Source organism: Arvicanthis niloticus, chromosome 17 (assembly GCF_011762505.2).
Source record: "Arvicanthis niloticus isolate mArvNil1 chromosome 17, mArvNil1.pat.X, whole genome shotgun sequence".
NCBI classification, from domain to species: domain Eukaryota; kingdom Metazoa; phylum Chordata; class Mammalia; order Rodentia; family Muridae; genus Arvicanthis; species Arvicanthis niloticus.
The window spans coordinates 12633013-12704292 of NC_047674.1; the positions used below are offsets into that span (position 1 = coordinate 12633013).

At 47.4% G+C, this 71280-nt stretch overlaps 3 protein-coding genes across 3 annotated transcripts; 2 read left to right on the forward strand and 1 right to left on the reverse strand.

Moving 5' to 3' along the window:
- Positions 1–37377: 37377 nt before the first annotated feature.
- Positions 37378–38945, forward strand: Otos (otospiralin). Its single transcript, XM_034521948.2, has 4 exons — positions 37378–37443; positions 37690–37782; positions 37907–37933; positions 38601–38945. Exons 2-4 carry the CDS (start codon positions 37725–37727, stop codon positions 38783–38785), a joined length of 270 nt encoding a protein of 89 aa, XP_034377839.1. The 5' UTR covers positions 37378–37443; positions 37690–37724; the 3' UTR covers positions 38786–38945.
- Positions 38946–41056: 2111 nt separating this feature from the next.
- On the forward strand, positions 41057–45927 carry Cops9 (COP9 signalosome subunit 9). The gene is made up of 3 exons (XM_034521650.2): positions 41057–41172; positions 43365–43437; positions 45682–45927. Exons 1-3 carry the CDS (start codon positions 41110–41112, stop codon positions 45717–45719), a joined length of 174 nt encoding a protein of 57 aa, XP_034377541.1. The 5' UTR covers positions 41057–41109; the 3' UTR covers positions 45720–45927.
- A 13754-nt stretch (positions 45928–59681) lies between these two features.
- On the reverse strand, positions 59682–65198 carry LOC117722577 (olfactory receptor 9S13). Its single transcript, XM_076914743.1, has 2 exons — positions 64748–65198; positions 59682–63216 (listed from the first exon to the last, which is right to left on the reverse strand). The coding sequence occupies exon 2, from the start codon at positions 63049–63051 to the stop codon at positions 62050–62052; it is 1002 nt and encodes a 333-aa protein (XP_076770858.1). The 5' UTR covers positions 63052–63216; positions 64748–65198; the 3' UTR covers positions 59682–62049.
- Positions 65199–71280: the final 6082 nt, after the last annotated feature.

Sequence of the window (71280 nt, forward strand, 5' to 3'; positions counted from 1 at the left end):
TAGTCATCAGCAAAGCTTCCAGGAAAACAATCACAGTTCTGCTAGAGGCTGGGGCACAGACAGACACAGCTGTTACTTACCCGGTACTGTGTGGGTAGTTCAGGGCAGTGACTGGGTATCAGCCTGCTGGTGAAGCTTCAGGCAGAGTCAGGAGGACACCTTCAACAGCTGGGCGGATCACTCGCCGTGGAACTGGAACTAGCCCCTTCTCAGGCTGTGCTGACCCGTGGACACAGCCTTTTAGCTCCTTGTTTGAGACCTGGTCTGAGTCTGCAAAGAAAGTGAGAGATTGTCAGGAAGAACAATCACTCAGAAGAAAGGCGCCATACCATCCAGATGCCTAGAAACCTAGTATGTTAGCAGAGGCTCCTGCAGTATCAGGCGGTGGGTAGATTGGTGGCCTCTGAGTCCTTGTATGTAACCTTTGCAATAGCGATTCACCATCTGAGCCTGGGAAGTCTTTGACAGAAGATGAGGATGAGGAGGCAACCTGGCTGGGAGACCTCACTGTACACTATGCCTACCTTCCCGGAGGCACCTTAGCCCTCTCTGGAGAGCAGTGGAAACATCATATATGAGCTTGTGGGCTCGCTTTGAGGGTCACCAAGCCTTGGCTCTGAGCTGTCTGTTCCTCCCACTCCCTGTGAACACTTAGTGAGGTACTGCTTGTGGCTCCTAGATGATCTGGGATCCTGGGAGAAAATCCATTCCAAAGACAGTTGAACACAGAAGATGGAAAGCTGTGTCAAGGTCAAAAGAAGGATGTGAGCAAGTCACTAGCTAAGGCTGGAGATTCCGGAGGCACAGCAGCAGACAGGGGTCTACTCTGTTATGAAATTTAAGGTTCTAAGTGGACACAGGCACGTGATCAGGGAAGCGAACATCCCCCAAAGCCATGTATTAGATGCACATGGATGGAGAGCGGGCTCTTCCTGTAAACCTGTAGTTTTACTAGTGGTCTTCTCTGTTCAGCTTTGCTGCAAATGTCCCCTTCCCCATCCTAAAGACCAGGCCTCTGTTCTGTGAATCACTAGGGGCTGAGTACCCTTGCCAGTGGGTCTCCTTTAAGAGTCTGGCTTCCCACTTGCTGAAGGAGTACAGTCTACCATAGCTGTGGGTAGGAGGTAAGGCTGCCCAGCTCACACTGACTTGGGAAACAGATTCCCCTCCTGGACTTGGTGCATGCCCATCTTCCAGCTCCCTGCCCTTGGTGGAACTTAGAGGCCCAGACCTACTCGACACAGAGCAGGAGAAGGGACCCCTGCCTGATGAGGGTGGAGATGGCAGGAGATGGAGTTGTGACAAGTCCAGGGGCAGGGTCATTTGTAGGGTGAGGCCCATGAGGGATACACATGGACTCTTTCAGAATGAGGTCAGTGGGCAGGACTTGTCTACCACATGCAAATCAAGATGTATCCAAAAGAATGGAGTCTGGCCATAGGGCTGGGAGCTGGTGGTGGGCCCAGGTCCTGTCAGGACAGTGAAGCCAAAGGACAAATGGGCAAGGAATATGCCCTGGGACATTCTGGCCAAGGGTTTAAATTAGGGCAATAGATTTTATGATTTTTCTAAACTTGTCCAACATTTTGAAGAAGGCCTTTGCTCTGCATCCTTCTCCACAGCCATGAGACTGACTACAGAACAGAAGACAAAAGGCTGCTTCTTGGCACACAGGCCAGGCTAGAGGCCAGGACGTAGCTGAGAGCCTGGGACTACTGGCTGTCAGGGGTCCCAGGTGAAAAACACAAGTTCTATCTCATTCTAGAAACTGACAGAGAATCCAAAGCAGGTCAAGATGAGTATTATTGGCCAGTGTAGAACACTGTAGCCCACTGTAGGACCTTGCACGTGACCAAAACACCCTTGCTCAGTACCTTGCCAGGGTGCACCTAGAGGAAATGCCCCCAAGCACTTCCACAGAGACAGTCAAGAAGTCTGTCCTCCCTGGGAGGAGGAAGAGGAAACCCACTGCCATCTGATGGCATGCAACCGTCACTGCCATTGCTATTCGCAAGGTCTTGACCATGTGAGGTGTTGGGGGAGCTGGCCTCCGCCCAGGAGACCCAGCAGAATGTGGCAGCTGCCCGTGTGTGGTAGGGAGGGAGGGTTGTTTGTCAAGCAATCTCTTTTGTTCGGGGGAAGCCTCCTGTAATCTTGTATTGTCAGGGAGTAAATTCAGATGAAAAGCAGTCACACTCGGAGCTTGATGGTCCCGCCTTGGGGAGGACAGCAGCAAGATGATGGATCTGAGTTTCAGTGGCTGCATGTTAATGAACTTCTGTTTAAGTGGTGTTTATGGGCACCAGCTGCAGGTGTATTTCTCCCACTCTTTGCCCTGCCTGACAAGGTTGGCCCTGCCCACTGTCCTCTCCAGCTTCCATCTCTCCTCCACATTTTGATTAGGGCAGTGAAGACACAGGATCCACCAGATGCTCTACGATCTTCGGGCTGAGGGGAGCCATGCAGCTTCTGGTGGCTTCTGAATGGAAATGCCCAAGCGGAAACTATTTTTAGCCGGTGATGCTGGGGCTGAAGGGGGGGACTCACAGCTGCAGCCCCTTTGTTGGAAGTGGGCTATCACGGGGGCAGAAGACACCCATGGAATACTCGCCCAACTGGGATCTAGCAACAAGAACTCTTTTGGGGTACAAGGTAGCGCTCTGGGAAGTAAGTGCTTAAGAGCCAAGAAGGAGCCAGGAAATTGATCACAGATCCAAACTGGGCCTGAAATCGATCACAGATACAAACTGTGCCTGCTTCCCAAACAGGAGTGAGATTTTGGATCTCAGTTGAACAATCCTATATTGGGGTTCTCTGCCTTTCATAATATCAGACTAGGCTGTGAACCCCACAGACCCACCTAGACCTACACATGGGCTATAATCTGGAATTTTCTGATATAGAAGCTGCACAGAAACGTCGGTCCCCTGCTCATTCCCCAGGCAAGACCCTGATTCCCAGCTGGTAATATACTGGAGAGCTCAGCTCAGGTCTGGAGATGGAGGACCAGGAGAAGCCTCCTTAGGCAGGGTTCTAGTAACTATGCACACTTATGCACTGTAGCATATAGTTGGAGGACAGAAGGGAAACAGTCTTTGGAGAAGGGAATAAAGCCTTTCTGCTCTATGTGGTCAAGCTCTGTGCCATTGGCTATGTGGGGATCCAGTGTAGGCAGAACCAGAAAGGCAAGAGCATCGTCACTTACATGGCACCAGACCCATAATGTCCATCTGAGGGTCACAGGGATTGGTGGATCCCCACACCAACCCCTTCTTCCTCTGGGCTCAGAAGGACTAGGATCAAAAGTTTAAAGCCTAGCAGGCCTCCATTGCTTTAGGGCTGTGTAGGTACCACCTGCCTATCCAGGTGAAGCAGGAAGAAGAGATACTGTTCTGGCTCCCAATGGATCTTCTTTGGCAATGATGCCTTTGAAGATGGCAGAGACCAATAGGCTGACTCCAGAATAAGAAGAGAGAACCTCCCTACCCCCTTGAGTGATGCCCTCAATGACAATGACTCCGGAGAGTGTAACCCACAACACTCTGAGGTAGCCTAGGAACTCTAAAAAGGAAGACAGATCCTTGCATGGGGGCTGGGGTGGAATGATCTTGTATAACATCATGTGAAGCTTCCTTTGAATACCCAGGCTGTTGAGGCCTGAAATACACAAGGGACAAACATGTGTATGTATAAATTATAGATGTAAATTACATCTTGTGTTATATATCAATTGTTTGTGAATTATACATGCATAATTTATACATAAATTATGCATCATATTTATATAAATACATAACATACTTTATTCATATTTATGTCTCATGTATTTAGATATTAATATACTCCTGCTTTTCTGCTTTCTATTTTCATTTAATAATTGATGCTGAAATTCTTCCCATGTAGGACATACGGATCTATCTAGTTCTTTCAGATGGCTGCATAACAGGCCATCCCAGGGAACTCCTATCACTAATTCATCCACTCCATCCACTTTTGATGTGTGTTTGGTTCACAGACAGCTTTTGACTGTCTCTAAAAAGGCCTTCAATGGATGTGTGGTTTCCTCCATTTTACCCTTTAATATACGAATTGCACACATGTCTTAACATTGAACCATCCCTGCATTCTCTGGATGAGTAAGGCAGGACTTAGGTTTTCAGCATACTGGTAAATCTCAGATCCTAATGCTTTGTTTAAGATATGTTCATCAAAAGCCTGTGGTTTTCCTTTTCTGTAAGTGCTTGACAGACTTAAGTATAAAGTGATCTCAGCTGCAAAAAGAAGTCTATATTAGATGAAGGCATGTGCATTCAGCCTGTACACAAATGTGTGCAGATAGAGAAGTTAAAACTCACACCTACAAGTACTGCGGTAGGCATGCTATGTTTTACGTCTGTGCCATATTGTGATTAATAATTTATAGACAAATCAATAGATATCCATATACAGGGCCTAAGGAAAATGTTGAGACCTCATTGATTCAGCACACAAGCCCATGGTTCCTTGATGTGTAAATGAATATATATATTTTTTGTACACAGGATGCATATATAATATAAAGTGTTTGATTGTCATTAATTTTAAAATGTTCATATGCTGAATTCCCAAATTGCTCTTAAATCTACTTACTCTATTAAGGAATGAGAAATGCCTTTTACTTTATTGGAATTTTGTGGGGTTTCTAATTGCTTACCTGTTACTTCCTAGTGGGCTAGAGACACCTCAGCATGTGAGCTTGTTGAGAGAAGTGAGAGGTGGCATCTCCAGAGATCACCTCCAGGGTCAGAACCTGGAGAATGAGCTTGCTGTAGGGACCTGTGTATGGGGTAGGGTGACAATCCCAGAGGCATGGAGAATGGGGGTTTCCAATGGGCTTGCTGTAAGTCAGGATCCACAGACATCACCCCAGAGCCCAGTCAGATAACATACTGAGTCCTGGGAAGCATAGGACCCGACCACACCTGCATTTGCTTTCCCAGTACTAACTATAAAGGAGAGAAGGCATCAGAACTTCACCTAGGTTCCAGCAGCTGCTTAATTATTAAAGACAGTTCCATTATCCATAATCAAATTATTGTGTGCAGTCAGAAGAGGAGATCGTCACATTGAATTGTGGCTTAGGATTCTAAAGTGGTACGTGGAAGCACATCACAGAGAGGGAAAGAACATCCCAGAGAGAGTACTGGAGCCTCCTCAGAGGGAAGAAGGCTCTGGTCATCCATCCCTTGCAGTCTTTTCTCCAAGAAGCAGCTGGAGGAGCAGAGCAGCACCGTGGATTAGCCGTGCCTGTGTGGGTGGGAGGAGGAGGTTTTGGCTGCTGACCTCCACCATCTCCAGCTCTGGAAGCCACAGAACTGAAAATTTCAAAGTCCCTGTATGGGCGCTGCATTGAGCATGTATCATAGGCTCGCCATTGGCGGCCAGTGGCAAGCAAGAGAATGGGGTTTTCTCCTGGCACAGGAGAGATGCCATGACAGAGGACATGACAGGAGTCATGGGACTCTCCAGTGGGCAGGCCACAGTGTAGAACGCCACCATGTCACAACTCACCCTTGACTGCCATGAAGAACACTTCCTTCTCTGCCTCGGTTCCCTCCTCTTACTTTTTGGGGTTTACAGTTGAGACGGACTTCGTATTGTAGCTATGGAAGCTGATCCAGGCAGACCAAAGAAATGGGCCTGGGGAACAGGAGGACAAAGAAGTGAATTCTGCTGCTAATTAAGATTACGATGGCTCTGTAGCATGGGATGAGAAAGGTGTCAAGCTGGAGGTTTCTGCCTGAGCTATTGCCAATTTAATTTTTATGTAATTAACAGCTGTGCGCTGTGTGGTTAATAAGATTCCCCCGATGAGGTCTCTGCCTGATGTCTCCTCCCCCGTGAAACTCCCTTCAATATTTCTGTTTTCCTGTTGGCTCACGAACCCTCTAAGATTTGTGTGTGTCATTGGTCAGTAGAACCAACAGCTGTCCTTGCGTTCTGCCACCTTACAGAGGTCGCACATGTGAACCATGGAGAGGAACATTCTGAGCAACACTCCGGGCTTACATGCCTGGATGTTCCATGTGTCTGTAGTCCTGGTTACTGGGGTACTGGATGTTCTGCCATCCTCTGCAGGATCCTGAGGCTCTAGGGACTCTTTTCTTGTCCTCTGAGGCTCCCAGCACAAAGTGGTGCTCAGTGACTGTGCCCAGAGAGGTTCTTCTCAGTTCTGGAGACAGCCGGACACTGCTGTCAGCCAGCCATGGGCCCTCACACATTGTGAGTCTGGGTCTCTGCACTCTACCACATGGGCCTCTCCGTAGGGTACAAGGGGGTATCTGAGGTTTAGAACAAGAGTTGACAAATAGAAGAGGTGAGACCGGCCCAAGACCACTGCTAAGTCTTTCTGAATCCTGTCCCTCAGTGATCACTTCTGTGGCTTCCTGCTTCTGTGAGAATTATGACTCTGGGGCCAGCCACACTCAACAGACAGGAAGCAGCTCCACTTGTGGGGCAGTGCTTCAAAGATTATGGAAGTCTTCCCAAGCCACCCCCACAGCTTCTGCTGACCACACTTCCCAAAAGAAGTAGGATGTGAGAGGACCATTCTTACTCCAATCTGGACTGCACATCCCCAATCAGTTACTTTTCTCATAGTTATTTACCAAAATACCCAGCTAAAGGGCACTTAGAAGAGGAAAGAAGCTTCTCCACAGACAACGAAGAGACGCCATCTCCTCGGTGATTCCCCAATCCAGTCACCTTGACAATGGAGGTGAACCACCACATATATTATTAGGAACCAGCAGCAAAACCACACCAAATGCATGCTGGGAGTGGGAGGCAGCACACTGCTTGGCAAAGCCATGTGAACTAAAGGCCAGCACAAACCATATTAGCGTGGTGTACAGGGCATAGGCATGTGTGAACATAGACAGGTGGGGATGACACTTTAAAATAAAAGACCATTTCTGTTCTAGAGAAGCTCCTGTGCTTGTGGTACCCTTGATGGTGAGGGACAGGCCTTACACACACACACACACACACACACACACACACACACACACACACATACACACACACTGCTGCAAAGCTACCTAGGAAAGCTGAAGAGACTTGGGAAGTGGTTGTTAGGATCAAAAGCCACTTGCCCTGACCTGGTTCCAATGGCCTCGCTCTCCTTTGTGTCTGCTGGTTGTAATGGGGAGGTGTGGTGGGTGAGGAGCCTCCACTGTGGGGTGAGCAGTACTGGCCAGGCTGGAGACAAAGACTCGGCTGTCAATGAATGTGACCATCTCTGCCTGCCCCTACTCAGTCAGGAACATGGAGCCATGCAAACCCTGCCTATATACCTGGGAGTAGGCAGAACTCACATTGCTACCCATGGGGTCCCGAAGACTTGATTTACCTGGAATCTCTAGATGCTAAAGCCTAAGAGAAGCTGGTCACCACATGGCTGAGTAGGATCTCCATGGGACAAGGACAAGTCCAGGCAAACAACAGCTCTCCACGTGGCTGGTTGTTCAAGGTCTGTACCAGCTCCTGTTCAACTGTCCCATGAGGCATCAGACAACAAAATGGGCAGTGGTGGGGGATCGGGGTATACAAGATAGCCTTAGATCTAAGCCACACCTACATCGCTAGCCATGCACGCCCCCTTCTTCCAGATAAATTACCCAGAAAACTTTGCAGAGGTATTCGACAAAAGGAATGGCTGTGACAATGAGGCAGGAGTGGGGTGAGGGCAGTAAGCACATCAGTGTTGGACCATGGTTCTCTTGTGGGAGCCTGCATGGTTGGAGACGAGATCTGGGTAGATTTGAGCAGATCCTTGGGGCCCAGTAAGGAACTGTCCAAGTCTGTCTGTGAGAGGCATAGGCTAGGCATAGGCTAGACATAGGCTAGCCATAGGCTAGACATGAGCATGGGCATAGCCATAGGCATAAGGACATGACAGCCCTGCCTAGGTGCCTGAGAGAAGCAATGGTAAGAGGGAAGGTATTGGCTCAGGACCCTCAAGACCAAGTTCTCAGACCAAGATCTCAGAACAAAGGAATTTATTTGCCCCCAAAGGGACAGAGGGCAGGGAATAAGGGACACAGACAGGAGAAGGGGAAGTGAACAAGGGAGAGGGGAGAAAAGGAACCAGGGAGAGGGGGAAGGGATATTTGTCCTGGAGGAAAAAGGACTGCCTCTGGATAGAGGAGACGTGGCACACAGGAAAATGGCAGTCTATAAAGGTAAAAGAGGAAGTATCTGTGTACTGTGAAACATTGAAAGCCACTAGTAGTAATGGTTCTCAGTGGCTGGGGATGAGCAGGTGGGTCCCCAGGACTGCCAGGCAGTCAGTGAACCGGTGCATTCAGCAGACATGTTAGTACTGTGCTGGGAAGACCCTATTCTTCACTTACCCCAACAACATCCAGTCATGGTTGGCTTCTAGTCATGGTGGATACAGAACAGAAAAGGGCGAAGAGCAGAAAGCAGGCCAGGTCCCAAGAAGCTGAGTTGAGCAAGCAGACATAGTATCCATCCATTGTGTGGCTGTGGATGTGAGGCTACAAAGAGGGCCCATGGCTGGGGCCTGCTTCAGCACTTGGCTGTGGGATACAGCAGGCTGGGTTGGCCTGTTCGAAAGCAACAGACTTCCATTAATACACTGGCTGGCATCCCAGGGACCCAGGATGGACTCGGGGATGGAGAGAACATATCCCAGGTCTGTCCTTCCATGGTTTAGGGTCTGTGCATCTGAAATCCAGGAGGCTAATAGCGCTGCCTCCCCTAGCTTCTGGACCACAGGCTCCCTTGGCTTTGGCTGCACTGCTCTAGCCTGCTTCTATTATCACATGGTCTTTTTTTCTTCCCCCTCTTATATAGATGCCTGCACTGGAGTCAGAGGCTGCTCTAAACCCAAGATGATTTCATCTTGACATCCTCTCCTAACTCCACTTACTAAGTAAGGCCTTGTTGCTGATCCAGGACTCCATCGGCTCTTAATATTCCTGCCTTTCCAGCTTCAAGAAGACAGCATCCTGCCAGCAGAGAGGCAGGCAGGGGTCACAGCTTGACAGTAGGGACAGGATCCCACTCTGCTTTCTTGTTTCATTGTAGCTATTGCTTCCTCCATCTGAGACATTTACAATACAGAAAACCAGAGTGGTTACCTGGAAGTAAGCAACTTCCAGGATTCACCAAATCCAACAAGACACATAGAGACCCAGACAGCAGAAAGAACTTACCAGAAACTTTGCGTCTTCGCTATGGTTATCTGAGAGCTCCTAGACCAAGCACTGAATGCTGATCTCACCCCCAGTACTCACAATCCAATTTTAATTAAATTCACACTACACAGAGTTACTTTATGATTTCCCAGCAGAAGGTGTTGAAATGCATTCCTTTCCTTATTTTAATCAAATGTCGTAAGTTTCAGTGAATGAGCCGATACAGAGGACTTCTGAAGAAGAAGCAGCCACCTCCAAACCTTTCCTCTGGTCCAGTAAAGAGGTAGGGTGCTTGGGAAGACTGACTTCTCTTGTGGCTAAGGGGTCTATCATAACCAAACTGTAAGGAGCCTCTAGTCCAGTGTAGCTAAAGGCTATAGAGAGTGTAGCTCAAAACCCAGAGCCAAAGAGCAGGAACGTGTGGGTGTTCTACAACAGACATGTCCACAGAGAATGGGCAAATCATAGGAGATGGGCAGTCCCGCAGGGAACCAGGGATCTGCAGATAGTGTGGCCACTGTTACGCTTAGTCTGCTGCCTGCTGCACACAGCCCTGTCCTGTGTATGACTTTTCTCCTTTTCCTTTGCGTAGTTTCTAGCTGGACCATCAGTTCTTGAAAAGCATTCTGTGCTGTCTGAAAACCTGGGCTATGACATTCACAGCATCAGCCAGGCAGCCTGGATCCAGTTTCTACCCCTATAGAAGCTATGTCTTACTTCCATTACTCTGAGACCCAGAAGCCAACACCAGCCTTTGTCCCAGCACTAAGCCACACTCAGCAGGATGGGCTTGTGAGTGAGTGGGAGGGTGCTTCAATGAGTAGGAGTCCTGGTTGGGCCACCCAATGGCTCTACCACCCTAAGACTCTGGTGTGGCTGTTACCCAAGTGTTACCCCATCAACCGTTAAGCAACCCTGAACACTGCAGCAACTGTTCTTAAGGGCTCAAAGTCCATCAGATTTTCTTATAAATGGCTGCTCTCATCAGAACCAGAAATAATGTCTGATATGAAATGTTAAAAGCAAAAGTTCTCAACCTTTGGGTCATGACCTCTTTGGAAATTGGATGACCCTTTCACAGGGGTCACCTAAGACCATCTGCATATCAGATATTTACATTATGATTCATAACAGTAGCAAAATGACAGTTAGGAAATAACACAGAAAATAATTTTATGGCTGGGGGTTTCCACAACAGGAGGAACTGTATTAAGGTGTCACATCACTTGGAAGCTTGAGAGCCACTCACTGGTTTAGAGGTTAATAATCAACCCCAGAGTGACGTGAAGTCTTAGTGTGAGTCTTTATGTCCCCATAACTCTTATAGCTTGCCTGTCTGCAAAGTGAACGTCACACAGACACTACTGTGTTCAGCTGGGCTCCCTTGTAGCACCTTGGCTGAAGCAGCCCCTGGTGTCTATCTGTATGGTTGAATCTGAGGAACACCTGTGTGGGCAGTGGGTCCTTGTGGCATTTTCTTTTCAAATGAAGGCCTTAGCTTTATACCCTGGAGCCTTCCATGAGTAAAATTTTGCCCTCGAGGTACCCATCCCATTATCCCAACCATGCCTTTAAGGATACCAGTCTTCTAGCTGCCACTGTCTACAGCTTTAAGCATCTTCTCATGCATTGTTTCCTTCTGCACTGCTTCTGGCTCTTATTTTTCTACTGTGATCTCGACTAAGAATGACCAGCAGTAACCACGTGATAGCTCAGATGCTTGGCTGTCTTGAGATGTTCTCTGCCAAATGTAATTTAGTCCATTGCTTTTGGATTCAGCCTCAATCAAAAGTGTAACACATGGGCAAAATGTAGGCAGATTCTTTGGCAAATATACCACATGTAGCCTCGAACCCAGCTCATGATAGCTGTTCTCATTTGAAGCTTCATGAGCACACTCGTAATGTCTGCCTTCCTATCAAGATCCCAGCCTTCAAAATTCCTGTCAGAACCACCCAGTAATCTCGGATTAAGGCATGGCTTCCACAGCCCACATCTCCAAACTCTCCCACAAACCAGTTCCAAAAGCCTGAGCATCACCCAGTGGGGCTAAGTCATAGCAACAGCTTCTCTTGTCTGGAACCAGCTCTCCATAGTGGCTTTTGCCTGATCTCTGTGACAAAATGCCCAACACGAACAACTTGAGGGAGGGAGGATTGGGGTCCTCACAATCTCAGGAGGTCTCAGTTCAGCACCTAGCTCTCTGTAAGTAGTGCAGGAAAGGCCTCATGGGAAAATAGTTACGATTTTCACAGTGAGAACAGAAGCTGGGGAATAAAGGAAAACTGGGAATTAAAATGTAAAAGTCTGGAGCCCGGTGAAAGATGAGTAAAAGAGGTTTTATCTGGGTATACGGTAATAAAACTTGGGGACAGAGCTGGGCAGTGAAGACAGGTCTATTGTCCAGCCACACTCCCCAGCTCTCGCCACCCTTAGGAACATGCACCATGCACTGTTCCCATTCATATATCCTTGCTACTAATGTGGATTGTGCTAACTAGCTGTGAAAGAAGCAAGAATGGTGTCTAAGAAGACACTTCCATTTATTTAAGGACAGAGATCCCATACCATCTCATAGATACGGAAGTAACCAAGAAAGATTGATGCTACATCTTGGTGGCAATGATAGGGTTAACTCTCTGCTACAGTAAAACTACAAGTTGATCAAGTAGCCCTGAAAGCAAAGAGAACATAATCTAATTAGCAGATGTCCAGACACCTGCAAGGCAGGTAGGAGAAACATTGAGCAGGGCTAACAGCTTGCAGACAGTCAGGGTCAGAGATGGGCTGGGGAAGATGGGAGCGTCAGTCACTCCTTAGTGAGTGCACAGTGCAAGAACAGCACACGATCACCGCTCTGGTCAGGCCCTAGGGATGTGCAGAGTGTGTGGGCCAGCCATTGGAAATCCCCGGAAAACCTCAGTGTACATACCTTAGTCTTTGTCCATTGTTACTCTATAACTTCCAGACAAAAGAATCTGATGGCTTTTCCTTTCTTAGAAACCTCTCCCAAGCCAACATTTCCCCCCCCCCCTTTCCTTAATTTCTCACCTTTCTATAATAATTCTTGCATTAGTTCCTTTTCTATTACTGTGGAAAAAACACCATGATCAAGGCAACTCAGAGGAGGAAGGGTTTATTTGGGCTTATGGTTCCAGGGGATTAGAGTCCATCTTCATGGTGGAAGGAACAGTCATGGCAGCTAGCGCAGCAAGGTGAGAGCTCACAACTTGAATGACGAGCTGGAAGCAGAGAGAGCAGACTGGGGAGGGCACAAGGCTTTAAGACCTCACTGCCTACCCCCAAGGAACTTCCTCTAGTGAGGCCACATTTCTTAGACTTCCCTGAATAGCTCCACCACCTGGGAACTAAATGTTCAAATGCTAGACCCAATACAAACGTTACCATCTGAACCACTATGATTCTAAAAAAAAAAAAAAAAAAAAAAAGCTTGCTTCTCCTTAACACACACCCATGAAGCTTGGTGTCATTAATCTTCATTGGTGTGAGACAACAAACTCAGAGCCACTACCCTGGGTTCATCTTTGATGACTGTGACTATCCATCATCTTAGGTCTTTGAGCCATGCACGGTTGGGCTGTGAAGAGTCCAGTTACTCTTGAAAATCCCTTTATCAATATGGCATAGCTCATGGTAACAGGACATGAGTCACTGGGTCTTCTCAGTTTGTCAGAGCAGAAAGGGCAGACTGCTCTGTGGGGCCAGAAATCTGTGCAGCTGGGGAGCCAGTCCAGAGCAAGAGTAAGGTCAAGAGTCCAAATCCCCAAAATCTCATCCTGAGACCAGCAGAAGTAGGACTGTTCCACTCCCCCCTCCCCCCGTGCTTTGAGCCTTCATGTCTAAGCACATGTAAGCCTTACAGTCCCACCTCTGTCACCCTTGAGGTAGTCAGGTAGCCTGGTGGCAAATTACAGGCTTAGCTTCCTCTCTATACAAGGACATATCCAGCAAGCACCCGGAACTCCTCTTCACACAAATGAAGCATTCCCAGTACCTCAGCCCCAGCCAATCATGTACACCTCAAAAACCCTGCCCACTTCCCAAGGTTTATATAGCCCTCACTTGCCTCTAATAAAGGGAGCTGTTTCACGGAAAATCATCTTCAGAGAAGGCGATCTCTCCTTCACTCACTCTGACTGGGTTTCTGTCTAACCCACCTACCCAGCTAAGCTTCAATCCTTCCAGTTCGGCCTGGTGCACAACAGTGCCTGGATACCCTGAGGGAGAAAAGAACAGGCTAAAGGCGGGGCAAATGAAACTTTCAAAGGCCTGTCCCTACTGACCTACTTCAGACAGCCAGGCCCCATCTTCTGAAGGCCTTTGAACTACTGTCACCCAATGGGAACAAAGCCCTAAAAATATGGGCATATGAGAGACATTTTAGATTTAAACCATAACACATGTATGTTCCGTTACTTTTGGGTAGTCCTGAGGGGGTTATTGGTAAGGCACAGGTTTCTGGATCCATCTGGGCCAGGGCTATGTGGAAGTTAGAAGGGATGGTATCTAGGCTCAAGGCCTCTTCCAGCCAGGCTGCTGGCCAGGACTGTGGTCTCATCTGACGGCTCATGGAAGACGACTCATGCCAAAGCTCACTCCTAGGGTCATTGGCACTGCCTCTTCACAGCAATAGAAGAGTAACAGAGATAGCCACCGCTGCCCTATGTAAGGAGCCATTCTGGAATGACATCATAGCATGTGTCTGCTAGGTGGCAGACTCGGGCCAGTCTGGTTGTTGATTATTGTGAATTTATTTCAGAATATTATGTTTTGACAACAACCCCGCTCCCCCCATTGAACACCCATAATGAGCTGCAGTAGCTGCGTCACCACTATTAGCAAATGAAACAAATTTTGCTTTGACTTTAACACTTAGTGCTTCTTCTGTTGAGAGAAACAAGTTATGTCCTAAGCACACTGAGCATTTGAACAGTATGGTGACCACTGAAACATATCCTGATATGGCTTTTGCATAGCTCACCCTCAGTTAACTGCTTCCTCCAAGAGTGGTTAGCTCCTGATATTAGAATTTTCCTGAGAGTCCCTGAATGGAGGGGTACAGACATCATGGGCTTAATACCCTACTCTGTCTCACTGATAGTAGCTCTTTTGCTCAAGATAGCCTCCTTGCTATCCTTATTCTTGAGTCCCAGAACCTCCTGAGGGCCCTACTTGATGAGGGGCTGTGTGAATGAAGGCTTGGAGGTATTTGAACAGAAAGATTTTCAGTTTTTTTTCAATCCTTCATTATCAAGAGGCAAAAGGTGTGAAGATTTTCAATTTTCTTTTTAATCAAGATGGCATCCTCTGAGGAATACCTGCCAGGTCATCCTGAAGAATGCTTGACAGTCCCAAGTCCTGGGGAGACTTAATTAATCCTGTGAACACACAACAGGGACTGCAGCAGCACAGCGCATGTGTAAGGACAGCCAACCGCCCTCAGCAGCACAGCGCATGTGCAAGGGCAGTGGACTACCCGCAGCAACTCTGCCTGGTAGCATGAATGATTTCGTCTCCAGCTGCCACGAGCTCTGTCTTCTGTCCTTCAGATCTTTCCTCCCGATTTGGCCTTTTCTCTCATTCCCTGCCCCAGTAGACCCCATGACCCTCCATCCCAGAATCTCTCCTGTCTCCTAGGTCTATTCTCTCCTTCCTGACTGCATCTTCTCTCTCAAGGCTGGAAATTCCCTCCCCTAGAGTCACCTTTGAAACCCAGAACAGTGTTTAGCACTCTCATGGGGACCAAGACAGAACTCAGACTGAGCATAGACCAGAGTACAGGGGAGGCATGATTCCAAGATTGGTGAACACCTGTGAGTTAAGTGGATCCCAGGTGCCCACTGGCAGGAAGAGCTGTGGTATGTATTGGGAAGGATGCCAGAGCAGAGCTGGGCATCAAGCCAGGTAAAGCCAGAATGACCATAGAAGCTGCAGGCTCTGGATGGCGTCTTCATTCCCACATGCAGCCTTGCTGGACATCAAACAAGACCTCGTGTGCTAAGCAGGGAGGTTGTATATCCTTGACAACTCAGAAAGAAAAAGCTGAATCTTCCAGCATGTGTCTAGAGCCTGGTGGCCTTTCCAGCAGGGGCCCAAGCCCTCACCTCTGGGTGACTGAAGTGCTTGTCCCAGGAAGTGGTAGCGAGAGACATGAAGGCTGGGCTTGGTTATAATCCAGGACATTCCAGGAGAGCATTGTGGCCAGCCAGCTCTGCTCCAGTAAAGAGGAAGAATGAGGCCCCACCATTCAGTTGGCTCCCTCTGTCCTTCCAGCATCACCCACAGAGGCCCCAGGTCCTAATGTAACACCAGGCAGAGGTCTCACTGGTCTGCACTACACTTAAAAACAGTTGAGTGTACTCCAGAACCCACACTGGTCCCAGAAGCCCCAAAAAACTTTAGTTCCACAGGGCACAGCTCCAGTGCCCAGAACTACTCCAGGGAATCCATGGGTTCTAGCTAGACTCTCCCCTCTTGGAGTCTATTCTCAAAGAGGGTATGATTTCCATAGCCTTCAGGTTATGCTCTCGGGGGCATCATGGCAGATGTACTCAGGACTCTTCAGGGAGCACTGCAGGCTGAGCCTCCTGAGCATTTTCAGAGACTCTCCATCAGAAACCTAAGACAGCTGCCAGGGATTTGATCATCCCCACAGAACAGTCCAGGAAATGGGGATACAGAGAGGTGAGAGGACTTCCCGAGGCCTCAGAACAGCGGGCACATGGGACCAATGTCCCCAAACCTGACAAGTCCCTGCTGCAGACTGTTTCCTCCAGTGCCCTCCCTCCTAACCCAGCCCACGCCCTCTGGGTTCCATCAGGCTCAACCCTCAGATCACCTCACCAGGGAGCACTTAGATCCTCCCGGGTAGGTGCCCCAGACAGAGATCACAAGGGCTCAAATATCATAACCATGACTGGTGCTTTGAGTGTAAAGCCTGGGGACATGGGGACATGGGAACCTCACCAGAGTGCAGGGGCATGCTGAGGAGAGGCTGGTGCCGGGACTTTACTTGGGAAGGACGTTCACCTTTGAAAAGTAGCTATGTGTAGCATAGAGGTCAACCAGGGAGTAGGTCCTTTCCACTGGGGGCTGTCATTCGGTGCCCCAAGAGGTAAGACAGGAACAGCTGAAGACAAGGGAGGCCTAGAGTGGTCGCATAATTGCTCCCAAGCTCTGTACGTGGCTGAATAGTGTCACAAGCCATTCTTGTGTCATCTACAGGACCTGTGGGCATGCCATTGTTTGCAAATAGGGTCAGTGAAGATATAATCAGCTGAGAAGATGTCACCACCCTAGGGTGACCCTTACCTCCTTTTAGGAGGAAGCAAATTTGTACATAGATAGACACATACAGAAGTTGGAAGGATGCTGCCACAAGCTAAAAACACTGAGGATTCTGGGAAAGCCCTAGAATGACCCTTCTCTGGAACCCTGTGACAGCTTGTTCCAGACTCCAGGCTTCCAGGACTGTAAAAGGATAAATATGGGTTGTTTTAAGCCAACTCTCTGGTGAGTTGTAGCAACCCTAAAAACAAACACAAATATCAATGGTGGGTTGCACCCACCAGCATAGAGAACATGAGTTAGGTCTGCAGTGTATTGTGAGCCTAGAGGCTTCCCAAGAGGCATGCTGGGAGTATCTGACTAGGAGAAAGGTAGCCACGAAGGGTGGACATAGAGAAATTGAGGCAACAAATCAGACACCCCAAAGGAATAAAGATGTAAAGACAGATGGGAAGAATGAGGAAGGAGGAAGCAGGATTGTGGGCTGTTTATGTCTTAGTCATCTACAGCTGTGTAATGAGTGACCTTCAACTTAGCATCATAAAACAACACACATCTATACTCCCAGCACAGCTCAGCATGGTACCCGAGCTCAGGCCCAGTCAGTCTAGAGTCTAGGCACTGCCTAAAGAATGGAGCCAACACAAGGCTTCCCGGGGAACGGCTCACTTTTAAGCTCACTTAGAAGACTGCTGCTAGGATCTAGGACCTTGCTGGCCACCAGATAAGGTGGCTCACTCATAGCCACTGGAGAGTGGTTCAGAGGAGGGGAGGGTCAGTGGGTGTGTATGAGGGCCAGAGAGAGAAGAAGAAGCAAGAAAGAGGTGGGGAAAGAGGCTAAGATACTCCCAGGAGTGAGTCAGTCTTCCCAAGTGAGTTATACAAATACATGGAATACCAAAGATACAGTCAGAGGCAGGCTCTGGGGAAGAGGAACCACACTGGGACCTGTCCAAGAACAAGGGACATTTCTTATACAGAAAGGGGGAAATGAGGACATGCACAGAGGGGGAAAAAACAATCAATGCAGATCTGTCTGCAATCTTAAAGTTCCAGTCAATATTTTATGGATCCTGTTTTGTGCGGTTCCCACTGGTGAAAACAACTCTCCATAAATCTCTGTCCGGGCTTCCCGCAAGACTGTCAGCATTTTCAGCCCCAGGCTTAGCTGGGACAGGTCACAACCCCTCAGGTTTGTTGAAGGCACTGTCCACAATATGAGGAGACTGTACTTTCAAGGTGACAAGCTCACCTGCTTTGGGACACAGGAAAGGAGCCCCCTCCTTTCTTGCAGGACTCCTCCGGAGCTGCAGGTGGCGCTAGAGAAGGTCAGGCAGATGCTGTCCCCTTTGTAGTGTGAGCTCCTTTCTAGAGGGGCTTTGTTGTTTGTGAGCGTCCCTTTCCAAAGTCCTGTTTCCTGTGTGCTCTCATGGGTACTGGCACACACCCACTCTTCCCCTGTGCACATGAACCTCATCACCCCTCACCTAGGTCTCCCACACTGTGTTCTGGAGCTTGTTAAAACTGCATGAAGACCACATGGGCAACCGTTTTGGATTGTGCCTGACTCAATCTAAACCCTGACTAAACCTTGGCCACACAGCCTTAGAAGACAGGACGTGGCAGTATTCCCCAGTCACCCAGAGCCATGGGTGAGTGCCCCAAGACATTCACTGCTGTTACTTATGACGCTGGCAAAGATGAAAACATCTTGTGAACATTTCAAAAATATGTTCCTTTTTTTTTCCATTTATGAAAACAGAAAGCCAGAAGGACAAAGTAGATTTAAATGCCACTATCAGAAAGCATGCCACAACATGTGGAGATTGCTCTGCCCAACAGTCACACAGTAAGTATGCCTTTTAAGTGGCCATTTGAACTAAGACAGACCATATGCTGGACCTTAGAGCAAAGCACCAGCTTTAAAAGACATAAGCAATGAAGGCATGCACCCTGACAAAATGGAGTTAAATTCAAACGCCCCAGGGACACCTGGAAATATACACGTAGTTGGAAATCGAATAGCACTCTTAAATAACCAATAATTTAAAGAAGAAACCAAAAGGGAAATGGATACCAGAATGAGCTGAGAATGGATGGAGGTCTAACCTGTCCACACGTGCCTTTGGGTGGTGTGCAGGCGCTGCTGAGTACGGCTTTTCAGCATGGAACACCTGATGCAGGAAGAAAGAGTGATTGCAGGCTGATGGCCCCATCTCCTACATTAAGTGACCAGAAAAAGATTAAGTGAGCCCAGTGTAAATAGAAAAGGGGGGAAATCAGGATCACACTGGAAATCAATGAGCTTGAAAACAAAAAATAGAGGGAAAAATCCATAAAGGCAAACACTGGTTCTTAGAGCAGATCAATAAAAGTGATGAATCTCCAGTCAGATGTATCAGGAAAAAAAAGGGGAGAAGACACAAATTATCAATATGAAGAATGGGGAGGTGTCATCATGACAGATTCCACAGATATCAAAGGATAATAAGGGACCACCATGCCTAACTCCATGCTAATGAGTCTGACACCTTATATGACATAGATAAATTCTTTGCAATTACCAAAGCTCGCTCAAGGCAAAAAATGCATTTGAGTGACCACTCGTTCATTAAATAGATTGAACTTATAGCAAAAAAGCTTTTTTTACAATGAGATTCAAGTCCAATAGCTTCACGGAGGAACTTAGCCAAATGTGCAGATGAATTTCTCTATAACCAAAGGGGAGGGGTCAGCTTCCAGTCCACCCTGTGAAGGCAACATCACCCCAGTACTGAAGCTGAGGTTACACTAAGGAAACCACCACCTACTGTCTCTCCTGCACATGGCTGCCAAAACTGTGAGGTAAAGTTTAGTCAATTGGACCAAATACTGTGCAAAAATAACTCATAATGACCTAATGTGGTTTGTTACACTATTGTAGGTTAGCATAACATTCGAAATTTTAACATCAAGAGAAAATGAACAAGTCATATGTTTATGTCAACAAATGTTAATCATTTATTTAGTAAAATCCAGTTTTCATGCTCAATAAAAATTCTGAGGAAGCTGGTAAGACTCGACCCTATTGAGGGTGTTTGTTTAAAAGAAACTCCAGCTTCTTTCAGGTTTCATGGTAAAAACCAAATGTTTCCTACCTAAGATCAGCAGAACAGAAGGGTGTCTGTCTTTCTGTCCAGCAGCACACTGGTGACGCTAGCCAGTGCAATAGGTCAAGAAAAGAAAATTAATTTCATTATCCAGATAGGCAGGGCAGTGGAGACGACAAAAGAGTCAGTAGAAGAAATAGTGAAGTTTAACTAAGTTGTAAGCTGGAAGACCACACTATTAAGATGGATACTGTCTGCTTCCTCTGTAAGTGTGCATGCACACATGCCCTGGCCTAGTCTGTGTTGCTTTACCTTTCCCTGAAGTATCTACAGGCACAGTCACTTCAGTTGCCTTCGGCCTCTTAAAGCTGTAGGGCAGAGAAGGCACCTTTACCACTTCTTCTTTTTCTGTGTTCAGGGTGGTGCTCCAATGATGTTGCCCCAGTGTTTGAACTAAAAGCATAGTTCTGGAGTGTCACTCTGTATGCACCTATGATGCAGAGGGCTGGCCATGCTTTCTACCCTGGTGCATGATTCAGAAGCACAGCTCTTCTTCCCACCCACTCGAAGTCCCCTGAAGATAACAGATCAGAAGCAGGGGCAGGAAATATGGAAAGGGTGGGTCTATCCTCATCTTAGATGCGATTGATTTTTTTTTAAATATAAGAAATGTTAATAAATCAGAGAGTTATTATAACTTAGCTTTTAAACTCCAAGAATTAGCAATAAACAAATAAACAAAGTTAAGAAAACACTTTCTACACTCAGGTTAAAAATCTATTCTCTGCTTCTTTCTAGGGGTGCTGGGTAATGAACCCAGGGCCTCACACACAGAAGCCAATTCTGCTCTCAGCCATGCCCCAGCCCCAAGTTCCCTAATGTTTAAAGAGTTATTTTATTTTAATTCTGTGTATGTGTGTGGGAGGGCACATGTGACTGCAGTTGCCCATGAAGTTCAGAGGCATCAGATCCCGCAGGGCTGGCATTACAGACAGTTGTGTGCTACCTGATGTAAGTACTGGGAACCGAACCCAAGTCCTCTGCAAGGGCAGTACGTGTTCTTAGCTGTGGAGCCATCTCTCCAGCTACTCTTTCCCTAAGTTTATTTAAACTCCCAGTCGATGTCCAATAGGCTCCTAAATATTTTTCACGTTTATTTTGTGTGTGAGAATCTGCATATGTGAACATGAGGCACTTGTGGGGGTCAGAGGGCAACTGGCAGGAGTTGGTTCTCTCCTTGCACCATGTGGGTCCCTGGGATTGAACTCAAGTCATCAGCCTTGGTGGCAAGCATCTTTACCCACAGAGCCATCTTGTAGACTCCAGATAGACTCTTAAAGCACTGTTTAAAGCTGCAAATATAGAGGCAGGAGTTCATTTACATAACATAAATTATACATGCACAAGAGAATACCTTGGCAAGGTTCATGTGGTTTTCCAGACAAGGATGAGGTTGAAGAGGACTTCCATTTTTTATTACACACGCCCATAAAGTTTGGATGTCTCAAATGAGGCATTTGTTACATTTACAGTCGCCAAGTAATCAATGTTTCCCCTATAAAGAGAAAAATCTCTGGGAGCTAAATGAAGGAAGAAAACAAGTGTAATTATTCTTGACCTTCCAAACACCCCCAAGGAAGCAATGATATGAATAAGACAAGACACATAAGACTAGGGACTGGAGAAATGGCTCACTGGTTATAAATACTGGCTGCTCTTCTAGAAGACCTGGGTTTGATTCCTAGCACTTAATGGTGGTTTGTACTTTTCTGTAACTCAAGTTCCAGACCATTCAATGTCCTCTTCTGGTCACTGTGGGTACCAAAGATACACATGGTGCAAAGATGCAGGCAAAACACCCCCAAAAAAGTAGAAGACTCCTTGTACATCAAACATCTTCATCAGCCTCAGAATGTTTGAAATATGCTGTACATTTCAGTATATCTGACTTGCCCTTAGTAACCATGGTCACATGGCTCCAGTCATGAGTGACAAATATATACATGCCAGAGATGAGCTTAGGATGGAGGGAAGCCCAATCTCTTCCATGGGATCCCAGGAGGGAAATGTGAATTGCAGTGGCATCCAAGGATGTCCTTCTACCCCCTCTGTTGATGGAAGCTGTTCTTGTTAGGGAGGCTGACCCAGGAAGCAGTGAGTGACAGGTAGCAGAGTGTGCTGTGTAAGACTCTGGGAAGTTTGCTAGCCAGGGCACATCCATCAGAGGTGTGTGACAGACACTGGAAGCCTCTTGGGCCAGCAGCAGATCATTGTCCCAGAGGGTCGGGATCCAGCGGGTGGGTCTGGTGGCTCATGTCTGGTGGCTTTGTACGACTCAGAGAAGTCATGTGAAGCCATGGGCCCTGCATCACCTGATTACTCCCACGATCCCAGCCAGGGCAGTGGTAGCAGGTAACCTCTCTGGTATAAACGGAGGCTGGGGAAATTAGAACTGCCCTCATGAAGTGCTATAAACAAGAGGATGACAAACTACTAGCTAAAAATACCTTTGTCACCTATCTACATAGTAATGTATCAAAAAAAAAATAAACATGTTCTCATACATGTCTGTAATCCTAGCATGTGGGAGGCTGAGGCAGGATAATCAGGAGTTCAAAGCCTGTCTGGAGTATTTAGTGATAGTATGTTCAAAAATCCAAAGGCTGGAGTGTAATCATGGGCAAGGTCCCGAGTTCAATCCCCAGCACTGGAAATAAACAAACAGCCCTGTTTAAATCTATGAGCGCCTCATTACTTCTAAACTAAAATGTAAATTCTTCAGTCTGGCACCATACCCAATCCTCTAGCACCAACTCATACGCCTGTAGACCCCTGACCCTGCAGACTCTAGCCCTGGAGACCCTGGCCCTCTATGTGTGCCATCTGCTCTGGCTGAAAATACTTTTTAATGCTACCAAAGCCTCTTCTTTTACTACATGTGACAGCCTAGGGTGCCATGTGCTGAGTCACATATATGCTTGAATATTCCTTCCCCCCGTGGGTGGTGGAAGCCTCAGATTGCTTCTAGGTGCTCATTCAAGGTTCAGTGCGGCACAGGGAACGAGATGTCACTCAGGATTGTGTGATACGTAAGGCTCAGGTCTCTACCTACTGGAGCCAGAGACATACTTGCTGGCTGTGAAGTCTACGGCCACAGGACAACAATCTTGTCACCATCCTACACAGCTCAGAAACTTTATGGATTCAGAGACTGCTCCATCTTGGTGATTCAATCTGGGTCCTCATGAATCCAGCCTGAGACCCAGAAGCCTATATGTCCCTTGCACAAGACAGGGCTATCCAGAAATCACTGTTTGCTAAATGAAAACAGACCCACTGTTTCATACAAGGCCTGGCTGACAACACAATTTGCTTCCTGCAATTTAAATGAAGCACCAGGATGGAATTTAAACATGGCTGGATTTGGTGGCCAGATTCAGGGAGTCACCAGCCAAGCCCAGGCCAGCCACCAAAATAAAATTTGATCCCCATTGAGTCTTTAATCTTGAACCCAAACTGAGTTAATGAAAATGTGTTAACCACAGATACACTTTTTTAAATTATATAATTAACTTAGTTATATAAACAACTGTTTCCTTGGCTCTCGAAATCAAATTCCCAGCTGACTCAGTACTGTTGACATAATAAAATGGTGAAATGCATCTCAACTTAATAAACAGTCTTGAAATCACATTCTAACCACGTTCCACTTATGACTGAAGAAAATCAAACATTTGGCATTTTTTGAACAATCTCTGTAATCCCCCTGCAGTTCAGCTCAGAGTAGAAGGAAGATACACGGCCCCTGGTAACACACTCACCCGAGAGACTGTCTGTCCTTCAGCCATTTGTGCTGAGGTTGTTTGTTTGGCTGGAGCATCCCTGTTAAGAACTTAGACACGGGCTTGAGGGAAGCTTGGCTCTTATCCTGTCCAAGGGCTTCAAGGGGAGAGATGACTCAGTTGAATTCTGGCTTCTTACCTGACCTTCGCATCCAAGTTCCACATCCCCAGGCCTCAGAGATACTGTCGAACTTGTCAATCAACTGACCAATACACTTTTGAAAGTGAAGAGCAAGTCTTAGTAACCAGGCTGGCTTACAGCCTGCGGGTCTGCCCAAGGGGACAGAGGTATGCACACCTTCCACAGACTAATAGAGGGATCCATATTGTTGGAGTCTCTGCCTTGTTCCCCTGTCCCTGCTACAACTGTGTTAGGAGCATCCCTGCACAGAGACTGGTCTCACTGATGGGGCAGAGGTAGGACTGGGTGTATTGAGCATGGGTACTCCCTCTTCTAGGTCCCCAGGACCTCCTGCATCCCAGTCCCCTATGGTGAAACATAGAACACACTAGCAAAGGTCTGGAAGCTGTCTCCTCTTTGGAATAGATGAGGCTTTCCCTGTTCTTGGGCCTTTATGTCTCATGGGGTGAAGAAATGCAGAGAGGATAGAAATAGCCTATGGACCCATGAATAGCTGTGTCTTCTATTCTAATGAAGTTCTTATCCCAAGGCACAGGAGGTGGGGACTCGGCAAGGTAATTAGGTTGTGATGGAGAGCCCTTGGAATGGCATTAGACCCTTACACAGTTGACTCCAAACCTCTGCCTCACCCCTCCCACCACACGAGAAAGTGAGGAGGAGGTTCTGCCTATGACGAACGGTGAGGATGCATTGTGGGGCGCTACCTGTGACTCAAGCCGGGGACTTGGTTTAGGGTCAGTAAGGAGGCCCTGGCTGTGAACCAAGAAGCCAGTCCTCACTTTCCCTGGGTCTTGTACTTGCTGGATCCAGCACTGTGAGACATGAATTTCTACTATTTTTACCCTGATTTTTTTTCTATTTTTGGTGACTTAACCCTGAACTAAGGCCCTAGGAGGTGGGTGAGAGGAAGAGTGACTTTGCAATCCCAAGAGACTCTGCTGTGGGCTCGTGGGCCCTCTTTTGTGCTCCTGTGTCTCTTAAATACTTCCATGTGATGCCAGAACCCAGAGAGAGCCCTAATTTTTCTTAGACCCTGTTGCCTAATATTGACTATTTATCAGGAAGGTTCTCATCTGTTTACCAAGTCCTGGGGCTCCACGGGCCTCACCACACCCACACTGGTGTCATGCTTAATAGGTCAGGCTCCGACAGGTGAGGTAAGGCATCAAGGTTGAGCTACCTGTGGTTCATCACACCAAGCAGAGCTTCTGTAACACTCCCACTGTGTCAGAGACCCTGGGTCCCATGCCCTCCTGAGATCTTATAGCCTGAGCTATACCTAAGAACTCATCCTGGAAGCTACCTAAGGGTGGATCAGGCCTGTTGGTTGGAAAATTCCACATCCTGTGGTTTATATACTCCAAGGGTATATGGTGAGTCTCAACTTCTGAGAAGAACAGGACCAGCTCTGTGCTGTGCTCTGGACGCACAGCCCGGATAGGGCCAGTGGAGGACATGTGGGGTGGGGCTAACCAAGGCTGCTCCCTCTGACCCATTCCCCACGTCACTCTCACACCTCAGCCCCAGAGCTCCTGTGGGACATTTGAGTCTGCTTCAATCCCTGTCTCCTGCAGCACTTGACCTGCAAGAGGTCTGGCATTTCCTCATTTGAAGAGGTGGTTTCTCCTTCCTCAGGCAGGGCTGGCATCTATTGCATGAGGGTACTAGGGCGCTCTGAGGAGTACATACAAAACTCAGTTTTACCTCTAGTATGTGTACATATGGGGAAATCCTTGGACCCCAGGCCAGTGTGCTCCAGCTCTGTGTCTTGCATGGGATAACCATGACCCTGAAAAAAATTAAAATTATGGCCCTCAGGCTCAGGATGTTCTAGGTGCTTGGAAGTGGCAGACTGTCACCTCATTGCCCCAGGCAACAGATGGACCTTCAGCCCTGACTTGGTATGAATGAGGTCACTCACCACTCTGACACTGATTTGGTTTTGCTACCAATAACCTCCGCCCAGCTACATGCCTGCAGAGAGCTGGCTTTGGGGACAGCTGGCTCTGCAGGTTCCTCCTAAGCCACTGTGGCCAGGCTTGTGCCATGGGTCCCTGTAGACAGAACTACATGGGAACAACTCCAGGTCTCAGGAGGTCACCCTTGGGTGCTCTAACCTCTGTTGGACATCCTTGCCAATGAAGCCGCTCCAGGAGCAAAGTCACCACACAAAAACACTGCCCTGTGTGGTCCCTGCTGGCCAGCCCTTTGTTAATCACCACCAACTGGGCTTGACGCTGATCTTTCAACCCCAGGCCAGTCAATCATGGGGGTAGGGGGTGGTTCTGGAGTGAACCGCCATTGGATTGAGTATGCCATTAGCAGAGAGCTGTCCTCATTCTCCTACAGTGGTCTCCACCTGGGATTTATGGCTCTCCTCCCTCTGCTGGCCCCAGGCCACAACAGCAATTTCACTGTGACTGCATTTGTCAAGGCTGGTGGCAGCTTGGGAAAGAGAGGGCTGCTGCCATTAACCCACTTCTCCACCAGAGCCACCCTCAGAGCCTGGCAGACTCAGGAACTCTGGTAGAAAGTCCTTCGATGGTGGAATGGAGAGTGGGCATCCCAGGCATCTAAGGCTTGTGGAGAATGGCCTGTCCTGGACATGTTGGAACTGGAGACCAGACTTCCTCTAAACTTGATGTCCTCAGGATCCTTTTTGAACATTTATCTGTGACTTTAGAAACACTTGCCTCTGTGCACATGCTACAGGCTGCCACCACACTGCAGGACTGACCTCACGTCCGTCCCCTCTTGCCCAGCAGGTGGCTGCTCTGTTTACCCTTCTGTGGAGCCTGAAGGAGAGTTTCTGAGTGCAAAGGTCAAAGGTTGGACAGGTCCTGCACTCCTGATCTCCCAGAGTGGCACTAATCTCAGAGTGACCTCACTGTAGGGAGTCACTGGAGATTTACAGATGGCTCCCATCTGAAGCTTGGAGAGTCACGAAGTTTGCAAATGTCCTTGTGTCATTTATTGTCCCTGTCACTGTGACCTAACACCTGACAAGAAGCAACTTGAAAGAAGATTTTATTCAAGCCCATGGCCTGAGGGTTTAGTCAGGTCATGGATGGAGGCCTGATGCTGGAACAGAAGATTGCTCACTTTGGGCAGGTCAGGGAGCAGAGAGAGTCTGGACAGGAAATGCTGATGAGAGGGCCTAGAACTCCAAACTCTTTTGGAGGACACAATTTATCTCACAGCAAGAAGACAGGGTCTTCCTACCTCATGCTTAACTGATTCTGATCATTTACTTCTTGTCCAGGATCTCCAGGACACCTAGGTTCAGGCAACTTCTTGCCGTGTGAAGCTCACAACCCCATACCTCATTTCTATGGGTGCTGTTTTGAGCCTGCTAAGGATTACAAAGATGCAGGTTCTCCACTCAGGAACCTGGGATCTTTCCGCCGACATCCCTTCCCAAGCTGAGTCTAGAAGGTTCCAGGCAACGTCTCTATTTCTGAAGGCCCTGTCTGTAACCTTGAAGTAGTTCTTTTTACCACTCTTCCCTCTTCAGCTTCCTTCCGGTCATCACTTCCACCCTGCCCAGCTTTAACAGACCCTGTGGCTTCATCCCTTACAGCCCTTGTCCCTTGCCACCCTCAGCCTGGACTCTGTAATGACTCACACCAGGACACGTGTACAGAATTCTTGGGGTGGGCTGTGCATGAGGACTCCTGTGGCATCCAGGACAAGGAGCCCTGTCTGTATGGCTGCCACTGCCCTGCTCATTTCTCACCGCTGGCTGCCTCTCAGGAAAAGGCTAGCCCCGTACATCATGTGGAAGGAGCCCATCAGTCACCACACCGACCATCAGGGCTAGACAAATTGGCCAAAAAAATCAATTTTCTAAAAGACACCTTGCTGATGGTCAAATGAGTGATGAGCCCTCTGAGGTCTCCTCCTGGGAACCCAGTCTGTTGCTCTGTGCACTGGGGTGGCCCAATTAAAGATAATGGGAAGGAAGAAAGGTGATCCAAAAAGCCCCCACCTCATCAGCAGGAGCCAGAGTGAACACGGGGCCAAACCGTGAACACGGGGCTTCTACCAGGCAAAGGTTTCTGAGAACCTAGAGATGGTGCCAAGAAAAACCACGGATACCAGACACCAGACTTCTAGAAGGCTGTCATGTAGAGAAGACCCCAACCTTCATGTCTTCCTGCCATTATGTTCAGAGGCCCACCACAGGCCAGTCCATTCTCTGTTCCCTCTTCTCCCCATGTGACAACAACACATATCACTTCTTCCCTAGATTTTGTGTCTATCTACCCAAACTCACTCAGACTCCCCAGTGGGCTCTGCAGCAGACAACCCAGATTTACCTCCTCCTAGGAAAGACGTACCTGCACCCAGAATCTTAGTTTCTCCCGAATGTGGCGCCTTCATCTAACCTCTTCTGCATCAGGCTGGTCTCTGACAGCAGCATCTCCCCAACCAGAGCTGGGACTCAGAGCACAGCCTGGTTCACCATGCCTCCACCAGGGGAGAACTTGGATAGCCTCAGTCTCTTTTTCCAGGCTGGGCAGGTCCAGCATGGGCTACAGGACAAATCAGCAGAAGGCTTTCTCTGGATGGCCATTCAGCTCAGCTGTGACACCCAGGCTAGTATCCCCAAGGCAGGGCTGCATGGAAAGCCTCAACATGTTCACTCTCTTGAGCTGCCTCAAGTGTGACATCAAGTCCCAGGGGCTCAAAACCTGAAGTAGAGTGTCTCAGATGTTAAGAGAGGGGGGTTCTGGGCTGTTGGGGATGTAAGCATGACAAATGACATTGAACCTGGTCCCCAACACCTGGGACCTCTTCCTAGTTCTGTGACATCCCTCCCTACCCCGACATATGATTGAGATCCAAGGACCTGATGCCATAGCAGATACCTGTGTGGAAAATGTCCACTCCAACTAGCCTGCCCTGGTTTTGTTGCATGGCCATCAGTCTGAGGGAGCCTGGCTTCTGTGTGGGGTAGCTCCATGACCCGGGGGGCTGGCCCTGTTACCTGAGCAGAAACTCATTCTGGGTAGGATTTGCTTGTGCAGGAAATTGTGCCTGGGTTTCACTGCACAGAACAAAGCTGTTGTCTCGTTTCCTCCCCCAAAACCAGATCTGTGCACATCGTGACTGATGGGTAAACACCACAGGATCACAGTAGGTGGATCAATAGGGCAGAGAAATGTCCAGCTCTCCTCAGAGCCATACAGGTCAGGGAACATGCACTTCTATGATGTGCAAATGTGCACATGTGCATGTGTGCACCTATGTGGACATGTACGTGCATATATGTGTGTCAGTGTATGTGTGTCTACATGTATGTGTGCTTACGCACACTCCCAGGCAAGGCCATTTTGGAACAAGCTGCTTCCCTCTGGCAGAGATGTATTGCAGTGTTTCATTGTTATGCTGGAAGGCCAGCTCACTCTGGCTAACGACAAGGAGGGAATGGCCTGTGCTGGCTTGGTCTTGCTGCTCTGCCACATTCCTGTGGCTTTTCTTCCTAGACACTGCTAGCCAGAAGGGCTCGGAAAGAGCTGCAAGATCAAAGCCAGCAGGAAGCATATGTGGAGGCAAGCCAAGTAGACTGGGGGTGCAAGCCCCGAACCCTAAGCTTTAGACCTTGTATGTGGAGCCTAGCATGGGACTAGTTAGTAGGTGCCAGGAGGATGCTCTGAGAGCCCAGTCTGTGAGCCAGGTTGGTGGTGGGGAGCTTGGGACTCCTGTGTCTTACACTCAGTGATGCTGACTTCAGCTCGATACCCCCGTGGTTCCTGAAGCCACAGATAACCTAGTCCTCTGAGGGCATGCTGTGTCAGGTTTGTGAGGATCATACCCACAACCACCGTGCAAAGGCTCATTTGATGCTGAACTTAGTGGCCTCCTGGCTCTGAGTGGCTTCTCCCCAGGACCTCAGGGCCACCTCATAAGCTCATCTGGTGCTGGTCAGTCTCCCCACTGGCCTGAGCAGAATGTGTCAGGCACGTTGGTCCCCTTGGGTGCAAATAGGAGGCATTTAGAGAAGCAGCTTCTCACGACCACTGGGTATCTCCGTGGCATGAGAGAAGGTTCTGCTGCCACAAGGCCTAACAGTCAGTGATCAACTCCATCCTAAAACTGCCTCAATTTGCCTGATCGTGGGACCACACATATACTTTAGTAAGTTTGTTAGCACACTCAGAATACATCTGGCAGAATACAGGTATCCCAGAATGCCTCACAGTGGGAAGGAGAGTGGAGTCACTGAACTGAAGGTGACTCTGATCCAGGCCTTCAGAAGGAGAGCCAGGTATTAGCCCAACTTCCTCCTGACCATGCTGGCCTGGTGGCAGCCATGCTGCCATCTGTTTGCCTCAGCCAACTTCTTGGAGGACATCAGCCCTCCCTCCCTTCCAGGGTGGGAGTTCACTTAAACTCTGAAGAAATTAAAATTGTCTAAGCACCTAGGCAGGATTTGAGACAAGAGCCAACCTAGGGTAGCCTGAGTTTACTACTGGAATTAGATAGAGCAGGATAGAGGCATCATTCCAGAGACTCCCATAGACCCCAAAGTGCCATCTAGGCCTGAGGTTGTCCCTGTCCCACACGGGGACATCAAAGACATAAGAGAACCAGGTTATGCTAGGACCCACCATATTGGGTCATATCTGAGGACCACAGGCTCAGAAATGGCCAGTGGCATCCATACCAGACCCCTCCATGGCAAGGGGGCCAGAAACAGGAGGCATCTCATTCATGGTGAGGGTCCCTAGTTTGTATACTATTTACATTTTATTATTAATAGCTAATGTCTGCTTGTTCTGAGCTCTCTCAGAAGACTTGGAGATCTCAACACTCTTTATGACTTCATATACCCTGGAGTTTTGGGATGCCAGGACAAGATGTACCAGTGACTCAGAGGTATGACTCTCTAGTGGGGAGGCACCGACATCAACTTTCGCGAGCAACCTTCGCCTTTGGAGGAACACTTCCCTTGTTATGAGGCTGTCTCCAAACAAGGATTCTGCATTTCCATGTGTCACATTTCTCATAGTTTACATAGTCATGAGCTGGCCTGAGGCATGCAGATATCACTTTCGTATGACATGCATACATATGAAAGACCAGTATATCGATTTTCAGCTATTTTCCAGAGTTCTCAGGCCCTGTGCATAGCCCTGCCCCTGCCTACCCAAGTCCTTATGAAACTGTGAGCTACTGCTTGCCTTTGCAGACAGAAGTAAGTTCAGGTCCTGCCCAGTATGCCACAGCATGGGGCTCACCCAAGATTGATGGCGTCTCCCACCCATCCCACCCCAGCTCTGCCTGAGCCAGGCAAGGATACAAATCTATAAATGAGTTCCCCAAATCCACACCAAAGGCCTCATATACCCCAGATGTCCATGCCAGCATTTAATGGGCAACATGAGGACAGGATGGTGATCCAATAATAGGCTTAACTGGTCCCCCTTAAACACCAAGGTGTGGACTTTTTTTGGTTTTGCTTCAAAAATTTTACAAACCCATGTGACTCATAACACACCTCATGACTTTTTAGAGCATCAGGTGGGTTCCTGCACAGGCTTATGTCTCGAGAGGTCAGGGTGAGACTCCTGTCCCTAGTCATCCCATTTCAGGAAACCGACCACACAAAGGAAACCCAAGAACCTAAGACTTTATACCAACCATGGCATCCTGCTCAGGGCAGAGAGATGGCAGAAATGTCCAGGACAGCCAAGGAAGTGTGCTGTGCACATGGTAGGGTACTGTTCCTAACCTCAACGTGTCCCCAGTAGTATGAACAATATCTGCCATCTCTAGGTTTATCATTTAAGGGACCCTATGGTATCCAGGGGCTAGAGACCAGAGAGAGCAACACACTACGGTATACAAAGTAATCCCTCCACAGAGGACCTGTCCACCTAGGGGATTCATGAGCTACTGGACCACCACAGTGAAGTACTATCACTGTCAGGAAGAGTGGGTGAATCTACACCCAGTAGCCATGCAAAATGGATCAGGCAGTAAGAAACGCCATCATGAGGAAAGCCTGGTTATGCTCCAAGCACATAGCCCAGAGGGATTGAGAAGTCCAGCTAAGTCAATACCACAGACTGCTCATTCAGGCAGGGGACATGGAAGGCAATGGAATTCATTTCTCCTTCTCAATTTACAAACATTTCTCCATTTGCAGTGTGCACACACCCCTCAGCCTGCTTCTGGGGCCGGCAGCTGATGCTGATGTCTCCCTGGGAGCAAAATGGGAAGCATTCTGCTTTCAAGGCTGCGGGCTGGACAGGAGCCTCCTGGCCCTCCGCAGAGACAGATTTAGCACATGCTTCAAAGCATATCCAGCCCTTTAATTCTTAGACATGGGTCTTGGCTTAGCAGGGCTCTGCCCAGAGTGAGCTCCTGATGCCCCGTGCTGTGGGCTCATAATACCTGCTTCTCGGATGAATCGATGGGTTCAAAATCTAGGACAGGCAGCCGAAGCAAGACGGGAGACCTGCTCTTTCATCTCTGTTTCTACCAGCATCAGGAGAAAAGAGCCAAAAAGCCAGAGAGGGACACAGTGGGTGGTCAGCAGGAAGTTCGGAGATACTGCTGCCAACTCCAGTCTAGACCTGCAGAGGCTGAGCCTAGGGGCCCCCAAGGGCAGCAGGACTGACCACGCTGCCCAGATGCCTCAGCCAGGCTGAGAAACACACTGAGCCCCAGTTCCCATAAATCCCGGCTTTCATGTGGTACTGAATAGGACAAACAATGGATCTATTTCAGGCCACAGAAAAATGGCCCAGCCCAGGGCTCCTCTCGCAGTTAGGAGGTTCAGCATAGTGGGTCTGGAACCCTGGCCCTGCCAAGAGCCTCGGGAAGCAAACACCACTGTTGGGCAGGTCCCATCCTAATCACAGGAGGATGTGGCTGAGGGTGGCCACTGTATATTTGCCCCATCATGTGGGCACCATTGTCCCTTAGCCTAAGGTCATATCACCCAAGGAAAGAAACCCTCCCTGCCCCAAAGCACACCATGGCCTGTCTGTTTCTACCTGATTGCCAGTTCTCCAGGCAGGTACTACAGACCCAGGTAGGGGCCACAAAGGGCTGAATCTGCAGTCTGGGGGTGCTGGCTACTCATTCCTTGTTCTGTTGTCAGATGCATTTGTGTCCCTCCTCCAGAAGGTCACATCTTGAAAGAGCTGGGCCTGGCAGGCCTTTCTCCAAGGGAGACAAAAGGAAATATCCCTCAATCAAGTGTCCTTTCTGAAGGCACACAAAGAAAATCCCACCTGAGAGTAGGCACGGCTAGGTGTGGCTTTGGTTAGAAACTAAGGTTCTGAACCAGGAACACTCAACACCAGGAAGGGTCCATACTGTGACCCTGGAGAGGTAACCAGGTGTCTTAGTCAGGGTTTCTACTGCTGCAACGAAACCATGACCAAAAGCAAGTTGGGAAGGAAAAGGTTATTTGGTTTACACTTCCAGATTGTAGTCCTTCACTGGGAGAAGTCAGGACAGAAACTCAAGCAGGACAGGAACCTGGAGGCAGGAACTGATTGAGAGGCCATGGAGGGTACTGCCTACGGGCTTGCTCAACCGCATTTTCATGGAATCCAGGACCACCAGCCCAGGAATGACCCCATCTGCAATGGGCTGGGCCTTCCTCTTATCAGTCACTGATTAAGCAAATGCTCTACAGTGGGATGTTATGGAGGCATTTCTCAACTGAGGCTCCCTTCTCTCTGATGACACTAGCTTATGTCAGGTTGACACAAAAACAGCCAGGCATACACATGAGTATACACAGTGAATTGCAGGCCAGAAACTGGTGCTCGGCACTCCAACTGGGCCTGGCTGGTTCTGGGACTCCTGGAGCCTGTGCTACCAAGCCCTAGAGACTTTCTTGGCCAAGCCCTAGATAACATTTAACCTTCCCTATGGTATTAGAAACATGACAGGCAAGTCACTTGCAGATCAAAGGAGCTGAGGGAAAGGTTATGGCAAGCAGATCAGTACTCTGCAGTGGTCTGAGGTGAGAGGGTCATGTCTGCCCAAGGGCTTCTTCTAAGTAAATGGGTCTGCATGGCACCGGTCGATGTCACTCCTGCTGCTGCTGATCTGTGTCTCTGGTATCCTGTCCCCTGACTGGAGTCCAAGGCAGATCCTTGGGTCTGTATCAGCATGTCTGACTTGGTGAAGCCCTTGTGGGAAAAGCTCAGGTGACATCCTTCCCAGCCCAGGGTCAATACCAGCCTTTCCTGTGTTCCTGGAAATCTTTTCCCACCACACAGAGAAATGCAGCGGATAGAGAATCCTGTGAGAAAAAACATGGACTATGTGAGACTCATCCCCTGCCGGGGATCACAAATGACCACAAGCTAAATATTCTGTTCTGGGAACCATATTCCACCTCTCAGGGAGGCAGCTGTCAGCTGGGGTGAACCAAGCAACTTCCCAGTGAGATGCCTGGTTCAGTGGTTCAGTTAACCCTTTATGTCACTGCAAAGCCACCAGTGGAGCTTCCTGTGGTCAGGGGAGGGCCTACAGCAACATCTAGATTTTTGGCTTCAGCATGATCCTTCTGTTCTGCCTGGGCTGGTATCTGAATCCATTGGCCATCAGGAACCCAGATGCTCTCTGGAGGAGTGTGTGTCTCAGGGGTGTAGTATTGATCAGGACTGTGGCCTCAGGTAGGTAGCTCCACACCTGCCTATCTTGCGCGTGCCTTCTGATTCCAGTCTCAGCCTCTAAAGCAGTCCACCTCCTCCCCTACTCTACGGGACAGCAGCAGTAGATGCCTGCTTGCCTGTGCACATTCTAAGTGTGTATACACCTTATACATGTATACACCTTACACAGTCACGGTGTCTGGAAGATGTGTGTTTCACCTAAAACGACTATTTGGGGGGCAAAAACAGAACCCTGGAGATGTTTGAGACATGAAACTTACACTAGAAAAGTATCCACTGGTTGCTTGAAATTCAAATATAACCATGCATCTTTTATTTCTCCCAACCACCCTGGAATTTCCAGGATCCCCCAACCCCACCTCATCCCACCCCAGGTCAAGTCCCCTTGGTTTCTGAAGGAGTACTCTCTGGGGTTGACCTGGGACCTTTTCAGAGAATCTATGGTTCGGGGAAAGAACGAATTATTTTAAAAGAAGGTGATCACATGTGTACTCGTTTCAGCTTCAGATTTGTGTGCCATCAGTCTTATGACATGGAAGGAGGTTTTGATCATTTGAGAACACAAACCCTGTCCTCCTGTGGGCCAGCTGCACAGGATCCTGTGAGCATGGCGCCCCCTGGAGGCCATCTCAGAAACATGCCACTCCAAGCCCGGAGCCTGTACTGCTTTGGGATCTGCTGTCTCACCTCTAGATTCCCTGACTGTTAAAGCTGCCACACCTACATCAACTGTGATGGCGTGGAAGGACTTCCACCTTGGCAGGCTTTTCCAAGTCAGCTCAACACTCTCCCAGATTTCTCCCTTTTCATGTCCAAGGTATCCTGTTTAATTAAGTTCTTTCATTAACATAGCAAGTCCGATAGGGATGTATAGGTTTGAGAACAAACTTGGGTGACATTAGAAGTCTGCCCCTCCCTTTGTAGGAGCAGGGACGGCACTTCCTGACGTAAATGTGTCTGCCAGGGCATGTTTAGAGGGACAAGGGGCAGCATGGCTGGCTTCTAGAACCTCTGAATTCTAGCACCGTGTAGTCACGTGACACCACCCTCCTGGGGTACGAGTCCAGCCAGAAGACTCTCCAACCCTGTCAGTCAGGTACTGCTCAGCCCCTGGGATGCCCAGATACTCTGTAGGCGCAAGCAAGGGGGCAATGCCATCTGGGATGGAGGACTCAGGGCAGATGTCAGCTTGGGAGATGAGAGGGGAAGGCAGGCTGTGAGCCATCGCTCCCCACACCCCAGTACTTATGCTGGCCACGGTCCAAGAAGCAGGAAGTGACCCTATAATCAGTTAGAAGCCACTCCCGAGGCTTTGCTGGGCTCGGGGATGTGTGAACAGTGCAAAACACAGGCGGACCATTCGGTGGAGAGAAGAATTCAGGAGGCACACTGACACGACAAACTGTGGCCTTGAGACTTTAAATTATGAGCACGTGCTTGTGCCCATGTTGGGACAGCTCAAAGGATGATGGCCAGCTACTCTTGGCTCTGCCTTCTAGGAGAGTAAAGTTGGTTTGGGGTGGCACTTAGAAGTACAGGCCAAGAGCATCTCCAAGGCTCAGGGAGTACTCAATAGTCAGGTGTAGTGTCCCAGGATGGACAGCAGAGGGCGCAAGATACTTCTGAATCATTTCCAATCCTGGCGTTTCGAACCAATGGGCCCTTTTCAAGCCGACTGCCACAGGAGGTAACAAGGGGCCTCTGTCCAGCGAGAGTGGCCTTACACATCTAAACATTTCCTGACTCCAAGCAAACAGACCCTTAGGACCTTGGATGTTTCCTCTGAGGTCCTGTGTGGGGCGGTGGAGCAGGGACTGTCTACCGTTCACTGGGCAGGTTTCAAATTTGCCTGTCTTATATGGCATTGTTCCTGGGCCCAACCTTTGGGAGCTTGAACCCTTCCCTGCTCTCAGAGTTGAATTTTAGAAGGAACCCTAGCTATTATTAAAGGATGAAATCTACTATTTTGGGATTCCCACCAAATGTGGGTATGCAAGGCCCCGGGAAGGCACTTAACATTTTTTTTAAATGGCATTTACTTATTGTGTATGTGTTTCCCTTCAGATACGGGCTCATCAGGGTGGAGAGTTGACTGCCACTCCTTGGTGGCCCTCTATGGCCAGATACTCAGGCTCAGGGTGTCTGCTGACTAGAGCTCTTGGCCAGGTCTCTGTGTCTGTGCTATAAGTTAAGGCTGTGAGCATGGCTGTGCTGTAAATCAGGGCTGTGTGTCCTCATGAATCCCATGTCTGGAGGTGGTTCAGGGATCCTGACACAGCTGCCCCAAAGCAGCCGCACTTCTTGTAGCACAGGGGCCAGGGGTCTGGAAATGAAAGCCAGAGGCTCTCTGCTACATGGCTGTAAGCCAATACTACTGGGTGATACCCCATCTCTGGGACTCTGGTTAGATTTAGGCTGTTACTTGGGGAAGGATGGGGACTTGAGGGGTCCTCTGGGCCACACAACTTCAGAACAGGGTACCAGAATCTTTGAGAGTCCTGGGGTATTGAGAAACGATGGAGACCCTTATCCTGGACCCTGCATCCAGCAGGGTGCTTGGACCCCACAGGGCACAATGGAGATCATCAACCTGGACTTAGGTTCTGTATGCAACAGGGTGTTGAGACCTCAGGGTTGGGTTCATGAGGCTACACTTCCTCTGACAGGTGGGTACAGGTTCTATCAAGGGATAATCAGTGTTCTGAACTTAAGGATCCCTGATGTCTGCTGGTATCTATCCCCTGGCCTTCCCCATTAGGGACTTGGAGGAAAGCTCTGGTCTGGGGGGAGGGGTCCAGCTTGGCCCCTCTCCATGGCTGTTCTATCAGTGTGGCATCCTGGGTGTGGGAGTGTGTGCAGGCTTACTAAAGAGGCCATGGGATCACAGGGTCCTGTAGCACAGCAGAGAGATTTCAGCAGCCCCGTATCAGATGTAGAAGGAGAGGTATTCAATGGACCCATGCTGAACTCAGCTTTGAAAGTTGATGGCAGATTTGATCTGTGGTCTGATGCCCCCAGCTGCTCCCACAGGTCCTCCTGCCAGCAAGGAAACAGAGACCTACAGTCCTCTGCTGGGGGATGAAATATTCAGTTTGATGGCTCGGGAGGGTGACGCTTCCTTCCTTGTCCCAGCCCTACTATAAAGAGGAGCCTGAGCATTGGCAGTGGCCCCACAAGGCTGCAGATTGCGCTAAACAGATCAGCAACAAGGTATCCTCTGGGGCGGGGGGGATGTTGGACCGCTCTCTCTACAGACAGGGTGGACCTGGTGTTTGTGATGGGGGTGGGAATGGGAGAGTCATCTCATAGATAGTCACCTCAGAATAATGGCTTAGAAAAACAGAAACAGAAGCATTTATGAGATGTTAGCATTCTTAAGGTTGGTCCGCTTCGGGATGGCAGGGTGGGATCATCCTGGTGGACAGCATCATCATCCTTGCCTTCCTCCTGCTGCAGGTGGTCCTGAGGATACTGGTCTGCACTTGGTAAGGATGCAGGCCTGTGTGCTATGGTGGCTGGCCCTTGGCATTCTGCTGGGGATTCCTGCAGGTGAGGGGCCGCTCTGGGACTGGCCGTAACGGTAGCTCTCTTGCTTTTCCATGCCTCTCCTTCAAACTGTCCTTGTCCTGGTCTGCAGTGGCTAATGGGGGTTTGCTCTTCTTTCCTTTTGCAGGAGCCAAGCCGATGCCAGAGGAAGCAGGTACACTTTTCGATGTCTTTCCTCTCACTGGCATAAGGTACTGGTGCATGCAGGTGGGTGGGGGAGCAGAGGCTGCCCAGCTCTAGCAGACAGAACAATGGGAGCCCTGGATCCCCTGCAGTATGAAAATGCAGGTCCTGTTGCCAGTAGGGAGCTGTGCATGCTGAAGGGTCCAGGACACCATCAAGCTGGGCTTTGTCTTCTACTATGTGAGAACCCCAAGACAGAAGGGAGACGGATGAGCTCTCAGAGTCCCACCCTCGGTTTGAGCTCAGATTCTGGGCACTCTCAGGAGTCCCAGTACCACAGAAGTGGCCTAGCCTGTGCTCTAGAACATGGGTGCTGTGTTCTTTAAAGCCTCATCGGCATGCCACCTGAGCCCCTCACACATCATCACCCAGCTGCCTCTCTGCCAATCATCTCCCAGACAAGGACAGGCCCTGCTTTGTTCTCCCACCTCCCTTTCTTTTCTTTCCCTCAGACCAGGTACTCAAACAGGCAAGAGGTCCACTCAGAGTGACCCAGACCCAACTCCTGACTGGGAAGGTGTCCTCCCTATGGCAGGCACTGGGAGCACCATCCACGTGCCCTGGCTGTAGATAGGATATTCTTCTAGCAGGGATAATAGGACAGGCACTGAGGCCATTACCCGTGTCTTGTCTTTCAGATCCCAACACACAGCCACCAGCCATGCCCTACTGGCCCTTCTCCACCTCTGACTTCTGGAACTACGTGCAATATTTCCAGACCCAGGGTGCCTACCCACAGATCGAGGACATGGCCAGAACCTTCTTTGCACACTTTCCTCTGGGAAGCACCCTAGGCTACCATGTTCCCTACCAGGAAGACTGAGAAGTGTCTAGTCTGCTGCCTGCCTGGCTGCGCTGCCTGGGGCTGAAGGTGGTTCAGAGACACAGTGGTGGGCAAGGGTGAGGCTCGTACTCAATAAACCCCCTCTGAAGATGCATACCACCCCTGTGGGTTTCTTTCAAGGAGCCAATGACTGTAGCACTGTGAGTCAGCTGGGCTTTATTCTGATGACCACTGTGCAGGCCATTAATAAAGACATAATCTATCCATTAATCAGTGTCAATCAGGGCTTTCAGCCTTAGGTGTCACTTTGTTATTCTATCCTCCCAATGACCTGGGGGTGGGCTATGGTGGCCCCGGATTGTAGGTAAAAAAGCTGAAAGAAAGACACCAGTGCAGCTTCACTTGTTGAGGCCACATGCCTAGTTATGCACACCAGATAGCAGGCTGCCTTCCCTTGGCTGTCAGATGAACTACAGTCATGTTGGGGCCTGGCACCCACACTCAGTACACAGTGTGTCCCTGGGAGTAGCAGGAATCAAGAAGCCAGACGCCTGTCTGCAAGGAGGAGCCACAGCCCACTTAGTATCTGAAGGGAAGGTTCCAGACTGAGGATGCTGGGGGAAGGGGATGGTCTCCCTGGGTGGTGCTCTGATTTCGTTAGGATACGAAGGCAGTGTGACATAATGCAAGGACAGCCTATGTTACAGGCCGTGAGCCTCCCTGACACACTAGGCAAGCAAGCCAAGAACACACTGGTTAATTCCCTCACACCGGCAGGAAGAGAAACTAATAGGAGGCTCCTCCTGGCTGCCGGCCTGTCTCACCTTCCTTAGTTTGACCTTCATGTGGGTATCTGAGAATGACACTGACCTGGCATCTGAGGCTTTCTGGTTATTTCTTACACATCCTGCACAGTTCACTCAGGCTTAAGAGGTAGGAATGACTGCCCAGGCTTAATTCCCATTGTATCTTGGTTGAGTCAGTTTCCCTGGATCTGTCCTTACCCTTGACCTCCAATTTTACTCCAACAGTCCACACCCCAAACTCCTGATGCCTCAAAGTTGTTAAAGGAAAACAAAACCAAACCAAATACCCCCAACGCAACCCAACCCACCCACCCACCCAACCAACCAACAGTTCCCGAACGCTTTGAAAGCAGAGTAAGGGAAAAGATCCAAACCACAGGGAGAGGGACAGGGACAGGGACAGGGACAGGAGCAGAGCCTTATACTGCTAGAGGGAGACTAAGCTCAATCACAGGGACTGACAGTCAAGGAGCAGGGTTGGAGGTAGACGGGAAATAACTCAGGGTAACACAGATGCTTCGCTGAGGCGGGATCAGAGGACACTGTCCGGGAACAGTGGGGGGTGAGGAGCCCTATCAGACATGGACAGCAGGCAGGTATCAGTTGGATTTCAGGCTTCTTGCTGCATTGATTTCTCAGGAATACTTGTTAAACCTGGATTTTACCAGGAGGTGCACAGAGGAACATCCAGGGGCCTCACTAGAGTATTCTAGATTGTCAGAGTATCTCAGGCCGTCTTCTACAATGATCCACCTCCATGTCCCGTCTTCATCTCTTTTCTTTCATTCATTCTTTAAAAACCATGGCACAATATAGCACTCTAAAATGTGTCACCCTAGTCACCTCTCGGGGGACAACAGTTCAGTGATATATAATGGGCACCTTCCGGCAACCCCACGACACACCTCTAGAACTCTTCGCTTTGCAGATCTAAAACTGTGTCCACTGAACAACTACCACTCCCAACACTGCGGCATTTATGAGTTTGGCTGCTCTAGAGACCTCATAAGAGTGGTACAAAGTGTTTGTTTATATTTCACTTAACAACATCCTCAAGGCTCGTCTGTGCCCATAGGTTAGGAATCCCTTCTTAGTTTTAAGACTCTACACTATCCCACCGTGAAGATAAAGCCCATCTTGTCTACGTGCACTGGGCTGCTTCCTATTCTTGGCCGAGGTGACCCTTCGAGTGGCCACTGGCTCACTACTAGTTTTAGATTTCTGTTACCCCAACAGCACCTGGGGATCCAATACCTGCACCTTCTAGCCAATCCATTACGGCCTGCAATTCCTGTACAGTAGCCATTCTGATGGTTTTGAATGGCAACCCTACTGGGAAATGGAGAGTCTCCTTTCTCCGCCGACCACTCGTGCTCCTGCGATGTGGCTGGTCCTTAACCCATAATCTGCTGCCTTACTCAGTTTAAAGAAAGCTGCCTTGCAGCCACGCCAGCAGGGTACCACCGAGGCGCGGTCCTCCGGGGTCTAGAGCTGCCCGGAGGAACACCGGAAATAGAAGGGGCTGGCCGGAAGTGAGCGCAACGCCGCCGCTTCAAGATGAAACCGGCTGTGGATGAGATGTTCCCCGAGGGCGCGGGACCCTATGTGGACCTGGATGAGGTGGGGGCGGTGGCGGCACAGAGCGATGCGTGGGGTTGGGAACACGCCTGCAAGCCTGCGCGGGAGCCCAGGCCTTTAGGGATTCAAAAACTGCCAGAAGCTGGGGAAGCGGGAGCTGCCGGGGCAGTTGCGGGGCCCGAGGCAGTTACATGAATTGCAGCGAGGAAGTATGGTTTGCTCACTGTCAGTTGATTGTGGCTCCTGATAAATCTTCCAGGGAGAAAAGACCCGAGCGAGGCTTACACACTGACAGGCCTCCAGCCCCCAAACCCTGAGAGAAGGGGGAAGGATGGTGTGCGGCAACTGTGTGCTTTGTGCTGGGACTCAGTTATTTGGTGTGGACACACAGAGTTTTAGAGCGACCCTGTGCTTTTGATTTCCACCGTGGTCACAGATATTTATCTGATATAGGTGCTCCAGTGAGGTGGTTATGATCAGGAGTGTCAGCCAGCTCTTGTATGTCAACTTCCTGCTCCTCCGCAAAGCTCAGCGAGTAGGGAGATACGTGAATGCATTCTCGGACCTGAGAGATGTCAGGTGTAGCCGAAAGAGGCCGATGGCAAATCCTAAGCAAGGGTGGGGTGGGGTGGGGGTGCCCTACACATGTATCCATGGGGTTTTGTTTGGCCCAGATGAGGCTTAAGAGAGGCGCTTCCCCTGATCCAAATATTGAAGGGTGTGTCTTGTTCACATTGGGATATAGATGATGAGAGCTCTGGAAGAGCAATGCTTCCTGGCCCGCTAAAGGAAGGGAATGTCTTGTAGTTTGTCTTAGCATCTCTATTGCTATGACAAAACACCATAGCCAAAAGGGAAGTTGGGGACGAAAGGATTTATTTGACCTACACTTCCAGATCATCACTGGAGAAAGGCAGGACAGGAACTCAATCAGGATGGGAACCTGGAGGCAGGAGCTGATGCAGAGGCCAGGGAAGGGTGTAGCTTGCTGGCTTGCTCAGCCTGCTTTCTTATAGAACCCAGGACCACCAGCCCAGGGATGGCACCACCTACCATGGGCTGGGCTCTCCCTCATTGATCACTAATTGAGAAATCGTCTTACAGCTGGATCTCATGGAGGCATTTTCTCAACCGAGGCTCCTTCCTCTCTGATGACTGTAGCTTCTTGTGTCAAGCTGACACACAAAACCAGCCAGTAGTTGAACACAGAGGGACAGGAACAAGTCCCCCGTTATGTGGACCTCCACATAATGATGCCTGCAGAATGAGTGTGTGGGCTCTGTGATCCCCTGATGAGGCGATTGCTCTCAGCCTTAGCCCCTCAGCTCTGCAGCAGGTGATCTGAGGGCATCCCAGGGAGGAAGCCTGATGTCCTGTGGGCCTGACGTCCTGTGGGGGTTGGTCCTTTGGAGGGTTTGGAGCTTCGGTTTATAGGGAGATAGTAGAGAAATGGAAATAAGAAGAAGGAAGCCTTAAGGAAGTTGTGATTGAGGCAGCAAAGGCAGGAGGGCTCTGCCAGGACTTCAGAGCAGTCTGTATGGCTTCCTGTGGTGGTGGGGGTTGGGGTGGAGGCACAGATTCATAGGAAGAGAAGATTCAAAAGGCAGTACAGGAGAGGCTCATGCACTTGGCACTCCATGGAGTGTCAACCCAGGCAGAAGGATGCCAGAGCTAGCTGTCTTATATATTGCAACTGCAGGTCTCTGCTTCCACTGTTCTGGTGACTAAATGGCACAAAGTCTTTGAGAGTGTTCATATCTCACAGATTGGGTGTGGTCTAGTTTTGGCACCACCATATGGTGGCTGCCCTGGAGGATCCTCCCTAGAGCAGTGCCCCAGACCTCAGTGCTTGGGACAAGCAGCTTCCCAAGGGGAACGGCTGCCATCTCAGAAGGGAGGGAGGCTCTCCAGCAGATATCCAGCTTGCTGACACACTTCTGCATCCTCTGGCATGGTCTAGGAGACGTTGAAGACTCTGGCCAGAGAGTACCACACAGGCCATGCCAAGGGGGACTCAAGGGATGCAGGACCTTGAGAGAGCTTTAAAACCATTTGCTTGGCTTCCCTATTCACACTGCTTTCTTTTGTCTGGGAAATATTGGCTCCCAACTTGAGCCACATTCTTCTTGTCCCTCAGTGTTCTGTTCCAGGGAGGTGGGATGGGTTTGGTAAGGAAGTCACCACCTGCTTTTGGGAAAGGAACACACGGAATGACCTTACTTCTCATTCTCCAGGCTGGAGGTAGCACGGGACTCTTGATGGACCTGGCAGCCAATGAAAAGGCAGTTCATGCAGACTTTTTTAATGGTGAGTGTGCCAGGATTGGGTGCCAGGCTTAATCTGAGATTTCCTCTGCAGTGGGCAGCTTTGTGCCATGAGTAATTTGGATCATGGAACAGTGTGGCCCAGACCTTGTGCCTTTCTCAGTACTGTGCCAGGTGTATGGAGTGATCGCCCTGGCAGTTAGCCTTTCAGCCCTATCTGAGGGGAAAACAGGAAGTAAGTCTCTCCCCAGTTTACTACCCAAGGTTGAATTTGAGCAGTGGTGTGGATAGCATGTGCAAATGGACATATTGATTATGGTCTGTCTTCCAGACCTGGGCACAGAGGCCTGCAGGGCTCTGTCTTCGGTCTCTCCCTTTCTTTCCTGGGTCACACCTGTTTGTCCACCTGGACTCATGGCTGCTGCCACTTTTGCAGGGTAACAGCTGTGTTCTGCTTTCACTCACCCTGAGCCAGGTCAAGGCAGAGGACACACTTCTATCCCATAGCTAAGAGCATTCTTGGCTAGATTATTGTACCAATTGAACAGCAAAAGCCGACAGTAAAATCACCAGGCTTGTGAAGGGTGTGTTTGAACCTCTTGTCCTTCTGATTGTGAAAGCCTTGTTCCTACTGGTTAACCCTTACATTGGGTTCAAATGGCGATTGGGAATCTAGGCTAAGTTCTCTGCTCGGAGGGGAGTAGTGGTTTTCTCCCTTTTTGTTCCAGCTAGACTTTAGTGCATGACTCTCCAAAGAGCCATAACTAACCATGCCATATTGATTTCTAACTTACTAGGGGCCCCCTCAAGTTCCAAGCCCAGATGGGTTTGGGGGCTCACTGGCATGTGGCTGGTGCTTGAGTGGGGAGCCATCTGTCAGATGGGTGTTTCCTTCCTGGGGACTTTGCTTCTCCCCAGCTGGGGGTTGGAGCCTAGCACTGGAGCCTTCACAGTCATTTCTCTAAGTTCTGTTCAGGGAGTAGATGGTGCAGGGCTACTGACTGCTTCCCAGTGCAGCCTTGTGGCACCTTGGGGGTGGGGGCTCCTGGCTCTGCAGGGTGTGCCTCCTTGAGAATCCCATTCATCTGGGTTAGCGCATGGTACTTGAGAGAACAGCTGTGTACTGTGTTCAGTACATGCAGTCCTACAGGGAGCAAGTAGCCTGGCCTGCACCTAGTGACATGGCAGCAGACACCTGTTTCCCAGTGACCCATACTGAACAGGGAATGGTCATGCAGACTCCCTGTCTCCACTCCTGCCTGGGAAGGGACATGTGTCTCCTACTCACTCACTGCCTGAGCTCAGCAAGAGTGGGTGCTGCTACAGTCTGTGACAAACCCAGTGCTCAGGAAACCATTCATTGTGAGAGGCCCATGGGACTTGGCTAGGACTTCCACCAAGGCCTTTCAGCTCCCCAAACAGATGGGTTCTGGAGCTGTTATCTGGTAAACAGTGGGTCCTTCCTGTGAACCTGACACTTTCTCTTCCTCTACTTCGGTTTATAAGTAGTGAGGGATCTAGACAAGGCTGCGGGCAGGCTGCTGAGAGCCAGGATAAACTGGGTGGTATTGTATCCAGAGGACTATCATAGGGAGGCTTCTCTGCGTCACAGGAGTGGTATCAGGGCAGGAATCATAGGCATCAGAAGGTGGGGAGAGTGGAGCAATCTCCTGCGTGGCCAGAGCTGCACTGTAGACACTGCCTTTGCCCAGAAAGGTCTAGTGTGGTAACACAGGAGGCTTTCCAAGCAGATGACCTCTGCACACATGGGTGGGCTTGACTCCTTTCCTGTCCTCATAGTGACCCTGCCCAGTAAGTAGATGAAAATGTGCAATATGTGTAAGCAGAAGAGCGGGTGGCCATGGCTGGGGGCACCAGTGGCATGTTTGGATGCTGTCTGTAAAATACACTCTGACTGGAGCAGGCTGTAGCTGTGTATCTGGAGCATGGCTTGCCCAGGCTTGCTAAGGGGGTCATCTCAGGGGCTCAGTTCAGCCACTGTTCCCCACACTTCCACCTCCTGGTGCAGGCATGGCACCGCTGTCCTCATGCTGGGTGTGGCCACCAAGCTGCAGGGTGGTTGTCCATGTGTCCACAGCACCCCTGTGCTTTATAAAACATGCCCTCCCTCCAGCTAGACAAGACTGAGTCTCCTGGGGAGTCCTTTACCACGTTACACCGTTTGGCGCTCTCTGCCTTTCCAGCTAGCAGCAAACCCATTTTGAAGCAGTTTCCTCACTTGCTTGTCCTGTACTCAGTAGTGCTGCGTTCTGATTTGTTTTCGTAGATTTTGAAGATCTCTTTGATGATGATGATGTCCAGTGAAGCCGTCCGGTCCTACGGGCTCCGTGTCTGTGATGTGTCTGGAGTCTCAGGACGGTATCAGCTGGTTGGAGACACCATGTGATTATCACTAGAAATCAGGACCTAGTCAGCCAGTAGGGGAACTGTCTGAACCAACTGGGTACTGATGTCTCTGGGAATGCCAGCCTTGTGTCCTTGTTTAAATTAATAAAGAGCACTACAACACACAGAGTGATTTTAATTCCTGTGCTTTTAGATGCAGGTTACAACCCCCTACCCTATGTGTGAACACAGAATAAAACATGTCACGGCAGCAAGCACACCAACCTGCTTTCAGTATTTGTTGACTGGGGATGCCCTGTCCAGGTCAGCAGTGGCTTAGGCAGGCCTGTGCACATGGCTGCCAGAGCACTCTGAGGACCTGACTAAAGTTACCTTTGCCCTGTGAACAAAGACCCACTGCACACCACAGTAGGTGGTACGTTTTTCCCTAACCGCCTTATCAGAGCTGCTGCTATTACAAGACCCCAGGTTGAAGGAATCCTGGTGCCCAGGGTAGAGACGTTGAAGGAGGGGCCTTCCCCATGAGAAATTCACAGTCTGGTTCTTCTCAAAGAACGGTACAGAGTCTGGGGATGGCTTTTAAAAATGTATTAGTCAAGCTCACAGACAGCTGAGACTGTTAAGATTACTATTTTGTATCTGTCACAGTGACAGCTGTTCTGCAGAGGAGGACTTGCCAATGCCTTAGTCTCCTTACTGGTAAGACTAGGATGTTGGTGTCTGAGGTGTCTTCTGTTTTGGGGATCCCCAGTCTTCAGGTGGGGAAGATGTGAGGTAACTACTCAATTGTACAGAGAACCTTGTAAGGACATGGTGTGGCCCTGAGACCAGAACCACATCAGCAGACTGGTCTGCATACCTCATATCAGCAGAGTGGTCTGCATACCTGTGAGCCTGCAGATGCTCTATGGTGTCCACCTTTCCCTTCACAACCCTTACAGCTCCTTCAGTAACAAGAAGAGGAACTTCCTCACTTCTCTCCTCTCAGGGTCAACTCCAAGTGAAAGTAACTTTATGTTTTGCCTGCTGGCTTCTGCTCTTTCCAGTGATACACCTTCAGGGAGGTTATACCCCATGGGGGACACTTGGGGACATTTCTGATTGGTTTGCCTTCCCTCAGGCCACATAGTCTCACAGCTAGCCAATAGAGGCCATGCTTCCGCTGTGGGAGATGGCAGTGCCAACATTCTGTGAGAAGACCTTTTCTTACTAGGGCAGGGAACAGTGGGTGACCCCACTCAGTGACAGCTACAATTTATTTGGAGAACGTTTTCTTTTAACCAAGCATCTTGTCCTTGTTCAGCCCCTGACTCTGATGGGAACTCATTTGGCCTTTGGAACAGCAGTGGAGAGGAGACCTTGTTTAGTGGCTTAGTCTGTTCGTCAGGACTTAGGAGGAAAATCTTCCTTCCCTGGCTTCATGTTTCACCCCTGGGCGGGGTGAAAGCCCTCATCTCCCTGTGAATTTCCACCAGTCATGTCAGTGGGAAAACCAACATGTTACCAAGATACAGGAAAGTATAGGGAAGGGAGACAAGAGGAGTCTCAGTTTGTTTTGTTTTTGAGTCAGTTTCACTGTGTCTGCCTGGCTGTCTTGGTACTTGCTGTGTAGACCAGGCAGGCCTCATACAGAGATCTGCCTCCCGAGTACTAAAGATGTGTGCCACCACATCCAACAAGCATCTACGTTGGTGACAAACCAAATCTAAGCCAGTTGCTCTCCTAACATAAACCATGTTTATAGAAAAGGCCCCTTACTTTGTTTAGAAACTTGACTGCTATGATTACTGCTGGGAGCCAAGAAGAGGGGCTGCTGAGAAAACTCTCACAAAAGGCCCTTTGTCCTCCAGAGGCCAAAGCTTGGCATTCAGGAGCTGTGTTGTTCTTTATCCACCATGGCCCACAGGCCCCAGTCAGCAGGCATCAGACCAGGCCAACTGTGCTTCTTGCTTTAGCTGCACCCCTCTCTAGGGAGCAGGTTTAGGCACCATGGGGCACCATGGGCCCCGTGTCAGAAGCATCCAGCCCTGAATTAGCTATTGCAGGGTTTTCAGGCTACATCACAGGCTTTGTGTGAATAATAATCCCTGCTGAAGCAGACAGCTGCTAGATGATCTTTGAGGAGGGTCGATGCTGTGTGCCTTCAAGGGGCTGCCAGCCCAAGGGCAGTCACCGTATCTAAGGGATGACCTTCCTCTCTTGACCCCAGCATCAAGGCCATCTGATATAAGGTAGATTCTCAGCAAATGTCTGCTAAATGTAACCAAACAACAGCATGCCTCGTGTGCATGGGATTTGCAAGCCATGTCCAAGGTCCTGAGGAGGAGAGAGATGCCATGTTTTGTACCAGCAAAAGCCCTGATTCCATTTGTAACTCTACTTAAATTGTGCCCCCCCCGCCCCTGCCGCCTGCAAAGGCTCTGCTTCCTAATACACCCCCAGGTGGGGTTCAGTGCAAAGCAGGGGGGAGGGGAGAGGGAAAGAGCACAACAGCAGACAGTACATCTTGTACACCTTGGAACTGGAGAATGTGTACGTAAGACCCTGATACTGGACTGCCTGACACCAGCCAGTTCCAGGGGACAAGGAACCTAAACATACCTGTAGTATGCTGCCTGGTCCAGGATGTGTGTGAGAGGGGTGGGATGCGAGAAGGAGGAAAAAATTGGTTAACAGAATCCTGGAGCACAACAGGATGCCTGGGTCAAAGCCCAATTGTCCCTGTGGTCTGAAGCTGGCCTATCCCCTAAGCCCTAAGGTAGCAATACCACCTCCATTGTGGCTACAAGAGGACCCAGCACACTGCTCGGGTATTGATTAGCAGCTCCGTGCACATGGCAGGCAAGCACTGTGCAATTGTAGCTGCCCTTAGCACATTTGTAGTTTGGGGTTTCAAGAACTCTGTGCTTACCCTATGGATTCCCTATGAGCTCCTGAACCCTGTGAAATTCTGGTCCTTTCACACTGCTGAGCATCGGCCCAGGTCATCCAGAATTCTGAGGTTCCAGACCACATATACTGTGTTCTCTCTCCCCAGAGGCCATCAGCAAGGCCGGGTGATGGTTGGTTTGGAAGTTACTCCAGAAGCGGGTCAGAGCCAGAGTACAATATCCTCTAGCAAATTAGACTTACAAGGGCACAGAAAACTGTAAAAAAAAAAAAAAAAAAAAAAAAAAAAAAAAAAAAAAAAAAAAAAAAAGTTTGCAGCACAGCCTGTCCATATGGCAGATACTTAAAAACAGTTAAAACAGGGTAAAATGTCAGGCGAGCCAACAAGACGTAAAACTTCTAAGGAGATGAAACCCCATACATGTTGGTGGTTAAGAGGGGAAACAGAAGATGATGTCTGACGAGTGTGCACCTGGTACTTGTACATAGGCAGCTCTGTGGGGAGAAATGGGTACCACTCCTATGGCAAGACACTACTAGTTCTGTGGTTCTCCACCTTCCGAGCCTGCGGACCTTTTAACACAGTTCCTCATGTTGTGGTGACCCCAAACCATAAAATTATTTTTGTTGCTATGTCATAACTATATCCTTGCAACTGTTACGAATCATAATATAAATATTTACTATACAGGATATCTAATATGTGACCCCACCATGGGGTCATGGCTCACAGGTTGAGAACCACTGCTCTAATTCACGAGTGGCTAAATTATCCAGATAAAATCGGGAAGGAAAGACAACTTAGATGGATATACCCAAGAGGCGTGCACAGAGCACCCCACACAACGACAGCGGTAAATGCACCCTTCCCTCGTGCTGAGAGAAGTGTCTTCTGTTGCTCTGTGTGGAATCCAAGTGGCAACACTGATGGACACCGATGGTGCATGTACCCTTGACATGGCAGTGCAGTAAGGGGACATTTCCTCCAGAGTTTTTACATAACAAAATTGTGCACTAGAAGGTAGCTGGGGAAGTGATAAATGGCATCCTGCATTCTGTGAACAGTGAGCTAGACCTCTCACCACGGAGGGGATTACTCAGAGCCTATGGGTCGGAAACGCGGGATACAGAGAGAAATGCATTAAATGAGTTTTCAACCTGTTTACATGTACAAAAAATATATACCATGTATAAATGTGTATGCTTTTTAGGTGAGTATATATATGTTTCCAAAACTCATCACCTATACAGCCCATGTTAGTCTGTGGGATGTGACCAGAAAACATTCATATGTGATTACATGTGTACATGTATACTAATGCTCCTAAAACATCATGCTTTCTGCACTATGGGGAAGCATGTGCAAATCCAGCGTGTCAGGTGTAAGGGCTGGAGCTCAGAGAGCAGGAGCGGGTGCTGGCACTGCCTGGAATGGAGCTCTTGCAGGTGGCCCCCTGTAAGCAGAAGAGAAGAGCCTTAGGGCCCTAGCCCAGAGGGAGAGAGGAGGATGGGCATCCAAGGTAGGAGGCCCCCTGCGGTGGTTCAGGCAGTCCTAGGTAGAGGCTGGCTCCCTGGATGATTTGCTTCCCAGCCCCAGGCTGGGGTCTTACTCTACTTTCTTTGGTTTCATTTATAGCTGAAACAAAAATGGAAGGTTGACTATCAGGGACCAGGTCTGCTAACGAGTATATCCTTTGACAGAGTGGGTGGCTTCATGGCCTAGCACTCACTGGAACTTGAGTTACATTGAACAGGTACATTTTCTCTGCAAGCATACAAGTCTGCTTTTGTCTGGGTAATCTAGCTTCTGCCCTGGAGGGGTCCTACAGAAGAGGGATTTCCTCTGAAAAGCAGATGAATCAAACTCTCCCCTTTACTCCGTGTTGCTAACTCTGTCCACACTGTGGCAATTTAGAAATGAGTTTCCAAATAGCAGATCCACAGAGTGTGGCTTTCTCTCTCTGGGATATTTGTTCTGGTCAGCAGCCTGTGGTTGGGTGTTTTGTTATGCCCGGTTTTTTGCTTTTGTCTATTTTGACTTCAAATTTTATTTTGCTGAGACTTAATTTATACCGTTACTTGGAAAGCTCAACCTTGTGTCCCCAACTGTGCCCAGTGCCATTACATAAATGTTGGAAAAACCTGTGAGAGCTCTTGCTGAGGCAGGAAAAGCACAAGGCCCACCATGGAAGTAAAATTGTCACACGTGGGGGAAATTTCCTATACACTTATTTAACATCTTACTGATGACCATGGTCCCAAAGGATGTCATTAATTGCAAGCTAGTGTTTTTCATCTTAAGAATATTCTGAGGAAGGGCACGGTGGGCTCACTTCGCAAATGGGCAAGCTGGAGCTCTCAGGGTAGGTTGGGCAACCTGCCTAGTGCAAAGGGAGGGAGCATAGTAGACTTTGCTTTTTGCAACATCCTGTCTCTGTGGGAGACACAGGGTCGGATCTCAGTGACCTGGATCAGGGTGTCTGTCTCCTCCCCCTGTACTCTGCTGTCTGCACAGAGGGGTACAACTGCAATAGTGACCCCAAGACACAGACAATCCCTGCTCAGCTACATACTCTTGAGAAAATGGACAAGCTAAGACTGAAGAGATGTTCAGTACACATATCTGGATTGCTTTGTCAAGAACAGTTTGACTATGTCAGGAACTATAAGTCAAGAGTAAGCATGTCCAAGCTAATGAAAAAGTGACAGAAGATGTTTTGTGTATAACTCATTTATATTTATAACTCCGTATGAATGGTCAGAGAGCTCCTAAGTGATGCCCAGACTTATCATCTACCAGCAAAATGCAAGTTAAATTGACAGTAAAGGTCTAGTCCACATTGATTTCAACAACCTAAGTGTAAAGTTAAAAAGATGACCCCAAACACCATCAAGATGATGGAGTCACTGTTGAATGCCATGGCCGGTAGGAATTCCGCGTGATAGGGCCATACTGAGAAAACTTTCAGTTTCCTAGATTTTTATAATCGACACAACACTTGCACCCAAATTGCCCAAGAGAAATGAAGAATATGAATGGCACAGAGACTTTCCCAGGATGCTCAGTAGGATAAATACAGAGCCCTGAACAAACTCATGCTGGGTCAGGTGGCTTTTGATGGAGGTGCTAAGGAGATTCAACAGCCTCTTCAACAGATGTGCTTGAACTAAATACTTACTGGTAAGTATAACCTCCAGCCCTTTCCTCACATCAAACTTAAGACTTACTGCAATGGATCATTGATGAAAAGCTGCATTACTAAAACAAGTAAAAAGCAAACAAGCAAACAAACAAAAAATAGAGCTTCAAAGGTGTCTTAGCAGTAGCCAAGGTTTCATGACGGAAAACCAACGATGGAAAAGCTAGTTATTACTCTAATAACACTCCTGGAAGAACACACACTTGTTTGGTATGAGAAGGTATCCTGTGCTTGAGCCTGGTCATGAGCCTCAGCTGAGCTTGGTAGTGAACGGGCCCCTGACCTAACATATCCTGTACCTGGGAGCAGACAATCCCAAGTAGCCAATCATGTTCTGATGAGGGTGTCCATTGGAAAGAAGGCAGTTCCTCGAACTCCTCCTTCTTTCTGACTGTGGCAGAACATCCGAACTGGAAAGCTCTGGAATGTGGGCATCTTCCTGCTAAGCAGGCATATTCTTCTTTCCCATTCTACTCTTAGGGGGGAAGACTTCACTGTTTCTACTTAACTCTGATCACTGCAGAGGTACGTTAGGTATTCTGTCTAGTACCTTATGATAGTGCCATGGTCTCATGGAGCTTCATAGTTGGGTTATTCATAACTTAAAACCTCACCTATGGCCTCTTCTGCACCTCCTAATTCTTCTTTACTTTTTCCATATCATTTTATATGATTTCTAAATACTTGAAACTTGTTAATTTTATTCATAAGCATTAAAAGTTTATATTGTACTTTATCTTTAAAATCCAATACTGAATTATAAAATAGTATAAAACAGACAAAATAGCCTGATAGAATAGTATATAGACTATAGCAATAGACTGTGTATAATGGGTTTATGGCAGGTCACACATAACACTGGGGAATACATTTCAAACAGCCAGTGGTGAACGTTCTGGGAAAATTCAGTTTTCTGTGTGAGAACTGGCTACAGATGGCCAGGAATCTGAAGAAAAGCTGGCTGAACGGGGACAGTACTGGGTAGTGTGATTGCTCTTGAGAGCAAAACACATGGATGCCTTCTGTTTGTGCAAGAAGAGGGCTCCTATAATGACTGGGACAAAAATGACTTAACCCAGGATGACGAATTCCTCACATCACAAGCACTAGGATCACACACACCAGTCTCATGGTTTTACCTGATTATATTGCATGGGAATACAGGAGTCATGGTTCAGGATGACTGACTCCTTAAAGATAAACAAAGACAAGAAAATTTAACTCATAGACTCAATGCTAAGTATATAGATGCCAAAATGAAAGAATAAGCAAAACAACAACAATAAAACCAACCAGCAAATAACAACAAACCATAAAGCATACAAAAAGTATTTCTTGAGATATAGTGGAGACAAATACTCTTTCAAGATGCCAGAATTCAGTAGCCATGGAGGAAAGACATGTTTGAGACATTATATCGACTCAAAACAACAACAACAAAAACCAAACCAGTCAAACAAACCAACTTGTATCAATATGAAATTTGTAAACTGGGAGAAAGGTAAGCAAATTCTATAACCCATAAAGGGCTTATATTCAGAACCTGTAGAGTCTTGACAATAAATATGAAAGAGAAAAAACAATGCAGCAGGAGAGTGGACACACCATATATACATTTCTCAAATACCCAAATAGCCATAAATGTGTAGAAAGCTGGTTAAACTTTCCATTTTCCATGTTTGCATCTTTTTTATTTCCACTACACTTTGAAAAGTATTTTGACAATACCTTACTTTCAAAAGGACAAAAGCAAGCAAGCAACCAAGCAACCAAGCAAGAAAGAGCTTTTATGTATTAGCCATGATGCCTTAATGTGCAATCTCATTATTTAAGAACCTAAGGCAGGAGGATTGCTGTGAATTCAAGACTAGCCTGGGATACATAGTAAGACTGTCCTTTAAAAAAACAAATAAAACACTTAAAAATAAAATCTTATATGTTTTTATTTTTTAATTGTCCTCTTATTTTGGTTATGAATTTTCTCATGATTGGGAATTTTTTCTAAATTTTGCTAAAAATTTTCAAATTTCTAGGTCATTCTCCTTCTATTCATCCTCTCTGCTCTTCCCAGCTCTCTCCTTTCTTTTGCCATGTATTTTCCTATTCCCTTCATTTCATCCATTTACCATCTCCATAGTGCCTTTCTAGTGCACCCATAATTATTTCACTTCCTATTTTATAGAAACTGGTGCCATGCCAGGAAGCTTCCATTAGTTTTATGTGTAATCATCTTGTAGTTTGATGTTGCTGCCAGATTGGTTTTCTGTGTAATTCTATGGTTTGATGTTGCTGCCCCAGCAATTAGTGTTCTTCTCTCTGAGTGGTGCAGGGATTTGATTCCTCATGAGCAGGATACTCACTGAGACCACCAAGGAAAATAAAAGGAATCATCCAAACCAACACACACACACAAGTTGTAACATAAAAACACAAGAAACAGGAAACTGCATGATAGCATATCTTCTCCAAGAGACCATAACTTAAAGAATAAAACTACATCTTAGTTTCTATTCTGTTGTTGTGAAGAGACACCATGATCAAAGCAACTCTTGTGAAAGAAAGCACCTAATTAGAGGTTTGCTTACAATTACAGAGGCATAGCCCATTATCATCATGGTGGGGAGCACAGAGGCAAGTTTGGTGCTAGAGCAGTGGCTGAGATCTACATCTGGATCCAGAGAGAGAGAGAGAGAGAGAGAGAGAGAGAGAGAGAGAGAGAGAGAGAGAGAGAGAGGAGAGGGGGGAGAGACAGAGAGAGACAGAGGAGGAGCATGGGCTTTTGAAGCCTCAAAGCCCACTCCCAGTGACACACTTCCTTCCACAAGGCCACACCCTAATCCTTCTAAACTCAGTGACTAAGCATTCAAATATATGAGCCTATGGGGGGGGGGACAAATAGAAATGCTGCCAATGGGAAAGTCAGTGAATCAAATAAAAATCACAGTGGAAACCAGCCATCACTGATAGGCTGGACCAAGATGGAGAAAGGGTCAGGATGAGGAATGAGGGGAAGAAATAGCTCACTAAAACATGAACAAAGAAAACAAGGAGCATGACCACAGTGTCAATAGAGGCTGAGATAAAACTAAGGGCCTAGAGAATCAAGACAATTAAATTATAGCAAAAAACCAACCAAACAAACAAAAAAACAAACAAACAAAATCAAATCTAGAGAAAGAATTTGGGAAAGAATCCAAAACTACAAGAGGCATTTGTTTCTTTAAAAATATAAAGTCCTTGTATATTTATTAAGTTTTGTTTAATAATGTTTTGAATTTATTCAATGAGAATTATATCATGTACATAATGTATATTGATCACATCTACCTGACTCTTTCCCTCTCTGACTTGTCATGGGACTGAAAGGGTTAAAAATTTTCAAAAACTCTTAGCAGGCTGAGCAGAACCAAGAGTACAGGTCAGCTTAGTCGTGAGCTCTGTGTTTCAGGAATTTGGCTGACCACAAGATAGATGGTTGAGTATAGCCTATAAAAAATGTTCTCCCTGACTGTTCCTTGAACCCTGTCACAAACTGAATAGTGGGCTGGGACTTTCCACAGGTACTCTTCAATAACCCCCCTTCACTCCCCTTAGGTGGTGGTTTTTTTCCTTGTGGTTTTTGCCTTTAAATTCTCTCCACCTCCAAAGCTAGGGGCTCAGACCCCACTGCCCCTGTGTGGGTTATGGTTCTGGACCTCAGCATGCTGATCGAAATATACCTCTTGCTGATTACATTGAGTCTTGTGAGTTATTGGGTGGCCATGAATTCCCGAGGTTTTAGTGGGGGGAGTTCCTCCATTTCATGAGGACTTTACAGGACCAACTAACACATCTCTCCCAAATTTACCCACATCCATAGGGACAGCACTGATTTTAGTAAGTGGATTAAAAATTGATAAGGTCTGACTGTTGCCTATCTAGGCAGCCATTTTGTGCTGTTACTAAGGTTATAAGTAAACTTTCTCATGTTCATGTTGATTGCATACTCTGTTATGTTCTGTGATTTGAACCCAATTACAATAGAAGTCAATTAGAACACTTGGTATAGTTAGCCAAAACCAACTAACTACCTAGCAGCACTTCCTGCACCCATATATGACCTTTTATGGTTTTCACTTTTAGAAGCTGCCTGGAGGATGAACCCCAACATAAGAGATACGTATGAATCAATAAAAGAAGCCATTCTGAGTAGGGTTCAAATAAAGTTTAAGTTCCTAAGACCTCTCTGGGAAGTGTCATTCCTACTTGACAGAAAGAGACATGTACATTCTGTTTGGCAAGTTAAGACATGAGTGTTAGGCAAAGCACATCCCCTGCCACAGTTGAATACCTCAACCAATAAGAACAGGGTACTTTTACAACAAAGACATGTTTTTAAGGAAATCCCCTATCTCTAAATCCTGATTGGTGGAATAACTTGGCACAGATGTTTGTGAATTTCAGGCATAAAAGCTCTGTAGGATTCTGGCTGGGCATGACAGTTCATCTCCCAAGCCTCACTATGTCCCTGCTCGATCATGCTTGGGGTGTGCTGTTGCAGCCCGAGCTGCCCCACGTTTGGGGGCCAAAAATGTCATGGACCACTCAGTGTTGGAACCCCTGTGCCAAAAGCCTTAGGGGCTAAGTTGTCAGAGCCCACACTGTCCCAAGCAGCTCTGGTCTGCGGGTTGGGGTTCAGCAAGAGAGAGAGAGTGAGGACGGATGGGAAAAATGGAGACCAGACAGAGTGTGATTCAATCCCGTTTATTCTTCAGTCTCTCTTCCTAGTCCAAGTCCAAAGTCTTGAGTTCCTAGTCCCTAGTTCCTAGTCCCTAGTTCCTAGTCCCTAATGCCTCCAAGTTCTAAGTTCCTTCTTCCAAGTGCTAAGTGCCTAATACCTAATTCTCTGTTCCAAGTTGTACTGTACCCTTCTGTCTGCCTCTCGCCTTTTATATGTCTCACTTCTAAGCCATGCCTTTAAGTCACGCCTTTAAGTCATGCCCTTAGGCCTTGTCTCTAAATCTGATCTCTAAGTCACACCCTTAAGTCACACACTTTTAAGTCACACCCTTAAGTCACACACCCAAGGGAAAATGTAGAATGATATATTTAACCCCTGAAAGTTAAAATTGTCAACAAAGATTACAATACCCAGCAAAACTATGTTTTAAACTCAAGTTGCATAAGAGGAATAGACAAACAAAGGAGAGCTATGGAGGAATCCATCATGTCCAATAAAATAAACCAACAAACCAAAACAAAGAAAAAAAAAACAGTAAAACTACCCAGCTACATGGAGAACAACCAACAAAGGAACAGGAAACAGAGAATCCCTCTGAGTAACAACCTTCCATTTAAATGACTTGGACCCACTGATAAAAAGATGCAAATGAACAAAAACAAACCAACATCCAATTAACTACAGTCTTCAAGAAAACACCTCACAGGCAAAGGTACCCATAACCTGGAAAGTCAAAGGATGGAAGTCAATTTCTCTAGCATAAACAAGCTGGTGTGGGCTTTTAACCCACAACTAGAGAAGATGAAGATGAAAAGCATCACATATTAACAAAGGAGAGAGTTCATCAAGAGATATAATGGTTGTAAATATATACCAATACATATCATTAAAAAACACTCAAGAGTATAAGAGGTCAGGCAGGTCTTGCTGTAATAGTAGTAGGGTAACATTCAAGACCCGCTTGCATCTTTATATGGTATACCTAAACAGAATATCAACAAAGAAGCCACAGAGCTAGACTATGCCATAAATCAAAGTAACTTTCCAGATCACTACAGAATAATCTATTCAACAAATAATCTATTCAACAAATATGGAACACAAATCCTTCTTGGGAGCCCAGATTACATGCTAGGCCACAAGGCAACTTCTAACAAACACAGAATAATTTAAATAATTTGATCACAGTAGAATCAAGCGAGATACTAATAGTAAGAGATTTCCTAGAACTATACAAGTACTTGGAGACTGAATAACACACTCTGGAGTAAACAGTATGTTTTGTCAGTAATTGAGGAGGAAATATTAATGAAATGAAAACGGAAGCACAGCTTTCTAGAAACTTTAGGGTACAGAATGGACAGCAATAAGAGGAAAGTTTCTGGCGTAAGTGTCTACATTAAAACAAAGCGGGGAGATCTCAAGTGAGACACACAAGAACAAGCCAATCCATAAGGCAATAAGTGGTAAGAAATAATAATGACCAAAGAAGAAAGAATAGAGGCCTAGAAGAATCAAGGAATAGAAGAACAAGTCCCAACACCGGAAAGGTTACCTACAACAATGCTATAGCCAACATGTTACTAAATGGAGAAAAATCAAAGGTCCATTCTCTCTCCTTTAATTTAATACCCTTTGAAGTCTTAGCTAGAGCAATGAGACAAGAGAAAAGAAGACACAAAGGGAATACAAATAAGAAAAAGAAGTTGATTATTCCTATTTGTAGAAAATGTGTTCCTAGAAATAAAAGACTTTAAAGGGCCCAGAAGAAGATTCTTAAAATGTTCAGCAAAACAGTGAGCATAAAGTTAACATTAAAAAAGCAATAGCTATTCTGCATACCAAATAACAAGCTTACTAAAAAAGAAATCAAGAAAACTTCTATCCATAGCAGTGTTAAAAAGTACCCAAGAGTAAAAGATAATCAAAGAGGTAAAAATATCTACAATAAAAACATTAAAACAGCAGTGAAGAAAGTTGATGAAGACACTAAGAGCTGGAAAGACCTCCCATGTCCATAACTTGTCGAAGAATTAATGATATGAAATGGTTGTGTTAATCAAAGCTTTACAGAGCTACATGATTGATCCCCACCAAATTCCAATGATGTTCTTCTCAGGCCTGGACAAATGAAATTTGAATGGAAGTACAAAAGACCTTGAAGAGAGCAGTGCTGGACCCACCACATTACCTAATACCACAGTATATAACAAGGCACAGGAAAAGCCAGTGTGGTGCTGGTACAAACGCATACAGATTAAACCAATGGAATAGGGTACAGGAATAGGGATACAGGAATGGAGTAGGATACAGGGCACAGAAATGAACCCAGTCAGCTACACCCACATAATCTCTGACAAAGATGTCTACATATATATTTGTCAAAGGACAGCCTCTTCGACATCTGGTAACAGGAAAATTGGACACCCACATGTAGAGGGACAAAAATCACGACTATGTCTCATATTGTAACCAAATCAAGAAAAAATGAATTAAAGACATTAATGTAAAAAATGTCAAAACCAGTAGAAAAATGGCTGAGAAGATGTTTCAAGATGAAGGCATGGGTAAGGGTTTTTTTTTTTTTTTTTTTAACTGCAACAATGCAGGAAACAACCTCAATAATTGACAAATGGGATTTGATGAAATAAAAAAAAGTCCCTGCACAGTAAACAATCATCAGAGTGAAGAGATGGCTAGAGAGAAAATCCGGTATCAACTGCACATCCTACAGAGGATTAACATCTAAAAACCTATAACCCCCCCAAATCCATCTATGCTGTAAACACACAAGTAAATGGAGCAGACACTTCTCAAATGAGAAAACTGAACTGGCGAATGAATATTGGGGAAAGTGTTCAACACCTTTAGCTGGGAGGGAAACTGAAATTAAAACTGCTTAGAGATTTCATCTCACCCCTGTCCGAATGGCTGTAATCAAGAAAACAAAATCTGGGCGGATGGAGGGAGAGGGAACCGCTTATACACCAACGGTGGAATATAAGTGGGCACAGCCATTGCACGACCAGCATGAGGCTTCCTGAAAAACCAAGCAGAAACATCACGTGACCAGATATAGAACTCTTGGATAAATAATGAACAGACTCTAAGTCAGTGTACCAGTGAAGTGCCTGGACATCCATGTTTATTGCTGAACTATTCACGATAACTGAGGTATGGAACCAGTCTGATGTCCATCAACAGATGAATGAGCAAAGAAAACCACACAGTGGAATGCATGATGGAATTATATTCCGCTGTCAAGAAACACAAAGTCATGACGTTCGCAGAGAACATCATGGGGCTGGAGATCATTAGGTTAACAGGTAACCCAGGCTCAGAAAAGACTATCACAATCTTTCTCTCATATGTGGAATATACATGCTTATGTGTATGTGTGTATATATGTGTGTGTCTATTTATGTGTATATGCATATGCATATGCATAAACATAATATTTAAGCCCCCTGCTTTCATACATATTATATATAAAATATAGATGAACGTATGTGTGTATACATAAGAAAATGTCACAATGAAACCAGTTTCTTTGCATGCCAATCAAAATTTAAAAGACATAAAAAGCAAAAAGTTATCTTCACAACTGAGACGTGGAAGCAAACTAAGTGTTCATGTCAGTAGGACAAATGAATGAAGTTATGAAGTTAATACCATACCAGATGGGCTCAGAACTCGCGAAGGTTCAACTTTACAACCATAGCCCCAACTGCTGTACTCCCCATGTTCAGTCCAGTATAGAACCACGTGAGACCCTCAGCATTCTACTATAAAGTAGGCTGTGTGGTACTTAGGTAGTTTTACTCAACTGCAACCTCATCAGGTAGACAAAAATATTTACCAAGTAGAAGTATTAATGCGGTTTCAAGGTACAACATTTAAAACTTGGGATAGTTTTACCACGATGCAAATTTTTTTTGTTAAACTGGGGAGCATCTGTGATGGAATCAATGTAGTAAAATAATCTTGGACAGAAAAATACAAACCAGTCTTGCGATTGAACCTAGGCATCATTGAGCAACGAAAGCTCCTCACAGAGGAGGAAGAGCTAAGTACTTCTAGTCACAGCTGGCTGTGTGGCATGGGCGTGTGCAGAATGAGTCTGTTAGATTCAGGATGAGTCTTGCCGGGCAATGTCAGGAAGTGTGCGAAGACGCTGTGAGATTTAGCCCAATTCCTTCCTTTGACCTGTGACTGTATTGACCTTGTTGAGCTACAGATAGGATACCAATGTGTTCTTATATACTGCCAAGTCTGTATTTATTTATATTTGTATACTGTCTACAGATGCATTTACGTATGAAATGAAGGTCTACACTTCCTCACACACTTTAAGAAGAAGCTGGGTCCTCTGTGGATTCGTCTCTGAGATCTGTGATGAAGCAGGAGCCTGGGGAAGATTCTAGTTTGAGAGGAGCCGCCCAACCACCTCCAGATGTCTAACGAGGACCCTTCTCTTATATTTATTTTCATTGCTTTTAATTGTGTGTATATATGTGTGTCTACAGGTAATCCAGGAGCCCAAGGAGGTCAGAAATCAAACATCCTGAAGCTAGAGTTTGTGAGTCGACACCTGTGTAACAACTCAGCCGTGAGTTGCGTGACCTGCGTGCTGAGAACTGAACTCTGGAAGAGCGGCAAGCACTCTTCATCTCTGAGCCATCTGTTCAGACCCAGCTGGGGATCTTTCTTAAAAGAGGTATCATTTGCTAGTAATACGTCTGCCCTATCCAATCTACTCCTTGACAGCAGCTTCACCCTCCCAGAATACCTTGGCCATTGACTTAAACTATTGGTTTAAAAGATTTCTCAGCAGTGGTGTGTAAGATGGCTGAAAAGTGCAGAGGGGGACAAAGGCAGTTTGAGATACCTGTCATAGCCGGGCAGTGGTGGCGTACTTGGGAGGCAGAGGCAGGCAGATTTCTGAGTTTGAGGCCAGCCTGGTCTACAGAGTGAGTTCCAGGACAGCCAGGGCTACACAGAGAAACCCTATCTCGAAAAAACTAAAAGAGAGAGAGAGAGAGAGAGAGAGAGAGAGAGAGAGAGAGAGAGAGAGAGAGAGAGAGAGAGAATAAATGGCTATCAGAGCAGGCAGGGATTAATTAGATATAAGCATTTTGTTGATTGACAAATTTGATCAAGACACTACAATGCCTAGATTCTCTCCTAGGGAGGGAAGCTCAGCACATGGCCAGAGAAGCAGGCAGATAGAAGAGCCAGCTCAGCTTTGACTTGGGAATAGTTGGTGTTCTTCGTTGGTCTTCACGCCATGGGGGCCCTCACTCCTTTAGGGCTTTAGCGCTCTGCATGCAGAGTAAGCTTTGCTTATCCTTGTAGCTCACACTAGGTCCATGTTGAGTCTGTGAAATAGTTTAAAGGAAGACTACCAATGGGTAAATGAATCCCACACATGCTTTTCTATTTTGAGGACAGAAAAGGCTGGTTCTCACCACTTAGTTATCTACACAGAAGCATTCCCTCTGACCTCAGGACAGCCTCTCACTGCCCTCACAAGGTGGTGTCTCTGTCCTAACCTCCACAGGGCATCTTTCACATCCTTGTTTCTCAGACTGTAGATAAGAGGGTTGAGCATGGGGATGACCAGGGTGTAGAAGATGGAGACCACCTTGCCCTGCTCCATGGATGTCACAGCTCCTGGCTGTGCATACATGACAAAGAGAGTCCCATAAAACAAAGACACGGCTGTCAGGTGAGAGCCACAGGTGGAGAAGACCTTGTGCCTCCCAGATCCCGAGTGCATCCTGAGGATGGTCACAGTGATGTAGCCATAGGAAACCAGGACAGCTAAGGTGGTGCTCACAATGATGAACCCACAGAGGCCGAAGAGAAAGAGCTCATTGAGAGCGGTGCTGGCACAGGCCAGCTGGAGCAGTGGGGGCACATCACAGTAGAAGTGGTCAATGCGGTTGGAGCTGCAGAAGGGCAGCTGGAACGTGAGGCTGGTCTGCACAATGGAGTTCAGGCAGCCCACACAGTAGGTGCCCAGGACCAGACGGGCACAGTTCATAGGGCACATGGTCACAGGGTACCTCAGGGGACTGCAGATGGCCATGAAACGGTCATAGGCCATCACAGCTAAGAGGAAAGTCTCTGTGGTAGCCAACAAGGAGAAAAAAAAGAACTGAGTGGCACAAGCCTCAAAGCTGATGACTTTGGAGGTGGAGAGGAAGTTGGCCAGGGCATTAGGGGCAATGGCAGAGGAGTAACAGAGATCAACAAAGGACAGGTTCTTGAGGAAGAAGTACATGGGGGAGTGCAGGCGGGCATCCAAGGTGATGACCACGATCATGGTGAGGTTGCCCAGGGCGGTCACTACGTACAGGACCAGGAAGACAACAAAGAGCAGGGCCTGGATCTCTGCACCTCCCCCAAAACCTACCAGCACAAACACCCGCAGGGACACTGCTGAGAGGCTTCCATTTCTGTGGACTTCTGTGGCCATGAGTGGTGACAGATGCAGAGAAGGAGATGCCGGCAGAGAGAGGGAGCAGATCTCACTGGTGCAGTTGGATGTTTCACAGACTGCAGGAAAGTGTTGGTGACATACTGTCCACAGTGCAGAAGTTCCCTAGCTTCTCTCATCTCCTGCCAGGTGGGCTGGTGTGGCCTGAAAGAGTGACATTTTCCTCTAGTTTACTTAGTTTGTGGCAATCTCTTCTTGTGAATGGGACTGAGCTGTAATCTAAGGATTTAAAGAGGCACCTAGATTCTAGCGACCCTCGGGTTACAAATAGTCTTTCAGCATCTCCTTTCAGCTAGTGTTACATCTGAGTTGCTTGCTCCCCACTGTGGAAGATGCTGCCTTTTGTACACTCGGCTGCCAAGACCCACCCCACATTTCCCAAATGCCATGTTACTGACTGAAGAAGGTTTATGAGGGCCTCCTGCCCTTCAAGCCCTGTGCTGGCTGACTCTTCCATCTGTAGGCTGAACCCAGAGCAGGGATCAGCCCTCCCTACACTGAAGCTGCATGTCTTGTGGCTCGCAGGATGCTGACCAGATCTCCGTAGCTCTGGCTCCAAGCCTGGTCCAGAGTGTGTGCAATGACTGACTGATTGATTGTGAGAGGTTTCTGCTAGTATCTAGGTGTTGGAGACCTTGGTGATTATACCCTAGGACCGTGTACTGAGAATCCAGGACCAGTGCCCAGACATATTTGGGACATGGATATAACTCCAACCCCATCTCACTGGCAGCTTTTTCCCCTTCTTCATCTCAGCTTTGGGGATTTATAGGACTTTACTCTTTACCACCGAAGTCTAGACAAAACTGGCCCCTACTCTGTCCTTGCGATATTCATGATCACTTTCTCTTATTCATAGTGACCACAGTACTGACAACCAGGAGAGTCCTCTGTGAGTCTAGCTGGCACTTTTCTGTTAGTTCCCAGAAGGGATGCAAGAGGCTGCATTGCTGAGGAGCCTGGCTAGGGAGAGAGCTGTATCCTCTCCATTGTCCTGGGATGCCTCGGGTGGCTCAGAGATCTGGTCTGGCTGAATCCAATGATGTATCTACTACTTCCCTCCATGGTCCAAGAGGTGGAATGGGCTGGAGGAACCCATGAGACAACCGTGTACTGTGAGACTACCCCACTGCGAGTTCAAAGGTATAAATGTATTTGTTTTGCCTTCACACTCTTGGAGATTCCCCAAACCCCCCTGATGCTTGGTCACACTTCCCTTCACAGAGAGTATAAAATGCCAGGGCATGCTAATGTCAAGGCTGTCCTTCGATTCCTGATGGAGGAAGGACAAACACAACCTCTCAGCTTGTCAAGGATACAGGCTATCCTCAGAATCAGTGGGAATGGCAGCTGCCCTGCTGTGAGAAATCTGGCTGACAATGTCTACAAAGGACAAGCTCTGCTCCCCTTGGCCCTGACCCTCCTGATCCAGCATAACTATTCTCCCCTGTGATCTGGTTAGATGCAGCCTCTCCATCTGCAGAACTGGACAAGGGTAGACACCCCCTCCCCCCACCAAACTATAACTCTGACCTGTACAAAGGCCAAGGATGATCAGGACAGGGCATGTCAGTTTACTGAGGCAGGACCCAAGTGTCCACTCTGTGCTCACTCCACCCTTTTTCTCTCTACCCACACGCTTTCCTACTCCTCACAGGTGACATATTGAACCTACCTTTCCTCGGTGAGAGTCAGGCCTACTCCAAGGTTACCCAGTCAACATCCAAGTTCCCAGTGCCCCTGCACTGCTGAGCCTGGTCTCTGAGGAACATGGAGAAGTGGACATCGGTTGGTCCTGTATCCTTTTCTGATCAGTTATGGCTTTCTGGGCACTGGAGTAGAGTAAGCATGGGCACAGGTAGGCACCAGGGTCCCTGTGAGACTTAAAGTGTGCAGATTCTGGCTACATTAGATATGAGTCTTCTGAAGAGAGATGCAGGACTTGCCTCCTCTCTTGACGCCATTAGCTGGGCAATGTGAGGAGATGTTTGCCTTCAGGGTCACCCTGCTTGAGAAGATTCTCTGCATCTGGTAGAACAGGGACATACGTGTATCCTCCAGTGGCTAATTAGTAGGCACTGGCCTCTGGCAGCTGGGATTCCAATTCCCTGGGCTTCAGGGCTGCAGCCTGCCTGTGGCCTCTGCCTCTGTTATGGATGGAGTTTGTGACCCCTGGGAAGACTCAATCCAATTGTAATTAAAAGGGATTTATTGATTAGCTGCTAGCAGGATGAATAATCTCTGAGCCAAACTTGAGAGTGCCACGAGAAGGGGGGGGGGGGAAGATTTGTAATAAAAGGGAAAACCACAAGAAGACCTTCATTCTCTACACACGCAGGCAAAAGTTGGTCTGATGTGCCAAGGTTAAGTGACTCAAAACAATTTTTGGATATTTGTGTCAGCAAGTTACAGAATCCCCAAAAGAGCAGTTAGTTATATCATAACAAGTGGGTGGGGGTCACTGAGTCAGGGTTGGGAGCTTATCTTCTAGGGACTGGAGTTAGAGACACACAGCCAGTGTGTTCCAATGCATGCCTAGCATAAAATGAAGTTTCTTTAGCCACACCTCATTGGTACTCTCTGTGGTAGGTTGGCAGGAAGCCCACAGTCCTTAGCAAAAGTAATTCAGAGAGACCCTGGCCTAGTGTACCTCATCTGAGCAGTCACCTCTGGGGTAGGGATGATATGGCCTCAGGACATAGGCCTTGCTGCTGCTGCTCCCTCTGACCTTGTTGATGTGAGGAGCCTGGCCCACAGCACTGGGCCCTCCCCCTCCTTCCAAGGCATTACCTGGCTCCCCTCAGCACTATTAGGAATCTAGGTAGATGACCCCAAATTTCTTTCTTCTTTTGTTGTGTTAACCACATGAATGAAATCTTTCACGGGGAGGGGCAAGTTGAAAGTTTACCTCTGTGTCTTGTGAGCATCCCTTCTATGCTCTCCCAGCTTGACCTAGGGTATTTTTGCTAATAATTCTCCAGGCCAAATTAAATCCTAAACATCTGGGAATACAACACAGCTCAGCTTATTTCTGTCCAAAACTCTGGCCAGGGCGGTGGTTCCAAACAGCACTTCCTATGAGGATATGTAATTTTCTTTCTACGGTGGCCCTACCAGCTCACTAGACCACAGTCTTTGAGAAAATCCCCAAGCACATCACTGGACCATACAGTATTAACTCTAGTTCAGCAAATGAAGATCATATTTAAGCAGCCCGCTTAGGCTGTGGCAGCCATCCCAGAGGTCATCCTATAACCAAGTGACCAGTGGCTTCTTGTCATACCACAGTCCACATTCGCTCAACATGTTGGCTTCTGAGTTGGGACATATTTTCCAATGTTTTGTTAGGTACCTGTGTATTACAGACCCTTCAGGCCTAGGAGTTTTGTCCTGGGTGGCTTGGTTTTGTTATGGCCAACTTGATACAAGCCATGCTCAATTGAGAAGAAACCTCAGTTGAGAAAATGCTTTCACCAGATTGCCCCCGGGGGGCTAGCCCCTCCCACTGAGGGCAGTGCCATCTTTGGGCAGATGTTCCTTGTTGAACAAATTATGGAGAGCAAACCAATAAAGCAGTGTTCCTGCACAGTGTTTGCTTCAGATTTTGACCCCAGGTTCTTGCCTCGAGTTCCTGCCTTGGCTTCCCTCAGTAGATTGTGACTCAGGATGATTAAGCCAAATAAACCCTTTCCTCTGCCAGGCTGGTAATGATCCTTTATCACAGCAATAGAAAGCAAGCTAAGACAGTCCTGTCAAGGTTGGCTTTGGTCAATGATTTATCACACCAATGGAACAGACTAAAACACCAACATTGGAAGCAGAGTCATAAATCATATTTTATGTAAAATCTCCTAACATTTTAGCATCTTGCAACATTTTTAATTTGGTCGCAAAATAAAACAAATGATAGAGTGACCCAGATCCTACTCTGTGACTCACAACGTCTGTTAGAGCAAGCCTGTGGTCCTACAGAGAAGAGGCGGTAGAGAGAGGAGATGATTTTCAAGAAAGAATGGAGAATCGGCTGGTTAAAGAGCACTTTAGAAGCAGAAGAATGGAGAACACTCAACACGGAAGTGTGCAGGTGTGAGCCACAGGAGTGCCCCAAGTCCCAGCCCTTGGAAGGCAGAGGCAGGAGAACCAGGCATTTGACACCGTCCTGGTCTACATAGTGATTCTCTGCCTCTACAGAAAAGAAAATAATACGAAAAGAGACATTCTGGCAGCTATGATTATGGTAATTTACAATATACACAAAATCAGAATAGCATAGTGAACTTTAAGTACCACTCATTCAGCTTCAATAGTAATCAGCTCGGTGAGCTTGGGGAAGCATTATGGAATCTTTCCTCAGCCCAGCACCCAGAGCCTTGCCTTATTTCAAAACAAGCAGCAAACATCGTGTAATTTCTTTAATATGTATTCTCTACAGAGCTCTAAAATGTAAAGCGGTTTTTTTTTTTTTTTTTTTTTTTAGAAAAGTGCCCAGTAGCATTCCATTCCCTAATGGAAAATAATTCCCCGATGTCATCAAGTGTCCACAGCATCCACACATGCTACAACCCCAGTATACAATGTGATTTTTTGTGCAGCTATTCAAATAAGCCCAAAAGACGTTCTTTTGGATCTGTGATGGCTTCTACTTATTGGGGGGGGGGAGGTCTCTTATCACTTTATTGTGTTGCTATTGTTTATGAAGAAGCAGAGGATGCTGGTTGCATTTATTTTAAAAATAGATGTGTAGAATCTCCCATGGTCCGAACTTAATAGTGTCGTTTCACTGATGCTCTGAGATACCACTCCATCCTGTGTGTCCCCTGTCAGTTGAATCTAGAGACCTAATTGGAATCCAGTTGCTGGTATCATATGGGCGTCATTGACAAGTCTGTGTTGTGGGAGGCTCTGGACTCTTCTCAGAAGAAATGTGCCCATCTGTCCTTCTTCTGTATGGAAATGGCCACTAACAGCACTGCCCAGTTTCATCAATTCAATAAAGGTTCCAAAATGGTGGCAGGGATAGGGTTCTGTGAAGATAATCTTTGCTGTACAGGTAACTACTGTCCTCTGAGAAACAACTTTTGTATTTGCTTTGGGTCTTAGAGGAGAATAGACACTTAATTTTGGCTGCCATGTCCTCATATGTATAGTTATGTGGGAAACACTGGAGAAACACTGGCTCCATCCTCCTTACAGACCATTTCAAAATGCCAAGTTGGCTCATCAGTACCCTCTAGTGGTCAATACTTTTTGTTTCAGCAAGAACCCAAGAGCAGGCCTTCATGATTCACTCCACTGTAATTGTGGATTTTCTTGAGTTAAAATGATCTCTTCTTTACCCATTGGGAGTCACTCTAATTTGGTTTCACAATCAAGTAAATAGAATGAAAGTGTGGATTGGTGCAAATCCATCAGGATAAGCATGATGGTCTATGCCTGTAATCATTAACTGTGGAGGCAGCATCAGGAGGGTCACATGTTCAAATTGAGCTTGAGCTACTAGTGAGTCCTTGTCTCAGAAGCAAACACAAACCAACAAGAGCCCAACGATGATCCAGAGTTTTGCCAGCTTGGATGTAAGATCCTAACTGGTATGGAAGAGACACAACTTTCATATGAAAATTTAGAAAATACGGAAGTAAAACGCCTGAAATCGTTAAGTCACGAAAATTCTGATGTGACTATTTACATAGAGATTAAGGGAAGAAGTTCACCTATAAAGACATGTTTCACAATGAAAATGTTCAGTTAGGGCTGGAGAGATGGCTCAGTAGTTAAGAGCACTGGCTGCTCTTCTAGAGGTCCTGAGTTCAATTCCCAGCAACCACATGTTGGCTCACAACCATCTGTATTGAGTTTTAGTGCCCTCTTCTGGTGTGTCTGAAGGCAGTGTACTCATATGCATAAAATAAATAAATCAATCTTTAAAAAAGAAAATGTTCAATCAAGCTGGACAGGTGAAAAATTATGTTGTCCATAGTCAAGAGTGGCTTCAAATTATATCTAAAGAGGTTGGCTGAAGCTGTAGCTATCACATGCTTTTGCTGTGGGACAGAGAGAAATCAAGGTGAAACCGAGCTACAAGTTTGGGTTGGCTGCTTGGATGCAATAGTGGCAGAAAGTGCTGTGCAGGCTGCTTGCGAATCGTCATCCTTGTCACCACTTATACTGAGTGGTGGACATCGCATGCTTACTGACCTGCTAGGCAAGATGGGTTGGATTTGAGGACCACTCTACAGGAAGAGATTCACATCTGATACAGTAAACCTAGTCACAGCCACCTTGTACAAGTCCCGTGAAGGCAATCACAGCTACCGAGATACAAGAGCACACTGGACATGCTGTGCACAGAAAACAACATTCCATGTGTCCACCTCATCTTCTTGATCTTACATTCATTTTTTTCCCTTCTCTATAAGTTTTCTTGAGCCTTAGAGGGGAGTAAGAGAGATGCCCCTTTCAGGGGTGAGCTTTCAACAGTTGTTTATTCCCAGTACTTTGACCAGCTATGGGATCTCTGCAATAACCACTGTCCACTGCACATGACGTGCCTGTCAAATTACCTTATAAATATTCATGTTCATGCAAATATACCACAAGAAGTTAATGAATATTTATGTTTATGCTAATAGGTCATAGGCAGCTAATTACTGCTGAGGAAAAGATGGTGGTCATAAGTGGTAGTCTTAGGCAAGTTTTCCATGCTCCTGTCAATAACCCCTTACTCACGCTCCTGGAGAGACGCTAATTAACCTCATTTGTTTACTCCCTTAAAATGGACATAAAAGTAGAAATGGGGATAGGAAACAGAAGGATGTCAACAGGAACGGGAGGGAGAAGAAAGGCAGTGGGGGATTCTGGTAAAAGTAGTCCTATTCAGACATGAGAATGTGTAACTAGTACACATTAGTAAATTTCAATAAGATACATAAGAGAAAAAATATATATCAACAGTGTTTACAATTAAAGAGAAAAAGCACCTGCAAATCATGGCTAAAATGCTTTATTACATCTTTCTCAGAAATAAACAAAATAGGAAAACTGGCAAATGACTTAAAACCGAGTAAAAATACAATAACTAACACACACACACTAGAGAGAGAGAGAGAGAGAGAGAGAGAGAGAGAGAGAGAGAGAGAGAGAGACAGACAGACAGAGAGACAGAGAGACCTAGAGCAGAGTGTTTATCAAGACAGGGTATTTTTCCTGAAACTCATTATGTAGATCAGGCTGGCTTCGAACTCACAGAGATCTACCTGCCTCTGCCTCCCAAGTGCTGGAATTAAACCATGTGCTACTATGCTGAGCTTGTTTTGCTTTTCTTAATAGTCCCCAGCTTTGCTTCACCACAGCTCACCCTGAACTGGCTACAGCTGAGTGGAGGTCCCTAAGAAGGATGTTTGCTGCACAGCTGGCAGCTCTGGGTCACATCTGATGTCAATGACACCTCCCCCCACCCCTCTCTCCCTGAACAAAGAAGCACCTTGGACCGCTTACCCATTCTGGTGGTACCTTGTATCCTCTGAAGTATTGATGGTAAGTTTTTTGTGATGGCTGCTTCTCTGCTCGAGAGTCTGATCCAGTTCACTACTCCTGGGACTGAGCTTTGCACATAGCAGAGTTACTTTCTGGCTTGCATTGCTTTCATTTCTTCACCAACCCCCCTTTCTGGATGGAGACCTCCCTAGTATCTACTGCATGCCAGCCGTGCTGGAGGCAGAGACTCCCACAGAGGTTTCTGTCTTCTCTTTTTGAGCCAGATGGGAGCAATCTCATTGCTTGAAGGACAAATCTATGGATATTCTAAGTCACCGCCATGCCTTAGATAAAGTCCGAGAACTGTCCAAGGCATTGTTGTGGTGAATGACCTACAGGAGCTGACCACACTGATCGGCACACTTTAGATCTAAGCCTTATTTACACGGAAACCTCTTGTTTTCTTCTGTGCATACCAAGACTCCTGTGGCCCCCTCCCAGTCCTGTGCTAATTGCTATGTCCAAAGCTCGGTCTCAGGAGTAGTGAGCTGGACCAGTCTCTCTGAGGATCCTACCACAAAGCTTTACAATGGCAACCTCAAGTTTTCCCTTCCGGGTCCTAACTGAACAGTATCTTGTGGAAGGGGGACTGTGACTCTTCAGTTTGTTGCCTTGCTAACCTTTGTAGCTTTATCTAAGAGAGGAATTGTCCTTTGTGTTCACAGCCATTTTCTT

Excerpts from the sequence above, each read along its gene's own strand:
- Otos (XM_034521948.2), top strand. The coding sequence starts at position 37,725 with ATGCAGGCCTGTGTGCTATGGTGGCTGGCCCTTGGCATTCTGCTGGGG. Across the intron at positions 37,783-37,906 it reads TCTGCTGGGGATTCCTGCAG|GAGCCAAGCCGATGCCAGAG; the intron begins GTGAGGGGCCGC and ends TTCCTTTTGCAG. Across the intron at positions 37,934-38,600 it reads GCCGATGCCAGAGGAAGCAG|ATCCCAACACACAGCCACCA; the intron begins GTACACTTTTCG and ends CTTGTCTTTCAG.
- Cops9 (XM_034521650.2), top strand. The coding sequence starts at position 41,110 with ATGAAACCGGCTGTGGATGAGATGTTCCCCGAGGGCGCGGGACCCTAT. Across the intron at positions 41,173-43,364 it reads CCTATGTGGACCTGGATGAG|GCTGGAGGTAGCACGGGACT; the intron begins GTGGGGGCGGTG and ends CTCATTCTCCAG. Across the intron at positions 43,438-45,681 it reads TCATGCAGACTTTTTTAATG|ATTTTGAAGATCTCTTTGAT; the intron begins GTGAGTGTGCCA and ends TTGTTTTCGTAG.
- LOC117722577 (XM_076914743.1), bottom strand. The coding sequence starts at position 63,051 with ATGGCCACAGAAGTCCACAGAAATGGAAGCCTCTCAGCAGTGTCCCTG.